The sequence below is a fragment of the Trichomycterus rosablanca genome, chromosome 21 (assembly GCF_030014385.1).
Source record: "Trichomycterus rosablanca isolate fTriRos1 chromosome 21, fTriRos1.hap1, whole genome shotgun sequence".
NCBI lineage: Eukaryota > Metazoa > Chordata > Actinopteri > Siluriformes > Trichomycteridae > Trichomycterus > Trichomycterus rosablanca.
In genome coordinates this window covers 22,056,251-22,126,913 of record NC_086008.1, presented here as the reverse complement: position 1 = coordinate 22,126,913, position 70,663 = coordinate 22,056,251, and the positions used below count along the sequence as shown (strand labels likewise).

Genomic DNA, 70,663 nt, shown 5'->3' with positions numbered 1-70,663 from the left:
TATTTAATTTGTACAAACGTGTCATTTGTAAATTCGGGCTTGTCAGTCACACTACTACTATTTTCGGTAAACGGAAGAAGATATTTGACATGCTAGCGCCCGCACCGCAGCCCGTCGGTTTGAATGGCAGGATGCTAAATGTGTTAGCTTAGTCAACTATCTCTGTCCAAGCAGTGCGTTTAAATAAGCTGTCTTATAACTTCGATGTGTTATTAGAATCCTCAACAGCTCACTAGGTTTTCGACCAGAGCCCCGAAACGCTTGAATCAGTGTTCAACACCAGAACGTACTGTAACGGAAATACCTGGTTATAACATTAATGTTGTTGTAAATAAATATTACTAATCAAGCTCACCTGTCGATGTCACACATATAAATGGCAGGAGGAATGCCCCAAAACAACTTCGAAAATCCATTTTTAAAAACGTCTTTAGTGAATTGTTTAGCTTGACGCTCATGCCACTCAGGTGCTTGCCATACCTGCGTTTCTCTGTGTTTAGCGTTTGGCAGACCAGCATTAGCGCCACCACCTGAATTGGAGTGCAGAACTGGGATTTTGCAGGAGAGAAACAAGAAAAACTGATTCTAGATTATTTCTGTTAAAACCCGTTTCTATTGAAAACACCTCACAGCAAGAAGGTCCTTGATTGATCTCCAGGTTGGGCAGTCCTTTATGTGTGGAATTTGCATGTTCTCCCTGTGTCCGCATGGGTTTACTCCGGGTGCTCCGGTTTCCTCCCACAGTCCAAAGATGTGCAAATGAGGTCAACTGGAGGTACAAAATTGTCCATGACTGTGTTTGATATAACCTTGTGACCTGATGATCTTGTGTAATGAGTAACTACCATTCCTGTCATTTACATTTACATTTTCTGCATTTAGCAGAATAGAATAGAATAGAATAGAATAGAATAGAATGCCTTTATCGCCATTGCACAGTGCACAACGATATTTTTTGAGCATCTCCTTGACGGTACATGTGTGTACACACAGACATATATATACACATCTATATACAAATAAACATATACACATCTAGATACAAAAATAAACGTATGGTTTTAAGAACTTAAGAGAAAAAAAAGAAGAAGAAGGTTATTGCACAGTCCCTGTAAATAAATTGCACATTATTTCCTAGGATGTAAAGTTTGATAGTTTAATGTTTTTATGGCAGAGGGGTAAAGGTGCTAGAACAGAGAAGAGCCTTGATGCTGATGCTTGTCTTCCTTTAGTCCTGGGTGGAGGCTCAAGTCGAGAGAAACTAGAGGCTCGGAGGTTGCGTGGTACAGAGCGGGGTTTGATTAGACCGCAAAGGTAGCTTGGGGCTGGTCCATTTTTGGCTTTGTAGGCGAGCATCAGTGTTTTAAACTGAATGCGTGCAGCTACAGGAAGCCAGTGAAGAGAACGTAGCAGTGGGGTGATGTGGCAGTGTTTGGGCTGGTTAAAAACTAGACAGGCAGCTGCATTTTGAATGAGCTGTAAGGGTTTAATCATGGACATGGGAGCTCCTGCCAGAAGGGAGTTGCAGTAGTCCAACCGTGAGATTACAAGTGATTGGACCAGAATCTGGGTAGCTTCCCTGGAGAGAAATGGACGAATCTTCCTGATGTTGTACAGGAGGAACCGGCATGATCTTGTCATGTTGGCTATATGAGGAGAGAAGGTCAGCTGGTTATCCAGGACAACACCAAGACTTCTTACCTTATCAGATGGTCATGAATGTAACCAAAGTGTAAAACCCCTCAACAAATGTCATATTATATATATATACAGTGTATCACAAAAGTGAGTACACCCCTCACATTTCTGCAAATATTTCATTATATCTTTTCATGGGACAACACTATAGACATGAAACTTGGATATAAGTTAGAGTAGTCAGTGTACAGCTTGTATAGCAGTGTAGATTTACTGTCTTCTGAAAATAACTCAACACACAGCCATTAATGTCTAAATAGCTGCAACATAAGTGAGTACACCCCACAGTGAACATGTCCAAATTGTGCCCAAATGTGTCGTTGTCCCTCCCTGGTGTCATGTGTCAAGGTCCCAGGTGTAAATGGGGAGCAGGGCTGTTAAATTTGGTGTTTTGGGTACAATTCTCTCATACTGGCCACTGGATATTCAACATGGCACCTCATGGCAAAGAACTCTCTGAGGATGTGAGAAATAGAATTGTTGCTCTCCACAAAGATGGCCTGGGCTATAAGAAGATTGCTAACACCCTGAAACTGAGCTACAGCATGGTGGCCAAGGTCATACAGCGGTTTTCCAGGACAGGTTCCACTCGGAACAGGCTTCGCCAGGGTCGACCAAAGAAGTTGAGTCCACGTGTTCGGCGTCATATCCAGAGGTTGGCTTTAAAAAATAGACACATGAGTGCTGCCAGCATTGCTGCAGAGGTTGAAGACGTGGGAGGTCAGCCTGTCAGTGCTCAGACCATACGCCGCACACTGCATTGACTCGGTCTGCATGGTCGTCATCCCAGAAGGAAGCTGACACACAAGAAAGCCCGCAAACAGTTTGCTGAAGACAAGCAGTCCAAGAACATGGATTACTGGAATGCCCTGTGGTCTGATGAGACCAAGATAAACTTGTTTGGCTCAGATGGTGTCCAGCATGTGTGGCGGCGCCCTGGTGAGAAGTACCAAGACAACTGTATCTTGCCTACAGTCAAGCATGGTGGTGGTAGCATCATGGTCTTGGGCTGCATGAGTGTTGCTGGCACTGGGGAGCTGCGGTTCATTGAGGGAAACATGAATTCCAACATGTACTGTGACATTCTGAAACAGAGCATGATCCCCTCCCTTCGAAAACAGGATAACGACCCCAAACACAACCTCCAAGATGACAACTGCCTTGCTGAGGAAGCTGAAGGTAAAGGTGATGGACTAAACCCAATTGAGCACCTGTGGCACATCCTCAAGTGGAAGGTGGAGGAGTTCAAGGTGTCTAACATCCACCAGCTCCGTGATGTCATCATGGAGGAGTGGAAGAGGATTCCAGTAGCAACCTGTGCAGCTCTGGTGAATTCCATGCCCAGGAGGGTTAAGGCAGTGCTGGATAATAATGGTGGTCACACAAAATATTGACACTTTGGGCACAATTTGGACATGTTCACTGTGGGGTGTACTCACTTATGTTGCAGCTATTTAGACATTAATGGCTGTGTGTTGAGTTATTTTCAGAAGACAGTAAATCTACACTGCTATACAAGTTGTACACTGACTACTCTAAGTTATATCCAAGTTTTATTTCTATAGTGTTGTCCCATGAAAAGATATAATAAAATATTTGCAGAAATGTGAGGGGTGTACTCACTTTTGTGATACACTGTATATATATATATATATATATATATATATATATATATATATATATATATATATATACAGTGTATCACAAAAGTGAGTACACCCCTCACATTTCTGCAGATATTTAAGTATATCTTTTCATGGGACAACACTGACAAAATGACACTTTGACACAATGAAAAGTAGTCTGTGTGCAGCTTATATAACAGTGTAAATTTATTCTTCCCTCAAAATAACTCAATATACAGCCATTAATGTCTAAACAGCCGGCAACAAAAGTGAGTACACCCCTAAGAGACTACACCCCTAAATGTCCAAATTGAGCACTGCTTGTCATTTTCCCTCCAAAATGTCATGTGATTTGTTAGTGTTACTAGGTCTCAGGTGTGCATAGGGAGCAGGTGTGTTCAATTTAGTAGTACAGCGCTCACACTCTCTCATACTGGTCACTGAAAGTTCCAACATGGCACCTCATGGCAAAGAACTCTCTGAGGATCTTAAAAGATGAATTGTTGTGCTACATGAAGATGGCCAAGGCTACAAGAAGATTGCCAACACCCTGAAACTGAGCTGCAGCACAGTGGCCAAGATCATCCAGCGTTTTAAAAGAGCAGGGTCCACTCAAAACAGACCTCGCGTTGGTTGTCCAAAGAAGCTGAGTGCACGTGCTCAGCATCACATCCAACTGCTGTCTTTGAAAGATAGGCGCAGGAGTGCTGTCAGCATTGCTGCAGAGATTGAAAAGGTGGGGGGTCAGCCTGTCAGTGCTCAGACCATACGCCGCACACTACATCAAATTGGTCTGCATGGCTATCACCCCAGAAGGAAGCCTCTTCTGAAGTCTCTACACAAAAAAGCCCGCAAACAGTTTGCTGAAGACATGTCAACAAAGGACATGGATTACTGGAACCATGTCCTATGGTCTGATGAGACCAAGATTAATTTATTTGGTTCAGATGGTCTCAAGCATGTGTGGCGGCAATCAGGTGAGGAGTACAAAGATAAGTGTGTCATGCCTACAGTCAAGCATGGTGGTGGGAATGCCATGGTCTGGGGCTGCATGAGTGCAGCAGGTGTTGGGGAGTTACATTTCATTGAGGGACACATGAACTCCGATATGTACTGTGAAATACTGAAGCAGAGCATGATCCCCTCCCTCCGGAAACTGGGTCGCAGGGCAGTGTTCCAGCATGATAATGACCCCAAACACACCTCTAAGACGACCACTGCTTTATTGAAGAGGCTGAGGGTAAAGGTGATGGACTGGCCAAGCATGTCTCCAGACCTAAACCCAATAGAACATCTTTGGGGCATCCTCAAGCGGAAGGTGGAGGAGCGCAAAGTCTCGAATATCCGCCAGCTCCGTGATGTCGTCATGGAGGAGTGGAAAAGCATTCCAGTGGCAACCTGTGAAGCTCTGGTAAACTCCATGCCCAGGAGAGTTAAGGCAGTTCTGGGAAATAATGGTGGCCACACAAAATATTGACACTTCAGGAACTTTCACTAAGGGGTGTACTCACTTTTGTTGCCGGTGGTTTAGACATTAATGGCTGTATATTGAGTTATTTTGAGGGAAGAATAAATTTACACTGTTATATAAGCTGCACACAGACTACTTTTCATTGTGTCAAAGTGTCATTTTGTCAGTGTTGTCCCATGAAAAGATATACTTAAATATCTGCAGAAATGTGAGGGGTGTACTCACTTTTGTGATACACTGTATATATATATATATAAGAATGAATTAAAAGGTACTTACTCGTACAGGTTCACAGGCTGGGCTCAGCAAAATATCTACAATAGACTTCAAGTCCAAATTCCTGGCTCTGGTATTTTTAATGCACAATTTTAGTTATTTAATTTTAATTAACGAAAATAATATAATATAATAATAACGACCTGGCGATGTAATGACCCAGCCAATGGATGGGAGGGCAGTGCGGTGAGTGGTTGAGTTCATGTCCTGGAGGGCCCTCCCCCTGCCACGGGCCCCAGAAGGAATGCAGAAGGAACAGTAATAATTGTGACCACACTGTTTAAGGAATTAATAAAATATCTATGCAGTTGCAAAGGATTTATGAACTTTTTGTCAGTATGATGTACTGTACAGTTAAATATAATAAAACTAAAGTAAACAAACCCAGGAACAGTAATAATAGACCGAAAATTTATTCTGATGTATTTAAAGAGATCTTTTAATGAATTAAAAGCTGTCCACGGTCAAGCAAGTTTTACAAAGTTGTAGGCTAAACTGCTGCTTAAAGATGTTTACATTACATTATAGAGCTTATTCATTAAAGTAGCTGTATGTACATTTTTGGCCCAGCATGTTTTCAGAAATCCCACAACAAGTAAAGTTGCAGGAATGATTCACAATTAATGATCAATAAACTATCTATCTGGTGGAGTATCAGCACAACACCCTTTCTAATATCTCATAATAATGATCATAATAATACACCTCAGAAAGACTTCTAATTATTCATTATAAACTTGCTGCTGTTTAATAATCATGTTTTATGTCTAAATATCTCACTCTAACATCGTTAAGATACTTTCTGATACAAAACAGAGGAATAAACATCTTGGGGATCCACCATGTTCTTATTGTACAAGTGCAGAGCAGCATAAATCATTAAGTCACGATTTTCATCCTGTAATAAATAAATACAGAATAAATAAATACATCTGAAATAAGGAATATAAACTTAAATAAAGCAGAAGTTTCAGTTTATGATATTTACTAAGTATAGATCACAATATTATTCCCTAGTCAAATTAGTATTGTTGTCAGATTTCAGTCTTCAGCGTGTGTTAAATCAAGTATAAAATGGATTATTTTATTGGTGGAAAATGAAGCCAGATTGAATTTTACCCTTCTGAGTTCCAACACTAAATAAAAGAGTGAACATGTAAGATCGTCGTCTTATAGAACAATTGTGATTAAACTGTAGTGAACCACAAGACTCAATTTTTTTAAATGGTATGTTTGTTCTTGAGAATAAATCTGATGATAAAAAATTCAGATGTTCAGATGAAAATTTCAAAAAAGAAAATCATTAAACTGTATAATATATAATTATGAGAAATAAATGTTCTAACAAGTGTATGTAAACTTGTTAGAACTTGCCGTATTTTGTTGTTTCATATTTACTTCAGCATTCCTCTTCCTTTTATTTAAGAAATTTACAGTTTAAAGCTTTTTCAAAAATGTATTTATTTATGTTATAATAACATCAGTGTAAACAGCTATACAGTAATCTTAATAATAATTATACCTACTGTGTTATTTTGTGATACTGTGTTGAGACCTGAAACCACAATTGAACTGTAAATGCATTTTATTGTTGTTATTATTATATTTTAGAATGGCATCATCATTATTATTTTGTTGTTATTACTATTATATTTATTACCTGTGTGAGTTTTTCTTTTCAGTATTAAGATTATGAGAGGAATCAGAATCACTGCACCAAAAACCCCAACCAGCAGGAACAAATTAACAGCTGATATAAAACCTGTAAAATACCCGTTTGATAAAAGAGCAGCTTTGAAATTGAATCTAAAAATCTATAATTAATGTAAAATGTTTAAAGAGAAATAAGTTACACAAACCTTCTGATCTGTGAGAGGGTTCACAAAGAGTTTCATTTCTCTCTGAATGATAAAGGATTATTGTTACTACATGAATTATCTACAGCAGTGTTCAATAAATATTCTAATGTGTAGAACTTTACCTTCTGCTCTGTCTGAGGGTTCAGAAACACTTTCATTTCTCTCTGAAAAAAGGTTGTTTTACTACATAAATCATCTACAGTAATATAATAACTTTTTATTATAGAATTTTTACCTTTCACATGTAAATAGGTGGAGTTGCTGAAGGTCATTTCCTGTTCATCTATTCCTCTGTATCCACAGTAATAATGAGCTGAATCTGAAAGATCTACTGCAGTTATTGTGAGAGACGTATTTCTGTTCTCTACACTCATCACCATTCCATTATTTTCATTAGGATTGTAACATTCTGCTGATGAACCAGATGATGTAAAATACTTGCACTTAAGAAAACGTGGTGCTGAAGAACTGGTGTGTTTATACCAGTAGATGTAACCTGAACTTCTCAGCTCATGATGGCACCACATGGTGATGTTCTCTCCAGGTTCTGCTTCTAAACAGTTCAGCATCTCCAACAACAAACCTGCAACACACACAAGGTTTTTCTTTACTTTTTAACATTCAGTCATTTGTACTAATGGTTTGATTCTGGTCAGGGTCAGAGTGAATCCAGCACCAGAAACACTGGGTTCAAGACAAGAATACACATTTTTGGGAAGTAAAAGAAAACCAAATTGTGAACAAGGAGAGAACATGCCAAAATACTACACAAACATTGACCGAAGGTAAGGAACTAAAGGCCAGTCCCCAAAACCCACATGATGCTGTACTATTATCAACCAGCTATATCACTGTTCAAAATATTTTGAGTAATAAGTAGTTTGATGTTTTAGCCAGACAGAATACATTTCTCTTTCATTTTTCTACAAAGTGACTTAAATAAATAAATAAATAAATAAATAAATAAATAAATAAATAAATAAAATAATTCCACTCACCCATCGTACAGAGAAAGAAAATCCTCATCACAAGCTGAACCATCACTGCTGTGAATCAGAACAGAGACAGAGAGGAAATGTTCATCTGCTGAATGATATGAGGGTTTATCTGGCTGTAAAGGGTGTGGTGTTATGAGGGCGTCCATATACATTTGATCTAGAGTACAAAAAGCGACAGTGACCAAAATTCGATCTCCACCTCACAAATAAAATGGTAGTCTTCTATTACTCACCTTTTAAAAAAAAAAAAAACTACATATTTTAGAACATCTTGTTTTTGCAAATCTACGTGAGGTGTGAAAATGTTTCTGTGGTTTTAGAGCAGCAGAGGTGCAAAATCTGCTGGTGGTCAGGTCTTAATGAGACATTAAGATGTGTGTCAGTGGTTTTCACTACAGACTGGTACTGTGTCTGTGTGGGTTTTAAGGCCTCAGCAGGCCTATCTAATGTCAGTCTGTGGTTGGAAAATATCCCTGCATGTCTTTCTCTGAAATGGACAGAAGCTTCTGTATGTTTTGGAACAAAGGCTGTGGTTTGTGGTGTGGCTGGTCTTCATAGACAAACGAGCAACTAGTTACTAGTTTTGTTAACAGCTATTAGTTTTATAGTGTAAACTTTATGAAATACACATGACTACACAGTTATTACTATTTAGTTTTTTCATTATAACTGCAAATATTTGTTTGGGTCATGACATTATGAAAGCAGAATTAGTTTGATTTTTTTTTTGTAATATTAATAATTAGTACAAGTACAACTGCTGGATGTCACACATTTACTCTCTCATACCTTTGGCTTTTTTATTAAGTCATTAATGTAATAAAATGCTGGTCAGGGCTGCAGTGGAATTAGCACCACCAGAACTTGGTGCATCTAGAAATACATACTGGACAGGGAATCAATGCATTACACACTTATAGGCCTACATTCACTCAATCACTGACACAAAGAAACAATCTGTTCATTTTTAAGAAGATAAGAAGAAAGATATCCTTTATTTGTCATATATACATATACAGATGTACAGTACAATGAAATTCTTTCTTCGCATATCCCAGCTGGTGTTGGAAGCTGGGGTCAGAGCGCAGGGTCAGCCAACTTACGGCGCCCCTGGAGCAGACAGGGTTAAGGGCCTTGCTCAAGGACCCAACAGTGGCTACATAGCAGAGCCAGGATTTGAATCGCCAATCTTCCGGTTGATAGCCCAAAGCTCTACCCACTAGGCTACCACAGGCCGCTATATTATATTGAATGTTTTATTCTGGTCAGGGTTGCAGTGGGTCCAGCAGCACAAAGACAAGCCACATTCTGATTTTTTGGGCTTTGTGGCCAGACTACCTAAGAAACTTTCTGTTAATAATAATATAAAATAATTTAAATAAAAAACATGTTCGTTTTCTATTATATTTAAAAACAGCAAATCGTTTGAAAATGCTTAAATTCTCTTTAACAAGGTGAATAAGGGAAGTAAAAGTGAATAAAATTTACCATCAGGCTAAATGTAGGACTTACACAGAATCAGAACAAAAGAGAAGTTACACACAAAATACTTTTTTTTTTTTTAAACAAAATATGTTTATTTAGAGAAGAGAAAATAATAAATCGCACTGGAAGTTGCACTAAAGAAAGATTCTAAAAGAAGAACCAATCTGCAAACAAAAGAATCAGACGAATCAAAAGACACGTATCAGCGGGGTGAGTCGACTCGGTTCAGAAGTCAAATAAAACAAATCGCTAGCCTAAGAGAATGCTAGGTAGAACTGCGACCAGGATCAGAATGTTGGATACTCTGTTCCCAAACACCAACCAATACTTCCTCCACAAACCTAACCAATAAAATGGGAAAATGGTTAGAGTCGGTTCTCTAAACCGAGTCACTCTCTTCGGGGGAACCCACATGCCCCGGCGGAACGCAGATGGCAGGATACGCGATGGACTCGTGGGCGAAGTGGAGAGTCGTGTGCCTGGCACCTCTTTCGTTAGAGGACATAGAAGATGTTTACCTATTCGGAACTTTGTGATTGTGGGGTTTTTGCTGATTGGATTAGGCTTTACTCTGCTGTATCGGGAAATTAAAAGAGTTGGGTCAGTTGTCAAGGGTCCCCAGAAACTGCCCAATTTGATTGATATGATGGGCAAAGCCGTCGGAACTCAGACTGTGACTATGAATCGCAATATGGAATTTATCTTGGAGAAACTAGCGGCTTTGCAAAGGGATTTGAATCAGAGACCGAATCAATCGCAGAGCATGTGTTAAGGAAATTTTTAACCGTGTTCGGATTACAAAAACAGGTCATTTCTGCTCTTTGGCTTTCCCTGCTATCAGCATGGCCTCACTGATAAGGAAATTCCTCCAGAAGATCTGCGCTAAGTGTCATCTCACCCTCCCTCCCCTGTTCTATGTATGTTGACTGTTTTCATTCTGGGCAACAACTGCTGTGTCGCCATCTTATCGCGAACTTTGTACAGAGTTTTTGCAGGAATGAAAGAACTGACATTTTCCCAACCCATCACCCGACACCTTCCAAACTTCTTAGCTTAATCCCACCAATACGGCAGGACGGGTCTGCAGCGCGCGCCGGCATACTAGCTGCAAATCGCTGGGGCTGCTTGTCGTAGTTTGGTTACTTTCCTATCCCTACATCCCTAACCCGTGGCTCGTTGTGTGACTATGTTATGTTCTTATGTTTACATGTGCTTGTGTGCTGTAAGGAGCTTTTTTTCGTGTTACCATAGTGTGCTCCTTAGGGAGCACAATGTGGTTGCTGGTTTTTTTTTTATCTCCTACTCTCCCAATGTGTTACCATTTCTTGTTTAACGATGTGAATTTCCCCATTGTGGGACTAATAAAGGATTATCTAATGTCGGTAGAGATTTACTCCTTACAGCTTTAATAAAGAAAATATATTCACATACATTGGCGATAAACCGCAACACCTGCCAATTACCTTACCGTATAAGGAACCGACTCACTGGGCTTCACTTAAATAACTCCTGAATCAGCTGTGGTGTGTTGACGCTGATGAGCGCTGCGGCTCTTGCGGTTTGTAGTTCTACTAGAACTACAGTATTAGTATTAGTGATCATGCGCCCCCTCTACTGGTGTAAAACTGTATCACAGGACGATTCGTTATAATCTTTAAGGTTTTTATCTAAAATATAATTTAACAGTATTAACCACTTACTCCTGGTCAGTTTAACTATGTTGATTATCCAACATAAAAGTTCTATTCTATTTTATTTATTACTAATTTATGAAAAACCTATACACTATATAAAAGTAACGGCAGCAACAATGTCATATTTGATTAAAGCTCTATTAAAGCTTGTAGTAAATTATCTTTTAAAATGACATTAGATTAAACTGGCAGTTTGTTACTTTTTCTAAATGTAATTCATGTAAACACATTAAATATAAAGTGAAATTTTACCAGTACAGAAGTACAGAGAAAGAACCACACCACATTAAACATCATAAAAAATCTGAAGTTACTTTGGTATATTCTCCTTTACATTCCAGGTAGAAAACAGATGTAAAGCAGGTTTTAAAAGGAAAACAATAATGACAACCTACATACTGAGGTAAAATAGAATTTATTTTCCATTTACTTCCCAGTACAGATCAGAAAACAAATCAGACATACAAGATAAAAGTAATAAATACAAATTATAAGCAGAAATAAAGCAACTTGCATAACAGAACAGCAACCTAGAAGAAAGATCCAAATACCAACGTAATGTGATCGAACCTGACTTGCCTGCAGATCTTATCATTATATCGCAATCGATATAACATATAAATAGTGCTTTTAGGAGTTATGTTGTAATCCTTTTAAAGTATAGTAAGTTGTAAAGCTTTTAAAATATTCATCATATTGCTCTAAAACAAGTTGTATTTTATCAAGTGTAACCCACATTACATACTACAACTCTTAACTCTTATACTGTCACCCTTTATTGCATAATAAAAACAGATTTTTATTTAATAACTTCAATAACTTTTAAACAAGTGGTCAGCAAGTCCAGTCATAAAATTTACTCACTACTAAATATTCCACAGTCGACCGTCAGTGCTATTATAACAAAGTGGAAGCGATTGGGAATGACAGCAACTCAGCCACATAAAATGACAGGGATGCTGAGGCACATAGTGCACAGAACTCGCCAACTTCAATCAATCAATCGCTACAGACCTCCAATCTTCATGTGGCCTTAGCTGAAGAACAGTGTGTAGAGCTTCATGTATCGGGTTTCCATGACCGAGCAGCTGCATCCAAGCCTTACATCACCAAGCGCAATGCAAAGCGTCGGATGCAGTGGTGTAAAGCACACCGCCACTGGACTCTAGAGCAGTGGAGACGTGTTCTCTGGAGTGACGAATCACGCTTCTCCGTCTGGCGATCCGATGGACGAGTCTGGGTTTGGCGGTTGTCAGGGGAACGGTACCTGTCTGACTGTATTGTGCCGAGTGTAAAGTGTGGTGGAGGGGGGATCATGGTGTGGGGGTGTTTTTCAGGAGTTGGGCTCGACCCCTTAGTTCCAGTGAAAGGAACTCTTAATGCTTCAGCACACCAAGAGATTTTGGACAATTTCATGCTCCCAACTTTGTAGGAACAGTTTGGGGATGGCCCCTTCCTGTTCCAACATGACTGAGCACCAGTGCACAAAGCACAAGCTCCATAAAGACGTGGATGAGCCAGTTTGGTGTGGAAGAACTTGACTGGCCTGCACCACCAACCCGATGGAACATTTCTGGGATGAATTAGAGCGGAGACTGTGAGCCAGGCCTTCTCGTCCAACATCAGTGTCTATCCTCACAAATGTGCTTCTGGAAGAATGGTAAAAAATTTCCATAAACACACTCCTAAACCTTGTGAAAAGCTTTCCCAGAAGAGTTGGAGCTGTTATAGCTGCAAAGGGTGGCGACATCATATTAAACTCTATGGATTAAGAATGGGAGTCACTAAAGTTTATATGTGTGTGGCAGACGAGCAAAATACTTTTGGCAATATAGTGTATATAACACCTAGAAAGTTCTACTTATCTATCATACATGTACACAGATAGGAAGTCAGAAAGCTTTGATGCACTTGTTGATGTAAGACTACATTATGGTAAAAAAACAAACACTATATGCACATTTTTCTCTGAAATGGACATGCGCTGCTTCGAGCAGATGCATGTCCAAGAGCAAGTCCTGTGATTTGAGGTTTAGCTGGTCTGTGCATGCCTATCAAAGTGTCCAAGACTGCATGAGGAAACATTCTCACACCACTTTCATTCTCTTTAATTAGCAAGAAAATAAAAGTCATTTTATGTATGACAGCATATTATACACGTTAATATTCAGTCGCAAACTTTCTCATCAAGAAAACGTCAGTCATGGTATGGGGGTGTGTGAGTACCAATCGCACGAGTAATTGCAAAGGTTCTTTATGTGTTACAACAACAGAGAGTGCTGACTTGGGTGCAAGACTGACCTGACTGCAGTACCTCAGTATCTCCTATTGTGAAGTGTGTAGTGCTTTATGAAGCATTATAAATTCAACGCTGTAAACATGTTCAACCAGAAGCTTTTAATTTTATTATTTTATGAAATGTAGGTGCTTATACAAACAATCCATAGCTTAGCCAAGCTGGCAGTGCGTTTACATCCAAAGCATTAAACAAAAGAATCTTATTAAGAACGGAGATGCATTTTTCTCTAAGTAAACATTTCCACACTGTAGTGAAATCAAACCTAATGACACCATGTAAAAAGAAAACCAACTATCGTTTTTAACATTTATGGTCGTTTGAAAGCGGCAAGAGACTCGGCTGGTCGAACGAACAGTAAAAGTTAATTCCAAGTAATTGTAACTGTAGGTCACAGATGTACTTTAATACAGTAAGTACAGTATGGTTTTAGGAGTTGAATATTTTCCTCTATTTTGAGCTGCCTAGTCAAAAGTCACATATCGTCCGAAGAAAAAAACATATCTCCAACTTTTCAGGAAAAGAAAATTTTTTTTCCCCCCCGACAGTAACGGTGCACACAAACCACAAATAGCGCAATTTAGATACGATACGGTACATTTTTCAATGCACATAACTTAGCTAAGGACATAAAGTGAACTAGTTAGTTTTTGGTAAATTAGCTGGTAAGTTAGCTGGCTAGTCAATATGCAAGCTAATTTAAAAGTTTTTTTGTTTATTAGGATTGTAACGTCATGTTTTTACACTTGGTTACATTCATGACAGGAACGGTAGTTACTCATTACACAAGATTCATCAGTTCACAAGTTTAATATCAAACACAGTCATGGACAATTTTTTGTGTCTCCAGTTCACCTCACTTGCACGTCTTTGGACTGTGGGAGGAAACTGGAGCACCCGGAGGAAACCCACGTGGACACGGGAAGAACATGCAAACTCCACACAGAAAGTACCCAGACCGCCCCACCTGGGGATCGAACCCAGGACCTTCTTGCTGTGAGGCAACAGTGCTACCCACCGAGCCACCGTGCCACCCTAATTTTAGAGTAAACATAATAATACATTTTATTTATAACGCACTTTACATTTGAAAACAAATCTCAAAGTGCTACAGAAAAACAGTAATATAAAACATGAAATATAAAACAAATATAAACATAGCATTATGAGACATACATCATAAAATCAGCGTTAATTTAACAGTCATAACATCTGTTAAAAAGAAAAGTTTTTAGACCCTTTTTAAAACTCTCAATCGTCTGTGGTATATAACGTGAGCTCACACACACGATTGTGACAAATAACAGCGTATTTAAGTTTCAGTAACAGTACCGGAGGGGACCCACAACCGCTAAAAGTGGAGATACGTGTTTTTTATCAGACAGCGGCGATGAAATGTGCGAGAAGAGAATCAAAGAGGAATCTGAAATGTCTGTCTGGGGTCCAAAATATCATGGCACATTCTTCTAGCCAGGCTGGACTCCAAACTCTCTTTTTGAATGATTGGGGTCAGCCGGCCAGTTTAGTCTATTCATTTACATTCTGTGCAGAATTCTAATCATTTCGATTCAGTACAGGTGAGAGCATCGCTGTTCTCCACTAGTGATATGTCATCATTCAGGTTGGGATCTTAACTGACATGTTTATGGATGTTTGTACTGATCATTACACATAATCACGAATGACTGACGAGAACAAAACCAAAACCTAACTGGTGACCACAGTTCACAAGGAACTCCAGCAGCTGAAAACGCAACAGCATAACAAAAAGATTCCAACCTCAAATCATCTCTGAATTTCAAGACTTCACTTGCATTCTAGCAATACAAGTAAAAATAAAACAATAAAATGGCAGGTTTTGTACACAGCTCTCAGAAATGCACGGTTTGGATATAAGTCCGTCATCTGCTCATTTTCCTACACCAATTATCTTTGAGCATTTCTAGTATAAGAGCAGGAAATGCTTTTAAAATTCTTGCACAAGTACAGCTAAGCCATGAAAGCTGAAGCTGGAAAAAACATTCATCAGCAAACACATTCAAAACAAATCATTTTGTTTACATTCATGTTTCACTGTATCACACGACAGCCAGGTACAGCATGTGCTTTCTTCAGGACACGATAAGCCAACCGACCATGTCCTGAGTAGCAGCGGCTTACGAGACATCATGGAGCGAGCCACCGATCAATAAGCTTCATTCGTGGTGGAGGTTCTATCATCAGCATGCGCTGTAAAACAGTACAATGTGATTTAGTTGACAGCATCACAACCAAATAATGAAATATTTAAAAAACATTTATATAGCAAAGGTGATTTTATTCACAGGAACGGACTGCAACAGGACGGAAGCATGAAAGACAGATTATGGACAGTAACTTAGAATCTGAGTACTGTATATGATCAACATTATTATAAAATGTATTATTATGAGTTTTAGGTTATAACAGTATTTTCACATCACATGTTTTTTGAATAAACAGTGAAAATAACTGAAATTTATGAATACGTGTTTATTTAGCAACAAAAACATTTAAAACTTTACATTTGCCTCATTTTTATTTACCAGCCTTCTTCTTCTTCCAGATCAGAACTCCAGCAATGAGAGCAACAAGAACAACAAGAGCAACCAGAGCAAGAACAGCAACCACAACTTCACCAACGGTGATACCAAGAGATCCTCCACCTACATCTACAGAAGCTGAACCAGAACAGAAGCTCTATTAGAAGCTCTAATCACACTTTCACAATAGAAATGTGGAGATTCTACAGGAACGTGGTTCTCCTACCTGGAGCTTTAAGCACTAAGTCCTCCTTCAGGCTGCTGTGCTGAACCACACAGGTGTATTCATGTTCCTTCAGCTCCTCAGGTGAGACTCTCAGAACGGCTCTCCTGTGGAAGGTTCCATCCAGGTTTGGTACAGTCTCTGTGATCTCCACGTCCTTGTGCAGTTCCTCTCCGTCCTTCTGCCAGGACATCTCCAGTCGTCTGGGGAAGAAACCTGTAGCGTGACACACCAGCTCTGGTTGAGAGAAGTGCTTGTGGAACACGGACACCTCAGGACGATCTGCAGGGACACAATAATGCAAATATAAAATTTGAATAAATTAGAAAGAGATTGATAGTAGGGGTGTCCTCATACTTGTGGCCACATAATGTAAATGTAAAGAGGTGTTAATCTTAATTAGTATACTACAAATTAGTCAGTGTGCAGTAGATGGAAATTCTTAACATGAATATAATCCTCACCTTTCCTCTCAAGCGCAGTCCTGCCATAAGATACGAACTTCTTCAACCATTCCACACAGTCGTTTTTCAGAAAGTTCTCCCGCCCCCTTATGTAATTGCTACTGTCCCATTTGTGTTTGGTAATAATAGCTTTGGCGTGGTCGTTCTTTACAGTCCAGGTGAGAGTTTGCAGGTCCAGACTGAGGAAATCTTCTCCATCATAACCGTACTGATCGTATCCACCAGTGGTGCTGGAATCACAGCCGTACATCCTCTGCAGTACGTGAACACCTACAGAGACACACAGACACATTAAAAGAAATATAACTTACCACCAGCTCAGACAATCAAGGTTTGATTGACTGCTTTGCAATTCATGCAAATAAACAAGGTCCGATACAGTGAAACCAAACATTTACACGTTAACCGTGTTGATCCTTACCAGTGGTGTGATTGGTGCTTTTCATGACTGTACTTAAAATGTGCTGTAAGTCTTCCTGAGAATCCTGCATCTCCTGGGTGAAGCTCTTCCAGTAGTCCAACTCATCATCACCAATCTTCCTCATCCACTCCGTTTTTGCCATTAACTTTCTGATGGTGCTGTCATAGTACACAATCTGCTCTCCATCCACCAGACCAACCACAATGAACTCTGGGAAATTTGTTCCTGGTGTAAGCACAGTGTAGTAGTACTGCAGAGAATGGGCTTCTGTAAAGATAAAAATCCCAGATATTAATCGATTTGATAAAACAGGAAAACACAGGTCATCACAGTCCATTTAGAATTACAACTGATAGTATTTTTTTGTTGAATCAATCCTTAAGCTGATTGGATGACTACAAACACAGAAACATTCCTTAACAAAACAATACCACACCCCAAACTTTGCTGCACTGCTCATTAAAACATTTAAAACACTAAGATTTGAAGAATGTTGTCACACTGCACAACTAAAAGTAACGCACACATAAACACACCAAAAACATTCACACAGATCAAATCTAACATTCTCTTTGTGGAAGCTTCATCACAGCATCAGAATGCAGGTAGGATTAGATTAGACAGGTGAGGTGAGAACACGGCCATGCTGTTCAAAGTTCAATTATTCAGCACCTGTAACAGCAGCTAGGAAAACGTCTACATTTAAACATTACTGTTTTAGGATGTAAACAGTTTTTAGACTTCCACATCAACACCTCTGGCTGGGGTAATTATAATAATTATAATAACATATTATTAATGCACAGGTATCCGCCAAATAATCAATAATAAAATAATGGAACTTGCCTGGCGATAGCTGATATAAAAGTAGTGGAAGAAAAAACAGAACTATCCAGAAAGCTGATGAAGGGCTACATTTTTGTGGTCTAAGCAGAACACGGAGAAACATTAAAACGTAGTAAAATAACAAAAAGGAGAAGTAACAACACTTTCACTTTCACCAGGCTGTCAGGAAACCAACCAGCGTGGTCTAGCGAGTTTATCTTCTCGTTATCGATCAATAGACACAAAAAGAAGTAAAAACGGCATGTAAACACAGCAATCAAACTATTGAATGGTCGTGTGAACGAATTGAATTGATATATATTTTTAAAAATCCCGTTAATTCTCAGTGAACGCTGCATGGGCGGTTCCTGAATCACCCGAGTTAATGATTCGAATCTTTGTACTGAATCAGGAATCACGAGTCAGAACCCGGATCCTACAAGTCCTCTGACTGGCTGCTGCCAGAGCGGTGTATGCACTGGGGCAGTATACACTGGGGCAGTATGCACTGGGGCAGTATAGAGTATGCACTGGGGCAGTATGCACTGAGGCAGTATACACTGGGGCAGTATACAGTATGCACTGGGGCAGTATGTATTGGGGCAGTGTGTAGTATGTACTGGGGCAGTATAGAGTATGCACTGGGGCAGTATGTATTGGGGCAGTGTGTAGTATGTACTGGGGCAGTATGTATTGGGGCAGTATGCACTGGGGCAGTATGTAGTGGGGCAGTATGCAGTGGGGCAGTATGTATTGGGGCAGTATGCAGTGGGGCAGTATGTATTGGGGCAGTATGTACTGGGGCAGTAAGTAGAATGTGGCCGTTACTCTTGCAACATCTAACCCCATTTGCACACCACTTTGAAATTTTGCACTATGTGCTAGTCTGCATAAAGAATATTATAATGATTTAAATATTAAGTCTTTTTTTAAGCAGATCAGACACAAAACCCCAGATCTTTTTGATGAAGATGTCCCTCTGCTGGTATACTTATTTACTGCACTTATCTACCCTGCATACCACCCCAGCATAGAAAATTGCTCCAAAACGTAAAATCCCACCATATTGCACATTATATAGAATTGTATGTCACATATAGAAAACCAATATATGTTTTATTTACGTACCAGAAAAGAAGGTCGAATTTGTTTCATTTTATCTACTGATTATGTGAATGTTAAAACTTCCAGTCTCATTTGAGTGAATTTGTACTAATGTGTGGTCCAATGGTACCAATGGTTCCAAAATACTGCCTCTTCTATTTACATTTGATGCATTTACCAGACGCTTTTATACAAAACAGCTTACAATTAATACTGAATACAATTCAATATTTACAATATTTAGCTTGATAATCAATAACTCAGCCGGCATATTTACTCATAAATGCAGTAAAAAAAAAAAATACTGCTGCAAATAAAAATATTAGGTTAGAACTTTTTTATAAAATAAAAGTTAAAAGTGCGATTTAAATGCTGATGTTTTCTTCCACCTACAGAGGGCGCTGTAGTGACGGTGGATTACACACAGAACACACCTCAGGCTGCACAGTTATGTGACTGCTGTTAGTGAAAGGCATTATGGGATCAGTAGTTCATTTATTACCAGGTTTCTCGTACCTAAGAGTTTTTTTTATTTTTGAGCAGTGAATATTTCAGTTTGGCTATTTTAATAATACAAAAAATCCTCGGGCTTTTTCAGAAAAAATCATAAAGAAATTATGCACAAAATTACATCATCCAATAAGCAATAACGTATTTAAACACATTACTCCAACTTTAATGTTTAACAGAAGAATAAACAACAAGTTGATCGACTGTTTCTGCATGTCTCTGTGCTCTCCCTGTTTTCTTATTAAACTGTAGAGCAGAATAATTCACATGATCCTCAACCTGTAACTACACAGACAGTAAATGCATTAGATATAACAGTAATTACAACTACAATACATTATGTTACATGATTATTATGTTTGCCCGCAGTGGACTTATTGTGTGTGTTTTAATAAAGGTTCTCCAGTGTTATTTAAAGTAAACGTCTTAATAAAAACACTATTTTTTCTAATGTAATCCTGTACACTTGATTTTGTTTTATCTGAGACTAATTCCCCAAACCCCCACTTAAAAAAAAATCTTACAAAAAGGAAAAAATAAAGTCATTGTTTTGAAGATTAATATTTTTACACTGCAATAATGTCCACATATCTGTGCTTTTCCCCACCGCTGTACTATTAAGAAAATCGGCAAACGGCCAATAAAGAAATATTTGACTACAAACTGAATTAACCAGATTATTAAAAAAAGTTAATAACGACTAGATTAAGCTTTCCAACAATCACATGATTAATATTGTAACCCTTAACCAAAACCAGTCAACTTTTTTTTAAAACTAATATACGAATAAAATTAATTAAACTTTTAACAGACTCAATACAACCCAAATCCTCTACATTTTTGTTTAACATTAATCCTCTAATTTCATCCATATTTAATTAATATGTGAATATTGCTTTGAGAAACTGCATCTAAGATTTTGTATTTGCAAATAAAAGATCTATTTTTATATTTAGCCTACCTCATTGTCTTTCATATCAGCACCTGAGAAAACACAGAATACACAATAATTTCTATTTTAATCAGCTTTCAAATGTGGTTTCTGGTATACAGTATTGTTATTTTGATTGGGGGTGCTTGCTAAGTTTTGAATAGTATTTTACCTGTGTGAGTCTTTTTGTGTGTTAATGTTATGAAGATCAGGACACCAAGAAAAATCACAATCATTGCACCGAACACCACAGTCAGCACGAAGAACACATCTTAGGAACATAATTAAAAAACACACACATTATAAAAATATGTGCATTATTTATTATATTTAAACTTAAACAATTACACGCAGATGATGGAAATATTGTATTTTATTAACGGTGTGGCAAGAACTGAGATGCGACCAACCTTCAGATCTGTCCGAATTTTCCAAAACGGTTTCATTTGTTTCATTTCCCTCTAAAAAGAAATTGTATTTTAAACCTCGTTTAATTCACACATCATGGAATACAACTAATAATGTACAAATGTACCTTTCACTTGTAAATACGTTGAGCTGCTAAAGAAAAAATCTTCTGCGTTTTGAAAGCCGCTGCAGTAATACAGCCCTGTATCCGAGTAGTTTACTGCAGTTATTGTTAGACTGGTTGTCTCACCATCAACAGACATCAGCATTCTGTCAAAATTCTTAAGGGTCAAGCAGTCTGATGGTGAACCAGACAATGCAAAGCGTTTACACCCAACAAGCACTGGCACTGAAGTGTTCTTGTGCCTGAACCAGTAGATGTAACCTCTGCTGCCCAAGTTATGATCGCATCGAATCTCGACAGTCTCACCAGGTTCTGCTTCCAGTGTGAAAAAGCACAAGGACACAGAGAACAAACCTGAAACCCAACAAACACATTTTACTGCAATTAATTCAAGCATTCAATTTTTCACAAATGCTGGCTGCTGAAAATGAGTGAAAATCTCAGTGACAATAAATCTCATTGCTTCAGAGGAATTGGTAACTTCCTGTAGAAAATAAAGCATTTTAAGGAGTATTTACTTTCCTGGGTTTTACATTTACAGAGTGAAGTAACATCCAGAAACATTACCTTGGATTTACACAGTGAAAAGTTTAATGTAAAGCAAATTGATCTTTGTCTAACAGCTCTACAGGTTTTTGTCACTTTAGTCAGAAATGAAGATAATATTGTAAACACTCACCCATTACACAGAGAAACAAAGGAATAATCACAATCTGAGTCATTGGTCGTGTGAACCAGGCAAAAGACATAAAGGAAATGTCTACCTGTCGAAACATATAACGGTTTATCTGTGTGAAGGGGGAGGGTATCATCACTGCCTATACTGTTTATTTTCGAACACATTTTTAATCATCTGAACCCATTTAACCTATAAATGATCAAGTACTGCTTATAAAAGAGCAAACAATATAAACGCAATCTGTAATAAATGACATTTTTATCATGTTTATTTATTTTTCCATTATATGGATATTATTATTATTATAGTTTTATATGTTTGTAATTGCAAGGCTATGTAATTTAAGTTTTATTGGCCCTGTTAAAAGCCTATCCTGCTTTTTTGAAAGTTTACTATCTTAGTAATTTTCTTTTATACACGACATATGTATTCATTGAAGTTATCTTAACGACTTTTAAACATTAAGATGATTTAACTATATAAAATAGTTTCTATAATGTTTGTGTAAACTTCTTTAAACTATGTGCTATCAAAATAATTACATGGCATTTATTCTTTTATTGTAAATTACTTTTTAGTCATTACATTGTCAGCTTAGACCCCTGTTTTAAAACGTGCGTAAATCCCAGAGTTCTTGTTCCCTGTTGCACCAGTTAGTGACTCTATAATTAATAACCACAAACAGTAGCAAGTTAACTAAGTTAATTTTACTTCTGTTAGGTATTCAGACTTTTTAAGTGATCATTTCTGTTTATGATTTAACATCACAGAGTTGGATACTGGATATTTCGCTAGAATTTGTACAGTGTGGTTTAATAAGAGAGCTGTAAGTGAAAAGACATCCGGGACTGCAGACCACAGTAACCCACAGACAGTATACTAAAGCTGTGCACCGGGGGCTTATGGGTTTAATCTGAACCACTAAAACAAAAACACAACCGTCTCAGCAGTGAAGAAATGCAGCGTCACTTTCCAAGTAACTTCTTGGTAAATGCATTTGAGCAAATATTTTATGTAAAATTCAATATAATTAGAAATCATATTTTTCTCCACATCCATATAAATGTTTTTAATTCCTAGTTTAGCTACTGTTGGATACAGTTTAGTACATGACATCCACTGACTCTCAGCTGCATATGGCTGTGTCTGGTGGGGATGGTTAAATGGGTTCCTCATTGCTGGTGCATTTGTGGCCTGGTTGGCCAGGACACCTTAAACAGAGACGCTGTCGGCAGCTGTACGCATTTAGAGACTCTCCATGCGTGGGTATTTTGTGTACTGTATTCTGTTTTGGAAGCCTCCATGCTACTCTTTAAAATAATTTAATGGCATAACCACAACAGGTTCAGTTCACCAAGTCAAGAGTAAAGCACATACACAGACCAAAATGCTGCGGTTAGGCTAGTAAAAACAAGACTCAAGTGTGCTGCAAAAAGTCTACAGCCTTTACACTATGTAAACAAATGCAGACAAATGGTTTATTTTCTGAAGCATAGTTTTTGTTATTGATCCACATTTAAGTACACTTATAATGTAGTAAATGCTTTGAATTGTACTGTCATCAATGACAGGTAAAAAAAAGGACTTGTGAAGACAAGGCAGAAAAGTGACGCATTAAAATAATGCTTTTGTGGTTAGTGCAGCAAACATGAGAAGAGGTGCAAAACATCAAAAGGTGTAGGCGTATTCTGCACATATAGACTGGCATTATACCCATGCTGTACCAGCAATACCAATACCAAAATACCAAAATGATGTCTCTACGATACCCACTTCTGATTTTTAAGTACATTAAGTTGCACTGTATCCAAAGTCAGAAAATAACCCAAACTGGTTCGATGTGATCCGATACCACAAAAAAACAACAACAAACAAACAAAAAAAAAACCAGACAGGCAATGAGTTAAAAGCTGCTCAAACAGAAATGTTAATTCTTACACATTTTTACAGTTTCACCATCACCTATATTAACAAATTGTTGTCATAACTCAACAGTAAATAAACGTTGCATTTCTTGAGTGTTCGACTAAGCTGAGCATCAGATGTGGTTGGAAAAAAAAACCCAAGCAAACATGAATGCTCAGATTGTGTTTCTCATAAAGAGGCACAAACGTGTGAAAAGGTCTTGTGGTTCGTGGTGTAGGTAGACTTAACTTTTCTCAGGCTGGTGAAAGTTAAGGTTGACTAAAGAAAAAAAAGAATTCACTACCCAGGTGTGTATTCCAACAAAGAGCTGAACAAAACTAAAACAGAACTATCAGATCCCTGCATAAAAACAAGTAGAATAGTGCTGTCTTGCTGCATTACTTGTTTTTTCTTCGGTATAAATAAAATTTCAATGCATTTTTTCTTCCACCACGTGGTCCAAGTAAATGTGATGTGATAAAAAAGCAAACTATTATCTAGCAAACCATGCAGCTATAGAACATCTCCACCGATACTGAGAAAGGAGGTACACTTCAGGGTCTGCACTCTAGATCCTTCTACACAGTTTTAATGGCGTTTTGGAGTTTAATAATGAGATTAAATTATGTTTACATTTGGAATTATATGGTGCATGTGTTAGCTGTTATACAAAGCGATCAAAAAACCTAAACAGACCCATGTAGAAAAAAATAGGAGCCATAAATATTGTGTACAAAAATTTCTGTGGAGAACCAATAAACACCTCAGTTGCCCATACTGCACATGTCTAAGGCCTGTAACAGTTCAAGGCCTGTAACAATAAATAGGACTTACACAGAATCAGAACGAAAGATGTGTTACACATAAAATACCTTTTTCTTAACAAATTATGATGTTTATTTAGAGAAAATAAAAATAATAAATCGCACTGAATGTTGCACTAAAGTCGGCAAAACAAAAGTATCAGAAGAATCAAAAGCCTGATCACGAATCAGCGGGGTGAGTCGACTCGGTTCAGAAGTCAAATAAATCAAAACGCTAGGTGGAACTGCGACCGGGATCAGAATGTTGGATACTCTGTTTACAAACACCAACCAATACTTCTTCCACAAACCTAACTTTTAAAAAGGTAAAAATGGTTAGTGTCGGCTCACTGAACCGACTCACTCTGAGAGTCATTTAGCAAATGCAAATGTACACGTGAGAATGTGGATCATAGATTCGATGTCGATACATATTTACTAATTAGAGCTTTAATAAAGAAAATATATTCACATATATTAGCGATTAACCGTAACACCGGACATCTACCCTACCGTATAAGGAACCGACTCACCGGGGTTCACTTAAATAACTCCTGAATCAGCTGTGAATGATGAGCGCTGCGGCTCTTGGGGTTTGTAGTCCTACTAGAACTACAGTATTAGTATTAGTGATCATGCGCCCCCTCTACTGGTGTAAAACGGTATCACAGGACGATTTGTTATAATCTTTAAGGTTTTTAATCTAAAATATAATTTGACAGTATTAACCACTTACTCCTGGTCAGAGTTGCAAAATTATCCAACATAAAAGTTCTATTCTATTTTATTTATTACTAATTTATGAAAAGCCTATACACTATATAAGAGTTAGGGTAGCAACAATGTCATATCTGATTAAAGCTTGTAGTAAATTATCTTTTAAAATAACAATAGATTAAATTGGCAGTTTGTTACTTGTTCTAAATGTAATTAATGTAAACACATTAAATATAAAGTGAAATTTATACCAGTACAGAAGTACAGAGAGAAAACAACACCACATTAAACATCATAAAAATATATGAAGTGACTTTGGTATATTCTCCTTTCCATTTCAGGTAGAAAACAGATGCAAATTAGGTTTTAAAAAGAAAACAATAATGACAACTTACATTTTGAAGTAAAATAGAATTTATTTCCCATTTATTTTCATGCAGTACAGATCAGAAAACAAATCAGACGTACAAGATAAAAGTAATAAATACAAATTAGAAGCAGAAATGAAGCAACTAACAGAACAGCAACCTAGAAGAAAGATCCAAACACCAGTGTGATGTGATCGAGCCTGACTTGCCTGACACTCATTTGGATGTTTTTTTTTGTTTTTTGGTAAATGTTAGAGAAACCTTCACGTTCCTCTTGATCAGAAATCATGAATGCTGAACTCTTTCCAGAATTTAATTTGATTGCACGTATCATGCTGCTTGAAAGAGGCACCTAGAAAGAGAATCCAAAACAACGGGTCATATCTTATAAGCAGTGAATTTTCTGCTGGATATTCAGGACATAAATTGTTTATTATTATAAAGTGTAAAGATGTTTTACTTCCTTGGTTTGGCTGGACATCATGCAGACTTTATAAGTTAGTGATCATCTCTAAAGACTCTGAAAAAAGCAACGTTTGAAGCTGCAAGTTAAAATGTACAAACGATTATATATTTTTATTCAACTTAAGAAACGTAGATTTGCTTACTGGCTGTGGGGGGATCTGGAGCGGGTCTGAAACCTAAAATACAGATGATAGACAGGTTGGTTTAAAAGTTTTCAAAACTTCATCATTTCCAGGAGTGTTAGGATGTTTAGTAAAATGCAGTAATAAAAAGAATCTGTGATTTCCAGTGTTTCATCAACTTTATTGTAGTTTGTAAATAAAACACATTTATAATTTGGTCCCTGTAACAGACTCCAAAAAAGTCAGGACAGGGGTGTGTTCCCCCCCTGTGTTCCATCAGTGTTCCTATTAATTTCTACTTGTTAATGCATGGGGAACTGAGGACACTATTTGTTCCAGGTATGCGACTGGAATTTTTCTCCATTCTGGCTTGATTCATAGACTTAACATACAACCAAAAACTACATTCATAGATTCATAGACAGATTCATAGACAGTTACATAAAACCAAAAACTACAATTTTGCTTTAAAACTGTTTGTTACCAGAATTCTTCTTCTTCTTCCAGATCAGAACTCCAACAATCAGAGCAACCAGAGCAAGAACAGCCACGCCTGCACCAACAATGATACCAAGAGGAACTCCACCTGGAACCATCATGAGATCACTCAGCACAAGATCTTTATCATCTTCTACATCCAACATCTGGAGTTTATCAGAAGGAAACTGTTTATCTTACCAGATGAGTCTCGTGCATCACTAGCTTTAAGCACTAAGTCCCTCTCCAGGCTGCTGTGCAGAACCACACAGGTGTATTCATGTTCCATTAGCTCCTCAGGTGAGACTCTCAGAGCAGCTCTCTTCTGGAAGGTTCCATCCTGGTTTGGTGCAGTCGTTGTGATCTCCACGTCCTCGTGCACTTCATGTCCGTTCTTCTGCCAGAACATCACCAGTCCACTGGGGAAGAAACCTGTAGCGTGACACACCAGCTCTGGTTGAGGGAAGTTCTTGTGGAACACGGAGGCTTCAGGACGATCTGCAGAGACACAGAAACATAAACATTTAAACCATGTGCAATGTGACTAAAATATCCAAAATTACTGGAAAAATGTCATTGATGGATGGATGATGATGATGAAGTGAGGAAATGAGAAGCAGGTTTTCAGTGATGAATGTAGTTACAGTAACAGAGAAGATGAAACTCGTTACCTTTCCTCTCCAAAGTCTCTCTGCCGTACGACATGTACTTCCTCAACCACTCGATACAGGTGTTCTCCAGGTAGTTCTTTCGGATTTTAGCTTCATCTGTAGCATCCCACTCATGTTTGGTATGTACAGCTTTAGCGTTTGCTGCAGTCCAGGTTTCAGTTTTCAGATCTAGACTGATGAAATCTTCTCCATCATAACCGTACTGATCAAATCCTCTAACAGTACCATCATCAGCAAGCTCACAGCCAAACAATCTCTGCAGTACATGAACTCTTGCAGATACACACACACACACACCGAGATGCTGGTCGATTCTTCCTTTGACTGTTTTTAGAAGAACAGAGTTATTTTTTTGAGAGTTGTGGTTAATTTGGTCTGGTCTGATACTGCTGATTTCATTTACCTACGTGCCAATATAATTACTCACTGGCCACTGTATTTGAAACATTTGGGATCTTTCATATAATTATCTAATCAGGTAGTTTGATTAAAATAAACACCTTGTTCATGAGAGAAGACAGAGGAGAATAAACAGACTGGTTTGACCTAACAGTCAGAGGCCACAGTACCTCAAACAACCTCACTTTACAACCATGTTGAGAAAAAAAAAGGGGGCTCGGAATGCACAACACATCAAAATACACATTTTTAGTTGCTATTGCATAACCACTAAGCTATCAGTAAAATTCAACAACAAAAGTTCATTGCTTCCATCCTCACCTTGAGTGTGATTGAACTCTTCCATTACTGTCTTCAGTAGAATCTCTAAATCCTCTTGATGACCCTTTATAAGTTCTGTCTCAGTCCTCCCGTAATCTGGATCATCAGCATCAACCTTCTTCATCCACTCCGTCTTTAGGATCAGCTCTCTGATGTTACTGTCAGAGTAAACAATCTGCCCTCCATCTACCAGACCAACAGCAGTGAAATCTGGGAAACTGATCCCTGTTGTGACTGCAGTGTAGTGGTACTGCAGAGAGTGGGTCCCTTAATAAAAAAAAACTTTTAAAATATGACAGGAGAACAGTGTTATCACTTTATTATAGCTTAAACCAGTGCTGAAAGCTTGAGCTCTCAAATTTGAGTCTCAGCTCTGCTATCAGCCGGTCGGGTGCCTACACAGACACACGAGTCGACTGCCTGTGTGGTGTGTTTATATGGAAACAGGCACTGGCTGAAAGAAAGGAGAAAACACTCAATACAGAATTGATAAAAAAGAAACAAACAACTCTGGGAGGAAAGGGGTTTTACTAAGTCCTGACTTATTATGGGCTCCAAACGTTCAGAACCCTTTACAGAAAGTTTTTCTTAATTGTATAAATACGACTAATACATTTATTATTTGATTTTAGCTGGCATACATCATTTTGCAAACAAGAAAATCTCAGTGTATAGTCGACCAAGTACCCATTTGTTGTCTGACACTAGACACCAGCTGAGTTTGTTCAGTAATTGTTTGTTTGTGCAAACTGTGTCTGTGTGCTGTGGAAACAAAATATGACGTTAGATGTACTTTATAAGGTTTTGAAGATTAATAATTAAGTTGTTGGTATTAAACCTCGTGTATACTGGAGTTTAATCTTTTGCAATCACCTTAAAGCTTTTGGAAAAGCTTTAGCATAATTTCTGGCTGCACGTAACTATTAAAGTAGCCTAAAAACTATATTCGGCTGAATAGAATAATGAATAGTATATTTTATGGATGAAAAGTAAATATGTATTAAAGTAAACAATCCTCACAATGATTATAATTTACACTTTGTGTTTGTGGAAGAAGATAAGAACATTATGGAACTCACCTGCCCATGTATGATAAAATAAAAATAAAATAAATAAGAAGAAAAGCAGAACTTTCATTGCGATTAGATTAGTTAAATTTACTGCAGTTTATAGTAGCAGAAAACAGCATAAAAATTCTTAAAAAGTCTTAATCTGCACAAAAGAAACCCCGGTCTGTCTGAAGAATAAAAACTGGTTGTGTCGGTTTCACTTTGTGAACATTTTTGGCTAAAAGCGACAGTCACCAGATTCTACAGTTACATGAAGGGTAAAAGATTAAGATGAAAGGTCTAATAACAACAACAATGATAGTAATAATAATAAGATTGTAGAAATATTTTAGTGTTCTAAAACATGTTTTGCTGCAGTTTAAGCATCCCTTCTTGAACCCATAACAGTAGACTAAACACTTCAGCTGACTTGTACTTACTTACTAACACTCTTTTCTATTCCTTAAAAAAAAATCTAACTTCTGGTTCTAACAGGTTTTAGCAGATTTGTGTTCTTGGACTGTTGTTTACTTAGATTAGAGGAATGCAATGTTTACTATTGAAGCACTTCTGTAAGTCGCTCTGGATAAGAGCTTCTGCTAAATGTAAATGTAGATAGTCCCGTTTAAAGCTTTCTCTATGTTTAAAAGGTTAAAAAAAACATTTGTAAACAAGTTTATGTAGATTAATGATCGTGTTTCTATAATTATATCTTGTTATATGTTTTATAATTCTTAATTTAGGTACACGATCTGTGCAGTACTGTAAGCAGTGGTGTATAGTAACGAAGTAATAATACTTCGTTACAGTACTTAAGTAGTTTTTTGGAGTATCTGTACTTTACTGGAGTATAAAAAATTTCGGCAACTTTTACTTTCACTTTACTACATTTACTAAAGAAAATGTGTACTTTTACTCCGATACATTTCCCGTATGTAAATTCGTTACTCGTTACTTTAAAATAAAACGACAAGAATAGTTTTTAGCTGAATGATGTGAGATGTGTGACAGACTGCACGCAGGTTTGGCGAATCTGCGCTTTAAGTTAAACACATTACTGCGCATGTGCAAACAAACGTTCTCGTTCTGAGTGAAGCGCGTCGCTCTGTTCACCCAAACACACGAAAATCCCGGAATATCAGAACCTCCGTCTAACCTCACCAAACACGCTGATGTAAGTTAAGAACGATTAATAAAGTAAAACCACAGCATCCGATTTTTTTATTTCTTATTATTAGCGTTGAGATTGTTCAGATATCTAGCTACCATTTTCAATTACATTCCAACCACAAATAAAACGGTTCACTAAATGAGTTTGGAATGAATTCAGTGCAGACATGAAGACACGTCCATTATTTACAAAAACTGATCAGCAAATATTTCCTCAGATAACTTCTGTATTACACAGACAGTAAAAAGATTCAGGGTGTTGAGGCAAATGCAGCACGTCTTTAACCCTTTAATGGTCTCAACAATATAATAATGTTAAAAAGATTATTTCTTTGCTTTTACTAGCTTTTAACATTTCCAACTTTTCATGGATGATTTTTCAGCTGCTGCTTCAAGCTGACATAAGTTAGAATTTTTTTTTTTTTTTTAATATGAATCCCAATATTTATTTTTGTTTAACACATGCCAATCAGGGAGTAGATCTGGCCCAAACGAGATTATTTAAATACAATTAATTAATTACGATTAATTAATTTTGCCAAAGTTCAGTGGTTATAGGATGTTGAGATATATCTATGACTTGTACAACCCAAATCAAAAATTGGGACAGTATAGAAAATGCGAATAAAAAAGACAGTGTTTCTTACATTTACATTGATATCTTATATGAACCCAGAATATTTCATGTTTTGTCTGGTCAACTTCATTACAATTCTTAACATAGACATTTTAAGCCTACAACACGTTCTAAAAAAGTTGGAAAGCTGGAAGTTAGAGCTAATAATAAGGTAAAAAAAATAATGACGTGATTTTAAACAGGCGATGTCAACAGCTGATTATAATGATGAATTGCACAAATCATGTTCAGATGGAAGAAAGAAAAAAGGTTGTTAAGGTTGTTTACAGGATTAAAAGAACAATCTTCATATTTTTCAAAATGACCGCTTCAGTTTATACTAACAGCATTGACTTTTTACTTCTACTTTTAATACTTAAGTACATTTTATATCAAATTACTTTTAATACTTAAGTACATTAAACATCAGATACTTTTAGACTTTTACTCAAGTAATATTCCATGAGGTGACTTTTACTTCTAAGTAAATTTTCTGGTAAGATACTTGTACTTTTACTCAAGTAAGGCATTCAGGTACTTTATACACCACTGACTGTAAGATAATGAGTTATTATCACACTTAATAACTTTTTAATTTCTAAATCCTCCAACTTAACCTGAGGTTGTTTTTCTTTACACACAGCAGTGATGCAGAACTTATTTTAGTTTGGATAAATGTCAGTGGTGTTCAGCTGCAGGTTCTTCATGATATTAAAAGTTACTTGATTCACTGTGCAGTCCTGTTTTAATTGAATATTATCTATCAAGCACATTAGAGAACCAAAAATATCTAGAAACGCCTCCTATTTATTTTTAGGTATTTCAGGGGTATAAAACCAATTATATAAATTATGCTCACAATTTTACACACCACACTTTCCACCAGTGTTTGGGATGTATTAGAACTAATAATGTCAGCACTATTAACTCATTACTGAAAATCAAATAAATAAAGACATTTAAAACAAGTGGGTGCTGGGTAATATGGACTTTCTTAAAATCCCCAAAAAAGATCTTCCAAACACCTGAATCTAAATAATCTAAATGAAACTTTCAGACTCAGATCTTTTAGCATCTGCTGTAAAATCTGTAGAAAAGTGCGACAGACAATAACAGGAAACAATTCTGTTATATAATTGTTTTAATCATTCTAAACAAAACCTTTATACATATAAATAAACAGACATTTAAGAGAATCCCAACTTTTACAGTTTTATCTCCACCAATGTCGATCTCTGCTCTGATTGAGGAGAATGAAGCTAACCCACGCCCCCTCCGACATGTGGGCAGCAGCCGTATGCATTTTATCACCTACACTTTGACGAGTGCAGTGCAGCTCAGCATTGTGTACAGAGAGACACACCCTGACAGCTCTCTTTTCTCATCTCTGTGCAGGTGCCACCAGTCAGCCAGCAGAGGTTGTAATTGCACAAGTCATGGGAGAGAGACCCCATCCGGCTTAGTCCCGCCCATATCTGAACAACAGGCCAATAGTCGTTCATGTGGCCGCTCAGCCTTAGCTGGCAGGTAGAGCTGAGATTCGATACAATGTATTCGAGATCCCAGCTCCGGTTCCAGTCTACAAATATGTTCGTATTTATGACATTTAGCAGATGCGTTTATCAAAAAGAACTTAACAATCAATCAATCGAGTGTTAAGGGCCTCATTTAGGGGCCCAACAGTATCTGCCAGAAATCATTCTATTGAACAGTGCTGAACCAGCCTCGCCTTGGGTGTTTCTGTTCTCTCATCATTTTCTCGTCCAAACTTCCTCCTAGAAAACAAAAGAAAAATCTCATCAGTGCTGAAGTGAGCAGCACTTAGTTACAGAAACGTACACATCACACATTAGCGTAAAGCTATATGTCTTTATCTGTGTGAGCATCATGCAGATCTACACATAGGTGTTCCTTTATAACTCTCTGGAGGTTCACTCACTTCACAATGGCTTACACAAACCAGACCATCATCATACACTAAATTACAATATTTAATAAAAAAAATCACATGCAAGGAGCCTATCGGAGAGCACTTCTAACATCCTCTGTTTCTATTTCATCATTAAACTGCTCTGATTGATTTTGTACAATTTGGGCCACATAATGAATTCTGTTTTGTTTCTGACACCTTCTAAATGTTCCACCAAACTCAACACTTCTTTAGATCAGCACAATGAGATCAGATGTGCACACTGGCTCCTCTGCAGGCTTTTGTTTAATACGCTTACCCATAATGCCCCGTCTATATCACTACACAATGATGCATACATATATCTACATATAAGCATAAATCAGCCTTTAGTTGTTTTGTTTGTTGAAAAGCATTAAGATAAACCGCGTCCAATGTCATCCCGTCAATCAATCTCTCATTATACCGGTCCCTGCTCCTGATTGGGGCTGACGAGGCCGTTCCACGCCTCCTCCGATACGTGCACAGCCAATCGACCATCTTATCACCCACACTTGACGAGTGGAGCGCGTCAGAGTACTGTGCACGGAGGATCACACACTCCGCCGCACCCCCTCCCGTCTCCATGCAGGCGTCCCCAACCAGCCAGCAGAGGGCGCAACCGCCCCAGTCCTGAAAGAGCATCCCCTCCGGTCTAGAGTCCCGCCCCCCACCCCACCTGAACAACAATCGTTCCCAGCCTTTCGACCGGTGAAGGCAGAGCTGGATTCGAAACTGGTTGCAGCGCGTGTTTTTACCGCTGCGCCACCTGAGCGACTGATTTTAATTCTTTAGTTTGAAAGATTTACTCACACACTGGTTGGCTGGTTACTTTAATTGGAACAGAACTGAATCCTGTAAGACAGATAATAGACAGTCAGTTATAATAAAAGCTGCACAGGATTTCACACTGACATCTAAATGTGTCTTCTTCTACTTCATCACTGCTTCGTTCTTCACTTACCAAACTTCTTCTTCTTCATCCAGATCAGAACTCCAGCAATCAGAGCAACCAGAATAGCAGTTATGGCTGCACCAATGATGATTCCAAGTGGAACAGGTTCCTCTGGCTCTACAGAACCTGAACCAGAACAGAAGCTCTATTAGAAGCCTAGTCACACTTTCACAATAGAAATATGGAGATTCTACAGGAACGTGGTTCTCCTACCTGGAACTATAGGCACTAAGTCCTTCTCCAGGCTGCTGTGCTGAACCTCACAGGTGTAATTGTGTTTCTTCAGCTCCTCAGGTGAGACTCTCAGAACGGCTCTCTTCTGGAAGCTTCCATCCTGGTTGGGTAACGTGTCATTGGGGCTCACATCCATTTTCTTTCCATCCTTCAGCCAGGTGATATTTATTTCTTTAGGGAAGAAACCTGTAGCGTGACACACCAGCTCTGGTCGAGAGAAGTGCTTGTGGAACATGGAGGCTACAGGACGATCTGCAGAGACACGGAGGGACATACAGTGTATCACAAAAGTGAGTACACCCCTCACATTTCTGCAGATATTTAAGTATATCTTTTCATGGGACAACACTGACAAAATGACACTTTGACACAATGAAAAGTAGTCTGTGTGCAGCTTATATAACAGTGTAAATTTATTCTTCCCTCAAAATAACTCAATATACAGCCATTAATGTCTAAACCACCGGCAACAAAAGTGAGTACACCCCTAAGAGACTACACCCCTAAATGTCCAAATTGAGCAGTGCTTGTCATTTTCCCTCCAAAATGTCATGTGATTTGTTAGTGTTACTAGGTCTCAGGTGTGCATAGGGAGCAGGTGTGTTCAATTTAGTAGTACAGCTCTCACACTCTCTCATACTGGTCACTGAAAGTTCCAACATGGCACCTCATGGCAAAGAACTCTCTGAGGATCTTAAAAGACGAATTGTTGCGCTACATGAAGATGGCAAAGGCTACAAGAAGATTGCCAACACCCTGAAACTGAGCTGCAGCACAGTGGCCAAGATCATCCAGCGTTTTAAAAGAGCAGGGTCCACTCAGAACAGACCTTGCGTTGGTCGTCCAAAGAAGCTGAGTGCACGTGCTCAGCGTCACATCCAACTGCTGTCTTTGAAAGATAGGCGCAGGAGTGCTGTCAGCATTGCTGCAGAGATTGAAAAGGTGGGGGGTCAGCCTGTCAGTGCTCGGACCATACGCCGCACACTACATCAAATTGGTCTGCATGGCTGTCACCCCAGAAGGAAGCCTCTTCTGAAGTCTCTACACAAGAAAGCCCGCAAACAGTTTGCTGAAGACATGTCAACAAAGGACATGGATTACTGGAACCATGTCCTATGGTCTGATGAGACCAAGATTAATTTGTTTAGTTCAGATGGTCTCAAGCATGTGTGGCGGCAATCAGGTGAGGAGTACAAAGATAAGTGTGTCATGCCTACAGTCAAGCATGGTGGTGGGAATGCCATGGTCTGGGGCTGCATGGGTGCAGCAGGTGTTGGGGAGTTACATTTCATTGAGGGACACATGAACTCCAATATGTACTGTGAAATACTGAAGCAGAGCATGATCCCCTCCCTCCGGAAACTGGGTCGCAGGGCAGTGTTCCAGCATGATAATGACCCCAAACACACCTCTTAGACGACCACTGCTTTATTGAAGAGGCTGAGGGTAAAGGTGATGGACTGGCCAAGCATGTCTCCAGACCTAAACCCAATAGAACATCTTTGGGGCATCCTCAAGCGGAAGGTGGAGGAGCGCAAAGTCTTGAATATCCGCCAGCTCCGTGATGTCGTCATGGAGGAGTGGAAAAGCATTCCAGTGGCAACCTGTGAAGCTCTGGTAAACTCCATGCCCAGGAGAGTTAAGGCAGTTCTGGGAAATAATGGTGGCCACACAAAATATTGACACTTCAGGAACTTTCACTAAGGGGTGTACTCACTTTTGTTGCCGGTGGTTTAGACATTAATGGCTGTATATTGAGTTATTTTGAGGGAAGAATAAATTTACACTGTTATATAAGCTGCACACAGACTACTTTTCATTGTGTCAAAGTGTCATTTTGTCAGTGTTGTCCCATGAAAAGATATACTTAAATATCTGCAGAAATGTGAGGGGTGTACTCACTTTTGTGATACACTGTACATGTTTCAACATATGAGATACGAATGATGTGCCTTAATTGTGAATATTGCTTCTTTTACAACAGCGCTGACCATTCTGCTGTTATTGATCAGATGAGAGGAGACACGGCAACTGGGATCAAAGAGCCCCAGGCAAATCATGGATGGAACTTTGGTGGATGGAATCTTACTGGTTCCTTTAGCTCAGTAGGAGTGTGTTATAGACCAAATCAATCTCATTGGTATTTCTTTTCTATTTTTTACAATTAGAATGAAATCATCCTCAGCAGAAAACGTAATTCATCAGACCAGGCTACGTTTTCCTAAACTGTTCCCAGTAAATCTGTATGAAAATGGTTGTAGTTACATGAAACAATAACAGAGCAGATCAAATGTCCTACCTTTCCTTTCCAGAGTTGATTTGGCATAAGATGAAAACTCCCTCAGCCTGTCGATACAAACGTTCTTCAGGTAGGACATTCGGGACCCAATATTTTCTTTTAATTTGAGTTTGGTAATAATAGTGTTAGCACAATCATTAGCTGGAGTCCAGGTTTCAGTTTTCAGATCCAGACTAATGAAATCTTCTCCATCATAAATGTACTTCTCATATTCTTCAGTGGTGTTGTCATCATAGATCTTACAGCCGTATATCCTCAGCAGTGTGTGAATTCCTGTAGATACACAATGAGAGAAAAAGAATGAATCAATAATTCTATTTAATGTATTTTAAATGACACCTTTCAACACCCCATGTGAGAGATTGGTGGCCTGTCTAAGGTACGTTCCTGCATTGGAGCTGCATTTATGTTTCCAGGGAACCGGACCAACAGTGACCCTGGCCAGCATAAAGTGGTGGTAACAATAAAAATAAAATCTTGTATAAAATCTTATCTCTTCTCTCACACCATAATTATCTATTAGCAATAATAACATGAACACACCAGAACTTGTATTATGCAAAAGCAAGTTTTTAAACTTCAGTTCTGGAGGCCTGGAAGAATTTCAAGTTTTTCCTGCTCTCAACACACCTGATTCAAATCCTCAGCTCTTTAAAATTAGCCCATAACTGGGAGCATCAAGAGAGGGTTTTGGTTAGATGTAAAAAGGAATGGCAGTTTAAAAAGTAAAAGTTTGGCTATTTATCTTTGAGAAAGTCCTAGAGGAAAGACTGGAAACTCTGGCTAAAATTTTACAAATGGCTAAAACTGCATTTATAAAAAAGAGACTGGAAAAACACAGTTATTAATTTGCGACATGGTAATATATCATAAAAAATAAGTCAATCAATTTGAGCCTTTACAACCTGTTAGCACAGAATAAAACCACTCGAACATAAAACTTTTTCTCCTCACCTGTAGAGTTGTTGAAAGTTGAGTTTTTGACACCGCAAGTGTTTATAATTGTAGTCATAGTGGTGTTGAGGTGTTTCCTCTTATCGTCCATCTCCTGTTTTTGCTTCTTCCGGTAGTCTGAACCTTCTATCTTCTTTACCCACTCCATCTTCAGGGTTAGATTTCCGTTGTTGCTGTCACAGTACTGAAACGGCTGTTCATCCACCATGCCAACAGCAATGAACTCTGGGATATGCTGACTTGAAGTGGAAACCATGAAGCAATACTGCAGTGAGTGAGTCTCTGGAAAAAAAGAAAAACATTTTTAGTTTGTTTTAATAACAAACTTCCTCTCATCATGAGGTGCCAGATAAGAATTTCTTCTGGAACTTAGCAGGAGACCACTGTTCCATGTACTTAATGAGTGTAACCTAGCCCTAGTTAACTTAAACTTAGTTATTGCTGCAGGTATTAATCCACCTCAAATACATTTGATCATTTCTGCTGCTGAAAAAATTCATCTCAGAGGTCGCCATCTTATCTTCCTCCCGACCTTTAGTTTCTGTGCTCACCTGTCTGTGATCTACGACGGCGTATTAGGGCCACTTTAAAAAATTTTTTTATTTGTTTTGAGATTAAAGTTGAAATAATATGGTCATAGCAGCCGCCTCGTGTTAAAATGAGTGATGTTCATGATTTGGTGAAGTTATACTTTCGCAGCACCGGATTGTTATTAGCATAAGGACGCTGAAACGTACAACGGCGTATTAGGGCCACTGTAAAAATATTTTTAAATTTTTAAAGTTTCGATTTTGAGATTAAAGTCAAAATATTATGAGATTAAAGTCGAAATGATTATGAGAATAAAGTGGAAATAGTATAGTTATGGAGTGAGCAGCTGTCGTAGGTTTGTCAGTTTAGAGAAGTTTGGGTCTCAGTACCTGGATCGGCACGCATGCGCCGAGAGCCGCTTATAGTGAGTGTTACTGTGAGTGTCCAATAACCCACTTTTGTTTTTGGGTGGCTGTTTCTATTATAGCTTCCATCCACATGACATGAAGACTATACATGTCATTGCAATCATTTATAGCGATACCGTACGGCTTTAGTTTATTGTACGAGTCCATAAAGCTCGGTTGAGGTACCGGCGACAACGCAGACGCCGAGCGCACCGGTGCTGCACGTTCTAAATAAACCCAGTTTATTACAAAGCAGTTTCAGCTCCTTACACTGATAACACGCAGGTGCTGATGTTACATGAGATCGAGGATTTCTTTATTTGTCAAACCGATATGAAAATATGAAATCCGACGTTGGACGTTGCTATGGCTATAATATTTAGACTTTAATCTCGTTATTATTTTGACTTTAATCTCGAAATCGAAATTTATATGACTTTATTCTCAAAATCAATCAAAATTTTTCTTTAAAGTGGCCCTAAATTGTGTAAACACCAAATATAAATAATCCAGCTCACCTGTAGATGTTTGATGTAGACCACAGAGGAGTAATAAAACTGTCCATATGTGATCCATTTTGTTCAGATTTCAACAATAAACAGCTGAAACTGTTCTTCAGTAGCGGTTCGTCGCAGTCGTCTTCCCCTAGTCCCCGTTTATTAGGGGTCGCCACCGCGGATCTGGTTCTCAAGTCGGCCATCGTGCTATATACAGTTCAAACTTCGGACTAATCTGAATTTTACTTTTCGCTGGACTCTGGGCGGTTCCTGAATCATCCGGTTTAATGATTCGACTCTTCGTACTGAATCAGGAATCACGAGTCCCAGGTCACCACAAACACCGCGGACTAAGATGATTTGTCTGAAGTCCGTGAATCTAAGTAATAAGTTAAATATTACAATAAACAAGCTGCAAAACACACTGGTGTTCGTTATGCGGCTGATAATATGCACATGCTATTATTATTATTATTATTATTATTATTATTATTAAAATGCAAATGCTTACAGGCTACTTTAGGACTGTACTACTTAAGGAGTATCATAGTCCCCATGGTCATTTATTGACCCCCATGGTAATTTATTTATTACATCTGATTGGTAGGTGAGTCCACCCCATCTCCCCCTCTTTAACCCTATTCCCCAATATCAATATTCCACTTGGAAAAAAGATTTGGATGCATTTTCATTTTAAGTTGTGTTTATTTGTTTTTTGGTGCGTGGAATTTGTAACATAATAATGTGTAATTGTAATTTATTTTATTTATTTACATTACTGAGTGACTCAGATTAACCCGAGTCCACAAAATGAACCGACTTTACCAGCACTATTTTCTCCTGTTGGCGTCATAAGTTTCCGGGCAGAAATCAAATTTGCAGGTTTGCGCCTCACAAAACACACAGGTTAGTTTTACAGACGATTTGATGTTTAATTATCATGATTAATTTAACACACAGTAGATTTATTAGCCATAAACCAACAGACTGTAAACGATTATATACATTTTACAGAAGCCACTGGTCAAATAAGCATGATTGTAGAATTTCCAGGTAAGTACATTAACCAACAATCAGGAAGTTTGATAACAGGCGCACAAGAATTAAATAAAGAGAAATAACTAAAACCACATATAATATTTCATTAGTATACATTGTTTAAACCACATTAATCTTTTATAATACAAGATTATTCTGTATTAAGGAGAGACAGAAAGGCAGGTATATTGTGAGAGGGAGTAAGATTAAAGATAGCTAAACGAACTGGTATACAACGTTTTTGTCATTAATATTAATTAAGATTATAAATCCATAATAATCCTAAAATAAAAATATTATTAATACAAATTGCTTTATGCAACACATTAAAACAATATTTGTTTTTGTTTCTTGTAGAAATATTTTAGTGTTCTATAAAAAAACACATATTTAGTGCAGTTAAAGCATCCAGTCTTAAACCCATAACAGAGGAGAAAGTTTCAATTATTCAGATGAAATGATCGTGTTTTTATAATAAATGTTTCATAATTCTTAATTAATTTAGGTACACGATCTGTGCAGTACTGTAAGATAATGAGTTATTACCACACTTAATAACCTTTTACTTTCTAAATCATCCAACTTAACCTGAGGTTGTTTTTCTACACACAGCAGTGATGCAGAACTTTTATATTCTGGATAAATATCAGTGGTGTTTAGCTGCAGGTTCTTCATGATATTATAAGTTACCTGATTCACTGTGCAGTCCGGTTTTAATGGAATATTATCTATAGAGCACATTACAGAAGCAAAAGTATCTAGAAACGCCTCCTAATTATGTTTACTGTAGGTGTTTCAGGTGTATAAAACCAATTATATAAATTATGCTCACAATTTTACGAACCACATTTTCCACCAGTGTTTGGGATGTATTAGAACTGATAATGCCAGCACTATTAACTCCTTACTGAAACCTGCTAATATTGTAAAATCTAATAAATAAAGACATTTAAAACAAGTGGGTGTTGGGTAATATGGACTTTCTTAAAATCCCCCCAAAAAGATCTTCTAAACACCTGAATGTAAACGAACTTTTCAGACTAAAATCTGTAGAAAAGTGAGACAGACAATAACAGGAAACAATTCTGTTATATCATTGTTTTAATCATTCTAAACAAGACATTTATACATAGAAATAAATAAAAACTTTCTTTTGAAATAATAATACACAATTAATAATTCCACAATCAGCAAACAGACCATTCACTCTTTTTGTTTAAAATAAAAAGTAAAAAAATACATTTTCTTGTGTAACAAGAGGACAAAAATACCATAAATACCATTGCTTTCTTTACCAACAGACATTTAAGAGAATCCAAACATTTACACTTTCATCTGAAGTGGCAAAGTTCAAGCAATTAAGTATTAAGGGCCTCACTCAAGGGCCCAACGTATATACTATTAGTTTAGGTATATAATATCGAGTTATATAATCAGTTTAGTGTTATTAGTTAATATTATTTCTGCATATTTCTGGTTGAAATCTAGAATAAATGGACTGTGGTATGTCGAGGCCTCCCATTTCTTTACAAAGTGTTCAGATTTACAAGTCCAGCAGCACAAGCACTGCAGAAATGAGATCTTAGATGAGTATGTGTGGATCTATGTGGATCAAATGTTCTTTTTCATCAAACATCATTCAGATATTTAAGACATCTGCTACTGGCCTTGTTTAAAATAAGGATTTTAATGTTGATCTACTTCTGACGTTAATGTTAGTGTTTATGTTTCTGCTCTATACATTAATGCCACCATACGTTGTTAATAAAGTTAATAGTCAACTAATGACACATGACAGGTTATTGGTTAAAATAATTTGGCAGAATTTGCCTTAATTATTTTATAATATAATAATGTTTACTGCATCTCTAAAAGCTGTACACACTAATCCTGTACATACTGTCCTATTCATTCTTCCATTCATTCTGTGTAAATGTTTAGATTCTCTCAACACTACAAAAAACAGTTTTTTTCTTCTTCTTACCCAAGTGCAACTGATCTACAGACTGTTTAATGTATAAAGTTACTTGTGATCAATGATTCTGCATGAATGACCACATAATATACAGATGCCATAAGAGAGTCTACAAATATGTTGGTATTTATGACATTAAACAGATGCTTTTATCAAAAGAACTTAACTATCAAACAATCAAGTGTTAAGGGCCCAACAGCATCAACTTGGCTGGGGTGAGGCTTCGACCAGCAACCATCTGATCAGCAGTCTGGTTCTTTTTTCTTTCAATTTCCCCGACTGTTGTAGATTAGTTATCTGAAACTGCCAGCAATCATTCTATTGAACAGCGATGAACCAGCCTCGCCTTGTTTCTGTTCTCTCATCATTTTCTCTTCCAAACGTCCTCCTAGAAAACAAAAGAAAGAAAAAACTCATCAGTGCTGATGTGAGCAGCATTTAGTTACCGAAACGTACACATCACACATCAGCATATAAAAATTATATATTGTAAATGTGTATGTAAAATTATATATAAAAATATACACATCAACACATAAGGGTTCCTTCAAAGCTCTCTGTAGTTTGGCTCACTCCACAATGTGCAGTCTTACATAAATCAGACCTCTATCATACACTAAATAAACAGTATTTAATACAAATGTAACTGCAAGGACACTACTGGACAGCACTTCAAACATCCTCTGGTTCAATTTCATAATTAAACTGCTCTACATAGAAGTGTAAATAAGCTTTGTTTGTTGATAAGCATTAAGATAAAGGAGAGTTTTTCAGGAGGATGATTCTTTACAGTCTGTAAACTATTTAAAATAAAAATTTTAAGCTAAACAATAAATGATTTTAATTCTTTAGTTTGAAAGATTTACTCACACACTGGTTGGCTGGTTGCTTTAAGTGGAACAGAACTGAATCCTGTAAGACAGATAATAGACAGTCAGTTATAATAAAAGCTGCACAGGATTTTACACCTGCATTAAACTTTCTAAATGTGTCTTCAACTACTTCATCACTGCTTTGTTCTTCACTTACCAGCCTTCTTCTTCTTCATCCAGATCAGAACTCCAGCAATAAGAGCAAGAACAGCCACGACTGCACCAACGATGATACCAAGAGATCCTCTACCTACATCTACATCTACAGAACCTGAACCAGAACAGAAGCTCTATTAGAAGCCTAGTCACACTTTCACAATAGAAATGTGGAGATTCTACAGGAACGTGGTTCTCCTACCTGGAGCTTTAAGCACTAAGTCCTTCTCCAGGCTGCTGTGCTGAACCACACAGGTGTATTCATGTTCCTTCAGCTCCTCAGGTGAGACTCTCAGAACGGCTCTCTTCTGGAAGGTTCCATCCTGGTTGGGTAACGTGTCATTGGGGACCACATCCATTTTCTTTCCATCCTTCAGCCAGGTGATATTTATTTCTTTGGAGAAGAAACCTGTAGCGTGACACACCAGCTCTGGTCGAGGGAAGTGCTTGTGGAACACGGAGGCTTCAGGACGATCTGCAGGGACACAGAGGGACATACATGTTTCAACTTATATGATATGAATGATGTGCCTTAATTGTCAAGATTGCTTCTTTTACAACAGCACTGACCATTCTGCTGTTATTGATTAGATGAGAGGAGACACGGCAACTGGGATCAAAGAGCCCCAGGCAAATCATGGATGGAATTCTTACTGGTTCCTTTAGCTCAGGAAAAGTGTGTTATGGACCAAATTAGTCTTGTTGTTTTTCTTTTCTATGTTTTTATCATAGCTGTAGATCTGATGTACAACTTGGATTTTAAAACAAGATTGTTCTGATTACAGCTTGTTTCTGCACCATCACAAGATGGTCAATTGTGGTCATGAAGGGATGCACGTCCTCTGTAGCCTATTTAAATAGGTTGTGGCATTTCATCCATGATTGATTGATTTTGACAAGCCCAAGGTGTGCCAAGAAAATATTAACATGAAACTACAATTATACAGCAGAAATCCTCCTACATCCTCAGCAGAAAACGAAATTCATCAGACCAGGCTACGTTTTCCTAAACTGTTCCCAGTAAATCTGTATGAAAATGGTTGTAGTTACATGAAACAATAACAGAGCAGATCAAATGTCCTACCTTTCCTTTCCAGAGTTGATTTGGCATAAGATGAAAACTCCTTCAGCCTGTCGATACAGACGTTCTTCAGGTAGGACATTCGGGACCCAATATTCTCTCTAAACTTGAGTTTGATCATAATAGTGTTAGCACAATCATTAGCTGGAGTCCAGGTTTCAGTTTTCAGATCCAGACTAATGAAATCTTCTCCATCATAAATGTACTTCTCATATTCTTCAGTGGTGTTGTCATCTAAGATCTTACAGCCGTATCTCCTCTGCAGTGTGTGAATTCCTGTAGATACACAGTGAGAGAAAAAGAATGAATCAATATTTCTGTTTAATGTATTTTAATTCACACCTTTCAACAGGCCTTGTGATTTGATTGGTGGCCTGTCTAAGGTACGTTCCTGCATTTGAGCTGCATTTATGTTTCCAGGGAACCGGACCCACAGTGACCCTGGCCAGCATAAAGTGGTGGTAACAATGAAAAGGAAATCTTGTATAAAATCTTTTCTCTTCTTTGTTTTACATAATTTGATTCCCTAAATCTCACACCGTAATTTTCTATTAGCAATAACATGAACACACCACAACTTGTATTATGCAAAAACAAGTTTTTAAACTTTAGTTCTGGAGGCCTGGAAGAATTTCAAGTTTTTCCTGCTCTCAACACACCTGATTCAAATCCTGAGCACTTTACAATTAGCCCATAACTGGGAGCATTAAGAGAGGGTTTTGGTTAGTAAAAAAGGAACGGCTTCTTAGGACAGTGTTATATTTAAACGTTATTATCCTTCCATGAACAGTTATTTATTTGCGACATGGTAATATATCATAAAAAAATAAGTCAATCAACTGTAGCAGCCTTTCCAACCCGTTAGCACAGAACAAAAACACTCGAACATAAAACTTTTCCTCCTCACCTGTAGAGTTGTTGAAAGTCAGGATGGTGTTGAGGTGTTGCTGTGTATCGTTCATCTCAAGATTTTGCTTCTTCCGGTAGTCTGAACATTCTTCTTTCTTTACCCACTCCATCTTCAGGGTTAGATTTCTGTTGTTGCTGTCATAGTACTGAAACTGCTGTTCATCCACCATGCCAACAGCAATGAACTCTGGGATATGCTGACTTGAAGTGGAAACCATGAAGTAATACTGCAGTGAGTGAGTCTCTGGAAAAAAAAAAAAATAATTTTTTAGTTTGTTTTAATAACAAATTTCCTCTCATCATGAGGTGCCAGATAAGGATTTCTTCTGGAACTTAGCAGGAGACCACTGTTCCATGTACTTAATGAGTGTAATCTAGCCCTAGTTAACTTAAACTAAATTATTGCTGTATTAATCCACCTCATATACAATCACCGGCCATCTTATTGTGAACACCGACAGAGGTCGCCATCTTATCTTCCTCCCGACCTTTAGTTTCTGTGCTCACCTGTCTGTGATCGGCAGCCATTTTATGTGTGAATATAATACCTGGTGTACTTGTTGTATTCTGAGAAGTCTTGTATGATATTCTCTAATTCTAAGTGTTATCATTTCTTGTTTTGTTTACTTCTAGCCTGGACTTGATACGATTTCTTCATTTATTTGTGTTTTGCTCTGTTCGCCTCGGTATTGTGGAACCCTGCTTGTTAAGATGGCTCTCCGGTCCTGCACTTGCTTCCTGTGTGAAGCCGTTTATGCCACATTCACTCATTCATGTAATTATCTCGATGCCATAACTACCACAGTTACAGTTAAATTAACTGCCGACTTCTTCTTAAGTAATAATTAATAATAAAGTAATAATAAAATAATTAATTAATAATTAAGTAATAGATTAAGTAATTAATAATAAAGTAATTAAGCGATAAAGTAATAAATTAATAAAGTAAGTAATTGATAATAAAGTAATTAATAATGAAGTAAGTAATTAATAATAAAGTAATTAAGTAATAAATTAATAAAGTAATAAATTAATAATAAAGTAATTAAGCGATAAAGTAATAAATTAATAAAGTAAGTAATTGATAATAAAGTAAGTAATTAATAATGAAGTAAGTAATTAATAATAAAGTAATTAAGCGATAAAGTAATAAATTAATAAAGTAAGTAATTAATAATAAAGTAATTAAGCGATAAAGCAATAAATTAATAAAGTAAGTAATTGATAATAAAGTAAGTAATTAATAATGAAGTAAGTAATTAATAATAAAGTAATTAAGCGATAAAGTAATACATTAATAAAGTAAGTAATTAATAATAAAGTAATTAAGCGATAAAGTAATACATTAATAATAAAGTAATTAAGCGATAAAGTAATAAATTAATAAAGTAATTAAGTAATAAGGTAAGTAATCAATAATAAAGTAATAAATTAATTAAGTAATATAGTAAGTAATTAGTAATAAAGTAAGTAATTAATAATAAAGTAATTAAGTGATAAAGCAATAAATTAATTAAGTAATATAGTAAGTAATTAGTAATAAAGTAAGTAATTAAGTGATAAAGCAATAAATTAATTAAGTAATATAGTAAGTAATTAGTAATAAAGTAAGTAATTAATAATAAAGTAATTAAGGGATAAAGTAATAAATTAATTATATCTTATATACGCTCAACGAGTCCTTGGAATCTTCTGGAACATGAATACGTGACCAAGCGCAATTGCAACTGCGTCACAGATGTATTGCTTTATCGTTATACTTAATATAAATAAATAAATACATAAACTATATGTATTTAAGCACATAAATTAAGTCAGCTTCTCTGGTGTATTTTGATTCTTTGTTTTTGTTGTTTCTTCGATTTATTCTACCTACCGAGATCTACTGTTTCGACTTTAATTTAATTAGTTGAAATAATAAATCAATAAAACTATTTACTATATCTATAAATCTGATCTACTATATCTATAGGTATCTATATCTATAAATCAAAATCAACGGAACACCCCGACCAAAGAAAGATCGTATTAAAAGATTTGTATGTAAAGTGCGTTACAAATAAAATGTATTATTATTATTACTATTATTATTATTATAAAGAATTATTGTAACGCTGCTCGATACAGGCAGGAACTCTTCTCTACTCATAATCCAGTCTCTTACACCAGGAACGGTGTAATTGTTTAAATATGAAGATTTCATTAAAGTAAAATAATTATTAATCTAATAATCTAACAATTGTGTAAATACCTAATAAAAATAATCCAGCTCACCCGCAGATGTTTGATGTAGAACACAGAATAAGAAAACTGCCCGTAATAACAGCATCCTGTGATAAATTGTTTCCAGATTTCAAAAATAAGGTGAAACTCTTCTTTAAAGGTGTTTCGCCGCAGTCGTTTTCCCCTTGTTCCCGTGTTTTAAAGCTCGCCATGGCGGATCTGGTTCGTCCCTTCCACACTAATTTTAATGTTAGCCTTGGAAATTGTATCGAAATGGAGCCGAGCTTCATCGTCCTTCTCTTCGTTCTCTTCATCAGAGCAAGGGCAGAGAAGTAGAGAGAAGTCCGCCGCTCTCCTCGTGTGGGTTGTTTGCCAATCTGAACTGCACGTTCCCTCCGTCTCGGTCCCAGCAGAGCAAGAGCAGAGCGGTAGAGTCTGTCAATCTGAACTGCACGTTCCCTCCGTCGCCTGGTCCAGGTAGAGTCTGTCAATCTGAACTGCACGTTCCCTCCGTCGCCTGGTCCAGGTAGAGTCTGTCAATCTGAACTGCACGTTCCCTCCGTCGCCTGGTCCAGGTAGAGTCTGTCAATCTGAACTGCACGTTCCCTCCGTCGCCTGGTCCAGGTAGAGTCAGCCAATCTGAACTGCACGTTCCCTCCGTCGCCTGGTCCAGGTAGAGTCAGCCAATCTGAACTGCACGTTCCCTCCGTCGCCTGGTCCAGGTAGAGTCAGCCAATCTGAACTGCACGTTCCCTCCGTCGCCTGGTCCAGGTAGAGTCTGTCAATCTGAATTGCACGTTCCCTCCGTCGCCTGGTCCAGGTAGAGTCTGTCAATCTGAACTGCACGTTCCCTCCGTCGCCTGGTCCAGGTAGAGTCAGCCAATCTGAACTGCACGTTCCCTCCGTCGCCTGGTCCAGGTAGAGTCTGTCAATCTGAATTGCACGTTCCCTCCGTCGCCTGGTCCAGGTAGAGTCTGTCAATCTGAACTGCACGTTCCCTCCGTCGCCTGGTCCAGGTAGAGTCTGTCAATCTGAACTGCACGTTCCCTCCGTCGCCTGGTCCAGGTAGAGCGGTAGAGTCTACGGCTCTGGTTTGGGTGGTTTGGTTGTCTGCCAATCAGAATTCATCAGGATTCGCGTCATAAGTTTCCGGGCAGAATCCAGGTTTGCACCTTTTAAAACACACAGGTTCGTTTTTACAGACGATTTGATGTTTAATGATCATGATTAATTTAACACACAGTAGATTTATTAGCCATAAACCAACAGACTGTAAACGATTATATACATTTTACAGAAGCCACTGGTCAAATAAGCATGATTGTAGAATTTCCAGGTAAGTACATTAACCAACAATCAGAAAGTTTGATAACAGGCGCACAAGAATTAAATAAAGAGAAATAACTAAAACCACATATAATATTTCATTAGTATACATTGTTTAAACCACATTTATCTTTTATAATACAAGATTATTCTGTGTTAAGGAGAGACATAAAGGCAGGTATATTGTGAGAGGGAGTAAGATTAAAGATAGCTAAACGAACTGGTATACAACGTTTTTGTTATTAATATTAATTAAGATTATAAATCCATAATAATCCTAAAATAAAAATATTATTAATAAAAATTGCTTTATGCAACACATTAAAACAATATTTGTTTTTGTTTCTTGTAGAATTATTTTAGTGTTCTATAAAAAAACCACATATTTAGTGCAGTTAAAGCATCCAGTCTTAAACCCATAACAGAGGAGAAAGTTTAAATTATTCAGATGATATGATCGTGTTTTTATAATAAATGTTTCATAATTCTTAATTAATTTAGGTACACGATCTGTGCAGTACTGTAAGATAATGAGTTATTATCACACTTAATAACCTTTTACTTTCTAAATCCTCCAACTTAACCTGAGGTTGTTTTTCTACACACAGCAGTGATGCCAGAACTTTTATATTCTGGATAAATGTCAGTAATATTAAAAGTTACCTGATTCACTGTGCAGTCCTGTTTTAATGGAATATTATCTATCAAGCACACTAGAGGACCAAAATATCTAGAAAAGCCTCCTAATTATGTTTACTGTAGGTGTTTCAGGTGTATAAAACCGATGATATAAATTATGTTTCCAATTTTACGCACCACATTTTCCACCAGTGTTTGGGATGTATTAAAACTGAAAATGCCAGCACTATTAACTCCTTACTGAAACCTGCTAATATTGTAAAATCTAATAAATAAAAACATTTTAAAACAAGTGGGTCCTCAGTAATATGGACTTTCTTAAAATCCCCCCCCCCCCCAAAAAAAACAGCTTCTAAACACCTGAATCTAAATAATCTAAATGAACCTTTTAGATTCAGATCTTTTAGCAGCCGCAGTAAAATTTGTAGAAAAGTGTGACAGACAATAACAGGAAACAATTCCATGTTATATAATTGTTTTAATAATTATAAACAAGACATTTTTTTACATATAAATAAAAAAAAAACTTTCTTTTGAAATAATAATACACAATTAATAATTCCACAATCAGCAAACAGACCATTCACTCTTTTTGTTTAAAAAAAAAAAGTAAAAAAATAAATTTTCTTGTGTAACAAGAGGACACATGCCATAAACACCATTGCTTTCTTTACCAACAGACATTTAAGAGAATCCAAAATTTACACTTTCATCTGGAATGGCAAAGTTCAAGCAATTAAGTATTAAGGGCCTCACTCAAGGGCCTAACATATATACTACTAGCTTAGGTATATAATATTGAGTTATATAATCAGTTTAGTGTTATTAGTTTATATTATTTATTCATCTTTCTGGTTTAAATCTAGAATAAATGGACTGTGGTATGTCGAGGCCTCCTATTTCTTTACAAAGGGTTCAGATTTACTAGTCCAGCAGCACAAACACTGCAGAAATGAGATCTCAGTACGTGTGGATCAAATGTTCTTTTTCATCAAACATCATTCAGATATTTAAGACATCTGCTACTGGCCTTGTTTAAAATAAAGATTTTAATGTTGATCTACTTCTGACATTAATATTAGTGTTTATGTTTCTGCTCTACATTAATGCCACTATACGTTGTTAATAAAGTTAATAGTCAACTAATGACACATGACAGGTTATCAGTTAAAAGAATTTGGCAGAATTTGCCTTAATTATTTTATAATATAATAATGTTTTCTGCATCCTCTGAAAGCTGTACACACTAATCCTGTACATACTGTCCTATTCATTCTTCCATTCATTCTGTGTAAATGTTTAGATTCTCTCAACACTACAAAACACTGTTTTTTTCTTCTTCTTACCCAAGTACAAAAACTACTGAAAACTGTATAAAGTTATGATTCTGCATGAATGACCACATAATATACAGATGTCTTAAGAGAGACTACAAATATGTTGGTACTTATGACATTTAACAGTTGCATTTATCAAAAATAACTTAATCAAGCAATCAAGTGTTAAGGGCCTCACTCAAGGGCCCAACAGCATCAACTTGGCTGTGGTGAGGCTTCGACCAGCAACCATCTGATCACCAGTCTGGTTCTTTTTTCTTCCAATTTCCCCGACAGTTGCAGCTTAGTTATCTGAAACTGCCAGAAATCATTCTACTTAACAGCACTGAACCAGCCTCATCTTGTGTGTTTCTGTTTTCTCATTTTTTCTTCCAAACTTCCTTCTAGAAAACAAAAGAAAGAAAAATCTCATCAGTGCTAATGTGAGCAGCATTTAGTTACAGAAACGTACACATCAGTGTATGAGCTATATGTCTTTATCTGTGCGAGCATCATGCAGATCTACACATAATTGTTCCTTTATAGCTCTCTGGAGGTTCACTCACTTTACAATGGCTCACTTTACCAGACCTTTATCATACACTAAATAAACAGTGCGAGGAGCCTATCGGACTTCTAACATCCTCTGTTTCTATTTCATCATTAAACTGCTCTGATTGATTTTGTACAATTTGAGCCACATAATGAATTCTGTTTTGTTTCTGACACCTTCTAAATGTTCCACCAAGCTCAACACCTCTGTAGATCAGCACAATGAGATCAGATGTGCACACTGGCTCCTCTGCAGGCTTTTGTTTAAAATGCTTACCCATAATGCCCCGTCTATATCACTACACAATGATGCATACATATAATCTACATATAAGTACAAATCAGCCTTTAGTTGTTTTGTTTGTTGAAAAGCATTAAGATAAAGCAGAGTTTTTAAGGAGGATTCTTTACAGTCTGTAAACTATTTAAAGTTGATTATTTTTTAAAGATGAACAATAAATGATTTTAATTTTTAAGTTTGAAATATTTACTCACACACTGGTTGGCCGGTTGGTTGAGGTGGAACAGCACTGAATCCTGTAAGACAGATAATAGACAGTCAGTTATAAAAAGAGCTGCACAGGAATTTACACCAACATCAAACTGTGTAAATGTGTCTTCTACTTCATCACTGCTTTGATCTTCACTTACCAGCCTTCTTCTTCTTCCTCCAGATCAGAACTCCAGCAATCAGAGCAACCAGAACAGCAGTCACAGCTGCACCAACGATGATACCAAGAGATCCTCCACCTACATACACAGAACATGAACCAGAACAGAAGCTCTATTAGAAGCTCTAATCACACTTTCACAATAGAAATGTGGAGATTCTACAGGAACGTGGTTCTCCTACCTGAAGCTTTAAGCACTAAGTCCTTCTTCAGGCTGCTGTGCTGAACCACACAGGTGTATTTGTGTTCCTTCAGCTCCTCAGGTGAGACTCTAAAAACGGCTCTCTTCTGGAAGCTTCCATCCTGGTTGGGTAACGTGTCATTGGGGCTCACATCCATTTTCTTTCCATCCTTCAGCCAGGTGATATTTATTTCTTTGGGGAAGAAACCTGTAGCGTGACACACCAGCTCTGGTCGAGGGAAGTGCTTGTGGAACACGGAGGCTTCAGGACGAACTGCAGAGACACAGAGGGAAATACATTTTTCAACTTATGAGATATGAATGATGTGCCTTAATTGTGAATATTGCTTCTTTTACAACAGCACTGACCATTCTGCTGTTATTGATTAGTATTGATTAGAAAAACGACAACTGGGATCAAAGAGCACCAGCCAAATCCTAGATGGAATTCTTACTGGTTCCTTTAGCTCAGTAGGAGTGTGTTATAGACCGAATCAATCTTATTGGTATTCTTTTCTATTTTTTACAATTACAATTAGAATGAGATCACCCTCAGCAGAAAACGAAATTCAGACCAGGCTACGTTTTCCTAAACTGTTCCCAGTAAATCTGTATGAAAATGGTTGTAGTTACATAAAACAATAACAGAGCAGATCAAATGTCCTACCTTTCCTTTCCAGAGTTGATTTGGCATAAGATGAAAACTCCTTCAGCCTGTCGATACAGACGTTCTTCAGGTAGGACTTTCGGGACCCAATATTTTCTTTTAATTTGAGTTTGGTAATAATAGTGTTAGCACAATCATTAGATGGAGTCCAGGTTCCAGTTTTCAGATCCAAACTGATGAAATCTTCTCCATCAAAAATGTACTTCTCATATTCTTCAGTGGTGTCGTTATCATAGATCTTACAGCCGTATCTCCTCAGCAGTGTGTGAATTCCTGTAGATACACAGTGAGAGAAAAATAATTCATCAATATTTCTGTTTCATGTATTTTAATTCACACCTTTCAACACCCCATGCGATAGATTGGTGACCTGTCTAATGTACTTTCCTGCATTGGAGCTGCATTTATGTTTCCAGGGAACCGGACCCACAGTGACCCTGGCCAGCATAAAGTGGTGGTAACAATGAAAATGAAATCTTGTATAAAATCTTTTCTCTTTTTTATTTTACTTCATTTGAGTCCCTAAATCTCACACCGTAATTTTCTATTAGCAATAACATGAACACACCACAACTTGTATTATGCAAAAACAAGTTTTTAAACTTTAGTTCTGGAGGCCTGGAAGAATTTCAAGTTTTTCCTGCTCTCAACACACCTGATTCAAATCCTGAGCACTTTAAAATTAGCCCATAACTGGGAGCATTAAGAGAGGGTTTTGGTTAGTAAAAAAGGAACGGCTTCTTAAGACAGTGTTATATTTAAACGTTATTATCCTTCCATGAACAGTTATTTATTTGCGACATGGTAATAATCATAAAAAAATAAGTCAATCAACTGTAGCAGCCTTTCCAACCTGTTAGCACAGAACAAAAACACTTGAACATAAAACCTTTTCTCTTCACCTGTAGAGTTGTTGAAAGTCAGGATGGTGTTGAGGTGTTGCTGTGTATCGTTCATCTCAAGATTTTGCTTCTTCCGGTAGTCTGAACATTCTTCTTTCTTTACCCACTCCATCTTCAGGGTTAGATTTCTGTTGTTGCTGTCATAGTACTGAAACTGCTGTTCATCCACCATGCCAACAGCAATGAACTCTGGGATATGCTGACTTGAAGTGGAAACCATGAAGTAATACTGCAGTGAGTGAGTCTCTGGAAAAAAAAAAAAATAATTTTTTAGTTTGTTTTAATAACAAATTTCCTCTCATCATGAGGTGCCAGATAAGGATTTCTTCTGGAACTTAGCAGGAGACCACTGTTCCATGTACTTAATGAGTGTAATCTAGCCCTAGTTAACTTAAACTTAGTTATTGCTGTAGGTATTAATCCACCTCATATACAATCACCGGCCATCTTATTAGGAACACCGACATTTTGTCACATCTGCTGCTGAAACAATTCATCTCAGAGGTCGCCATCTTATCTTCCTCCCGACCTTTAGTTTCTGTGCTCACCTGTCTGTGATCGGCAGCCATTTTATGTGTGAATATAATACCTGGTGTACTTGTTGTATTCTGAGAAGTCTTGTATGATATTCTCTAATTCTAAGTGTTATCATTTCTTGTTTTGTTTACTTCTAGCCTGGACTTGATACGATTTCTTCATTTATTTGTGTTTTGCTCTGTTCGCCTCGGTATTATGAAACCCTGCGTGTTTAAGATTGCTATTAGATGATTTAATCCACAACGAAAACAGAAGAACTTTGATAAACGCGATTTTGGAGCATCCGGTTGCTGTACAGTAATTACCACAGGTAACATTTAACTGTCGACTTCTTCTCAAGTAATAAAGTAATTCATTAATAAAAAAGTAATTAAGTAATAAAGTTCCCTTCCAACTAAACGCTTATACGCCCAACGATTCGTAACCTCAGTAAAAACGCCCTATTTCATCATTGTGTAGTGCATGGAATGTTCTGGAACACCCAATGCATACGCGGCCAAGCGCAACTGAACCTGCCCCACTAATGTCTTGCTCTATTAGATCTACTGATTTACTTAATATGAATAAATACATAATCTATATATATTTATATATTCTACCTATCGAGATCCCCTTCTGTTTCGACTCGTTCAGTGAAACGCCTTTAATTTCGTGCTATAATAACATATATCTATATAGATGTGCAGCCTGTAATCTAGTTTTAATAAGAATAAATTAATAACACTTACAAATATGTACTTGATCTATAAATCTGAGTTTTATAAATCAACAGAACACCCCGAATAAAGAAAAAAACTCTTCTTTACTTTCATAATCGAGTCTCTAAGATACTTCATTAATGGTTTTTTCACCAGAAGTCCTAATACAGTGGTCAGTAAATGCACAGAAGGAAAGGTGAAGTTCTTTAAATATGAAGATTTCATTAAGATAAAACACCTAATAATTGTGTAAATACCAAATAAAAATAATCCAGCTCACCCGCAGATGTTTGATGTAGAACACAGAGGAGTAATAACACTTTCCATAACAGCATGATGTAATTCATTTTTTCCTGATTTCAACAAAAAACTGCTGCAACTTTTCTTCAGTAGAGGTTCGTCGCAGTCGTCTTCCCCTCGTCCCCGTGTTTCAGGAGTCGCCACAGCGGATCTGCTTCGCAAGCCCGCCATCGCGCAATTTACCACCTGAATTTTCGGTCACCTGAATTTTCGGTCACCTGAATTGTGCGCCTCCTCGGTGTCCTCGGCCCCAGCAGAACAGAGCGGTAGAGAGAACTGAGCACAGACTCTCACACAGGGAACCGCTGTAACGGGGGGCGGTGACTTTTTTCTGCGCAGCTTCCGGGTTGTGGGCTGGTGAATAATTCCAAACATCCAATTTCAAGCCATAGAGCCCCATTCATTTCCACTACTTATCAAACATTTTTAGCTGTATGTTGCTTTGTTAAAAAAAAAGAAAAAAAGAATTTGATGTCATTAATATACTTAATACTGTTATTGTTTAGCATTTGCTCAGCACTAAATGTTACATGTTTATTTTAATTAATAGGTATAACTGAATTTAGCTCAGACAGTTAAGCTCAATTAATGACACTAGAGTCTTTTCACCTCAAATGAGTTGATTAATCGAGAGTCTTGTTACAGAAATGATAATAAAACATTAGAGCCATAATAAATCATGCTACTTTTACTTTCATACTTAAGTACATTTGAAGGTCAATTTAGTTTAGTACTTTTACTTAAGAAGGTAAAGAGTATTTTTACTTTTACTACTACTTTTACTGGAGTAATATTTTACCTTGGATATCTCTACTTTAACTCAGCTACATGGTTTGTGTACCTTGTCCACCACTTACATTGACAAAATGAACTTGTGCATATTCATAATGAATTCATTCATGTATTACATGCAATTAATGATTAATCACTCATGAAATAAGAGATGAATTAATGCTATTAATGCCAAAATGATTATTATTATTATGAATCCTCAGGAAAGTGAAGGGAGATTATAGTTTATGCAAAAAAAAAAAAAAAAAACTCTTTAATCTCTGTACTGTATATTGTCTTTGCTTAATGATATCACATTATGTAATGTATGCTAATATACTGTGTGTTACATCAATCTTCCACTTCATATACCGAATTGACATTAAAGCAGATGCAGTAAATGTAAACGCAGTTGAAAATACCCAGAAATTGTACAAATGTTTATTATTTAGTGTTTAATATTTCATTCACTGCTGCCTGTCCCATATGAGACCCATATTGCACCTTTTAAAAAACAAAAGGTTCGTTTTACAGACGATTTGATGTTTAATGATCATGATTAATTGAACACACAGTAGATTTATTAGCCATAAACCAACAGACTGTAAACGATTATATACATTTTACAGAATCCACTGGTCAAACAAGCATGACTGTAGAATTTACAGGTACATTAAAAATCAGGACGTTTGATAGCAGACGTACAAGATTTAAATAAATAGAACTAATTAAAACCACATTATTCATTTTGTATAAATATATTTTATATACAAGGTTATTCTGCATTAAAGAGGGACAGAAAGGAAAAAAGGGAGTGGAAACAATGATCCAGTTTTCAAAATGTGGTGGATTATTAGCACAATGTAATTTCTAATATCTCATCATCCAACTCCTGATCATTTATGATAAACTTGCTGCTCTTTATTAATAATGTTTCATAACTAAACATCTCACTCCAACGTCACTATAATAATTTCTGATATAAAGCACTGGAATAAACATCATGGGGATCCACCATGTTCTTGTTGTAGAAGTGCAGAGCAGCATAAATCACCAAGTCATGATTTTCATCCTGTAATCACACAGAACATAAATACATATAAAAGAAATAAAAACGCTGATCGCTTCCAGACTTAAGAAAAATATCTAGCTAAATATGGACCCGTCGGCGAGTCACAATCCTGTAGTGTGAACAGTGTTGCGATTAGATTGTGATTGTTATAAATGCAAGATACAGAGGAGTTGCAAATGTGTGGGACAGAAGCATAATGCAGTTTATATCGGAATACATCGACACACACACAAGCTTTACAGTATTTGTGACCTTATTGTCCACGCCAAACCAAAATACAAACAATTCATTGCAAAAAAAACACCCCAAAACATTAACTTTCAGCTCTGGATAGAACAGACGCCCCCTGCGGGTCGAGTAGCCAAATGCGCTCAGATTCGTTTATTTTTACTTCGAGCTCTCGATTATTGTTGACGTGCATTTTTGGACGTGTTATCATTAAACCCCTCATCACTTCTCACATGTGTTTTTGTGACAAAACGTAGTTTGGGAGACCAGACAGACACTGATGTGAGATTTCTCCTGGTAATAGACGCACCTCGATCTCACTCCGCCTCCGTTTGCGCGTTCACGTGGAGCGCGCGCCACACTAAGGGCTGTACCAAAGTAATCAGGACTGAGGGGGGTGGATTATAAAGCCTTGCAACAGTGAGTGAGCACAAGAGCACACTTAACTTCTTTAAAACGACTGAAGAAGACTGTGCCTAAATTTGCCCCAACACCTCATGAGGAAATCTAATATCATATTTTACTGAAAATGATGCCGGAACCTACATGTGTAAGGTGTTTCTTCCATTCTCCTTTTCTAGCTGCACTTCCATGGAGTGTCGGTTGAGTGTGCTCTTGTGCTTTTTTTTTTGTGTTATTTAATTTTTTTTTATTTTTAAACCAACAATATTACATAAGCATACATATAACATATGAGTGCATATTATCAAAAACAATAAGCAAAATATGTTGAACAACAACAGAGAAATAAAAAGTATAAACAAAAGAAAAAAAAACAAGTCAATAAAAGCTAAATTGGTAAATAAATGAGAATCTCCTTAGAAAATGCTATTCTTATATACATTTAAAGTGTTTTAAAACAGTTACCAATTTACTTTTTTTTATTTAATGAGGGGCTCAAAGAATTAATTGTAAACATATTTTCAAATCTGAATTTATAGAAATAAAAGATGAATTTTTAAATGTATGAATATAATATTTAGCTATTATTATTGTTATTATTATTATTAAGTTAATTATATAAGACCTAATAGGATGGAAATTAGGGTTATCAAATATAAAAAAAAAATATTGACTTTTAATTGGAATATCTTTGCCAGTTCTAACCAAAAAGAAAATTTGTAGACACATTCAAAAAATAAATAATTAATTGATTCATTAAAGCATTTACAGAAGATACACCTATGTTAAAATTGAGCATTTTAACAGAAATGTTAAAAAAAATCTACTTAATCTAGCATTGACTGGGTAGCGTTTATGAAGTATTTTAAAAACTACATCTCTTATTTTATTATTAATTACAAATTTATATAATACAGTTCAACTTAACTGCCTTTTTTAAATATCTCCAGGTATATGAAAGATACTTCTTAAACTAAAATTTTTGGTAAGAAAGTTTCAAATATATTTGTTATTCATTTATTTATCCATTATATTAATCCCTTCAATATAAATTGTAAGATCTAGGGACAATGTGTTGTTGGGAGTGTGCTCTTGTGCTCACTCACTGTTGCAGGTCTTTATAATCCACCCCCCTCAGTCCTGATTACTTTGGTACAGCCCTTAGTGTGGCGAGCACTCCACGTGAACGCGCAGACGGAGGCGGAGTGAGATTGGGGGCAGGTGCTGGTGCAAATTTAGGCACAGTGTTCTTCAGTCAGGGGAAGGTGTTGGGGTAATGGAATGTGTGATTGGTGAAACTTCATAAATGGCAAAATATTTTTACCCCAAACCTTTTTTTAACCACAATGCACATACAAGCATGGATTAACACACACATTTTCATAGAATCATTGTGCTGTGATAGATTGAGCATTTTGCAGGGACAGACCAACAGGCTGATTTAGTCTGTTAGTGAGGAGGGGACAGTTTGTGTCATTCGTGTGGAGTGAAAACCACAACGACTTAAAAGACTCCCGATTACAAGAGATCAAGTCGTGTTGTGAACTGTACAGAGATCTGACAGCTCCTAAAGTCGTGTGTGTGTGTGTTTCAATCAGTCTACACGAACTATGGTTTCTTATTAACGTTGTAATAAATTCAAATGAATAATTCTATAATATAATAATAATTATTATATTCACCTTGTTTGCTTGTGCTTCAGTGTTGAGATCTGAAAGTAAAATCACAGAAAAATAATTTCAGTCTGTTTATTAACATTTTATTGGCATTGTAGTTTTATATGTTTAATGTACACATAAAAATATTAATATTTTATTAGACTGTACATGTGACCTGTTTTTCTGTGCATCATTATTATGTAGATAAGGAAGATAATGAGAATTATAAGAAGAATCAGAACCACTGCACCAAAACCCCCAACCAGCATAAAGAAATTACCAGCAGATATAAAACCTGTAAAATGTAATACAAAATAGCTTTATTGTTTATATTACATTTATTTTAAAAGAAATCTAGAAATTTGTGATAATATAAAGACGTTTAAAGAGAATTAATTTACACAAACCTGCTGATCTGTGAGAGGGTTCAGAAAGACTTTCATTTCTCTCTGAATAAAAAAGGATTATTGTTACATAAATCATCTCTAGCAGCATTAAAGAAATATTATAATGTGTAGAACTTCACCTTCTGCTCTGTCTGAAGGTTCAGAAATACTTTCATTTCTCTCTGAAAAGAGATTATTTCACTACATAAACCATCTACAGTAATATAACCATTTTTAATTACAGAATATTTACCTCTCACATGTAGATAGGTGGATTTGCTGAAGGTCACTTCCTGTCCATCTGTTCTCTTGTATCCACAGTAATAATGAGCTGAATCTAAAAGATCTACTGCAGTTATTGTGAGAGACGTATTTCTGTTCTCTACACTCATCACCATTCCATTATTTTCATTAGGATTGTAACATTCTGCTGATGAACCAGATGATGTAAAATACTTGCACTTAAGAAAACGTGGTGCTGAAGAACTGGTGTGTTTATACCAGTAGATGTAACCTGAACTTCTCAGCTCATGTTGGCACCACATGGTGATGTTCTCTCCAGGTTCTGCTTCCAAACAGTTCAGCATCTCCAACAACAAACCTGCAACACACACAAGGTTTTTCTTTACTTTTTAACATTCATTTGTACTAATGATTTGATTCTGGTCAGAGTGGGTCCAGCACCAAAAACACTGGGTGCAAGACAAGAATACACACTTTTGGGAAGTAAAAGGAAACCAAATTGTGAACAAGGAGAGAACATGCCAAAATACTACACATTCACCGAAAGTAAGGAACTAAAGCCCAGTCCCCAGAACCCATGATGCTGTACTATTATCAACCAGCTGTATCACTGTTAAAATATTTTGAGTCATCAATAGTTTTAGCCAGACAGAATAAATTTATCTTTCAATTCTCTACAAATTAACTGGAATGAATGAATAAATAAATAAAATCAATTCACTCACCCATCGTACAGAGAAAGAAAATCCTCATCACGTGCTGAACCATCGCTGCTGTGAATCAGAACAGAGACAGAGAGGAAATGTTCATCTACTGAATGAGGGTTTATCTGGCTGTAGAGGGGCGTGGTGTTATGAGGAGCGTCCACATACATTTGATCTAGAGTACAAACTACAGCTACAGGGACCAAAATTTGATCTCCATCTCACAAATAAAATGGAAGTCTTATATCAGTCATATTAGTCTCACCTTTTTGGAAAAAAAAAAACATTTTAGAAAATCTTGTTTTTGCAAATCTATGTGAGGAAGGAAAATGTTTCTGTGGTTTTAGAGCAGCAGAAGTGCAAAAGCTGCTGGTGGTCAGATCCTAATGAGACATTAAGATGTGTGTCAGTGGTTTGCACTACAGACTGGTACAGGCTGTGTCTGTGTGGTTTTAAGGCCTCAGCAGGGGAAAGGGTATCTAACGTCAGTCGGTGGTTGGAAAATATCCATGCATGTCTTTCTCTGAAATGGACAGAAGCTTCTGCATGTTCTGGAACAAAGGCTGTGGTTTGTTGTGTGGCTGGTCTTCATACACTAACAAGAGCAACTAGTTACTAGTTTTGTTTAGAGCTTTTAGTTTTATATTGTAAACCTTATAAAATACACATAACTACACAGTTATTACTATTTAGTTATTTTAACTCCATATATCTGTTTGGATCATGACATTATGAAAGCAGAACTAGTTTGAAATCTGTATAATTAGTACAAGTACAACTGCTGGATATCACATATTTACTCTATTATAACTTTGGCTTTTATATTAAGTCTTTTTTGTAATTAAATGCTGGTCAGGGTCGCAGTTGAATTAGCACCACCAGAATTCGGTGCATCTAGAAATACTGTACATACTGGAGAGAGAATCACTCCATTAAAGTGCATTACACAAAAAAGGGCTGTATTCACTCAATCACTGACACACAGGGACAATCTGTTCATGTTCTATTCTGGTCAGGGTTGCAGTGGATCCAGCAGCACCACGACTGAAGCCACATCCTGCTTTTTTGGGCTTTGTGGCCAGACTACCTAAGAAACTTTCTGTTAATAATATAAAATACATTCAATTAAAAAAAATGTTCGTTTTTTTTATTATATTTAAAACCTCAAATCATTCGAAAATGTTTAAATTCTCTTCTGATTAAGGGTGATTAAGGGCAACAGTAAAAAAAACTACTACATTACTAAATGTAGGACTTACACAGAATCAGAACAAAGGAGTTACACACAAAAAATACCTCTTTCTTAGAAAATTATGATGTTTACTTAGAGAAAGGAAAATAATAAAACGCACTGAATGTTTCACTAAAGTAGATTCGAAACGAACCAATCGGCAAAACAAAAGAATCAGACGAATCAAAATCCTGAACACGAATCAGCGGGGTGAGCCGACTCGGTTCAGAAGTCTAATAAAACAAAACGCTAGACTAAGAGAACGCTAGGTGGAACTGCGACCGGGATCAGTATGTTGAATAATCTGTTCCCAACCACCAACCAATACTTCCTTCACAAACCTAACTAATAAAAAAGAAAAAATGGCTAGAGTCGGTTCACTAAACCGAGTCACTCCGGGAGCTACTAAGCAAATGCGAATGTACACGTGAGAATGTGGATCATAGATTCGATGTCGGTAAAAATTTACTCATTAAAGATTTAATAAGAAAACTTATATTATATTAACCTATATTAAACTTATATTAACTTTAAAAAATATATTAGCGATAAACCGTAACAGCGGACTGCTACCCTACCGTATAAGGAACCGACTCACTGGGCTTCACTTAAATAACTCCTGAATCAGCTGTGAATGATTAACGCTGATGAGCGCTGCGGCTCTTGGGGTTTGTAGTTCTACTAGAACTACAGTATTAGTATTAGTGATCATGCGCCCCCTCTACTGGTGTAAAACGGTATCACAGGACGATTCGGTATAATCTTTAAGGTTTTCATTCTAAAATATAATTTAACAGTATTAACCACTTACTCCTGGTCAGAGTTGCAAGTTTACGCGAAGTAAAAGTTCTATTCTATTTTATTTATTACTAATTTATTTGGAAAATGGAAAATGAAAATGTTAAATGTATTTAAAACTCATATACTATATAAAAGTAAGGGTTGTAAGCACCAATATCATATTTGATTACAGCTTTTTAGTTATTTTTTCTCAAATGACAACAGATTAAACAGGCAGTTTATTATTTATTCTAAATGTACATAATGTAAACAAATTAAATACAAAGTAAACATTTTACCAGTACAGAAGAACAGAGAAAAAACAACAACACATTAAACATCATAAAACAGATCTGAAATGACTTCAGTCCTTTTTTCCATTTTGGCAGATTTTAAAGGAAAAACAAAAGTAATGTCGACATTTATACTAAATAAATATAGAAATTCTCAATACATTTACATTACGCTAACATACATGTTTTACATGTCGGATCTACATAAACTACCAAACTTCAAAAGTTTGATAATCATGAAGACCTCATGCAACGGTTCCAAAACTATAAGAGTCACGGTAAAAAGGAAGTAAAATTGGTTCTACAGGACTCCTAATGAAAAAGAAGAAAAAAGGTTCCTACCAAATAAATAGGCCTATGGACAGGGGGACGTGGTGCAATTTATTTTTATTTTTGTTTGTACTACTGAGTCTATTTGCCTGCAAATCGTTTAACCAGTTTTTAAAAAAGACCTTTCAGTCGCAACATCATGAAAATGTTGCTTTCAGCAGTGATGTTGTAATCCTGCATCGTCTTGTTGGACTCGAGGTTGTAGCCGTGGAAGACCAGCCTCAGCTCATCCACCAGTACTCCCTCTTTTTGGGAGACCTTCTGCATCAGCTGAGCCACGGTTTCTTCATCTGTGACCTCATAGGTTCTAATTTGACCCTTAGGGTTCCTCATGAACACTTGGAAAGGCGTGGAGGTCACTGAGATCTGTAGCATCACGGTGGATCCTAATTTTAAGCTGAAGTCACTCACGGTCTTCTCGTGGTCCAGCTGAGTGGTGAATGAAAGCTTCAGATCTGAGGTGCTGGTGTTCGGGGTGATGGTGCACTTCAGCTCATTAAAAGTGGTGCTTGGTGTGGTGTGCAGTGCACAACCTGTGTTTCTCCACTCACCATTTTAATAGTGAGCTCCATGGTGTCCAATGATTAATGACCTTTAAAGAGAATAAAGTTCAAGTCCTAGCTGGTAGAATTGAGATTGTAACCACCATTACAATCTCTTATACGATTTGAACAAAGATTCATTTGAACATGTAATTTATAAAACTTTATGATATTCATTATTAGTAAGTGGATTTAAAATTAATACAGTATAAAAATAAAAGCTACACCTTAAACACCTTTTAAACTAATTACTTTAATAAATTAACCAGACTGAACATAATTCATTATCTATTTTCTTTATTTTATTATCATTATTATCCATCTATATCACAAATAACTAGAACCTTTTAAATAAATTAAGCTTTTAAAGCTTTGGCGTCTCCACCAGTTCCAGGAAATGTTCTCATTTTCCTGCAGATCACTGAGGTATGACAGCGGGCCCAGATTTCGCTTTCCAAATCTGTTTCTGGTTTTCTGTCCAAATATGGTATCTGGTGTAGAAACTGGTGCCAAAGTCTGGTTTGCAGACCAGTAGTATTAAAATTGAATTGTATGCTCTAAAAAGTCTATGCTCACAACTTCCATAATGTATTAAATATACTGTATACTACAAAATACACAAGCATATACTATAATCTATATACTGTGTACTACATATTATGTCAGTATATACACTGTATACCTCCTTTCACCTCAGTTTTGTCATGTAATGTGTCATCTTGAAATAACATATACAAGCAAGACTTCTGATAGAGTTATATTTTATGTTTTATAAAAATTGTTTATGTTTTTTGAAAAAAACAACAGAGATTAAGTGAATTAAATTTACAACCTAACAGTAGAAGGTAACAACACAATAACAATACAATAGAAAATAGTATATTAACACAAACTGTTGGTCCAGGCAGTGATTACAAATGCAAACATGAGAACAAATGTAATGAATAACATTTAAACAGGGAACATTTCAGTACTGGAATGTGAATTGTGACTGACTGCAAACTTGCATAAGAGAATGTGATGCTAACTGTTTTTACTTGGATTTTTTAACACTTAGAGTTTAACTACATTCCTCCTCTCAGTCGGTGTAACATAGTAATGGTGCCTAATGGAGTGATGTTGTAATCCCGCAGCCTCAGGCCGGACTCGAGCTGTTGGCCGTTGATGATCAGCCTCTGCTCGTCCACCGGTACGCCCTCTTTGTTGCGGATCTTCTTCATCAGCTGATCTACAGTTTCATCATCTGTGACCTCGTAAGTTTTGGTTAAACCCTGCAAATTCCTCACGAACACTTGGAAAGGCATGGAGGTCGCGGAGATCAGCAGCATCACAGTGGATCCTGATTTCAGGCCGTAATCACTCACGGTCTTCTGGTCGTGGTCCAGCTGGATGACGCGACCGTTGGTGACTGAGAGCTTCAGGCGTGAGGTGCTGGTGCTGTACATCTGGGCGATAGTGCACTTCAGATCACCGATAGTGGTGGTCGGTGTGATGGACACAGAACGTGTTTCTCCACTCAGCAGTTTAATGATGAGCTCCATGGTGTCCACAGATTAATGACCTGTAAAGAGAATAAAGTTGAGGGTGATGAGGAACGTTTACAACATTATTTACATGTGATGTACTTGATTGGTGAATCAACATGTTGCTACTTTTAATACTTTTGTTCTATATTTTTATTAATCTTCACTATCAAATTCACAGAATAAAAAAGGATTTTTATCCTGTAAATCCTGTTAGGCTGGTAGAATTAAGCATCATTATAACTGAATATGATGATTCCTGTCAACTGTGTGGAATTGTCCTTTCCCTGCCATTCAGACATCCTCTCAGCTACTCCAGTCAACAAACGAAGGGAAGTAAAGAACGTTTTTTTGTTTATTATCTTCTAAATCAGTGGTTCTCAAACTTTTTAGACCGAGTACCACCCATTATCAAACCAAAACTTTCAAGTACCACCTATGTTTCTCATCACAGAACCACATATGGCACAAATTAATTAGGTGTGTGTGTTTATATATATATATGTGTGTGTGTGTGTGTGTGTGTGATGGGAATTATGGCTTCTCGACGGGAGCCGGATCTTTTGGCTCGGTTCCTTTCAAAGAGCCGTTCAAAAAGTGACTCATCGCGCTACTAGGTAAACTATAAGACACGCCCGATATTAACATCAAATTTGAATTTGCATTAAATGTAGGCCTAATTCAAACATCACTTAAATTAGAAAGCTTAATTTCAAAACTACAGTGAAGAGACAGACTGTGGTTGCATTTCATTAAGTTTCAGAAAAATCCTCTCTTGTATAGAGATGTGACTGTGTTTGTTTCTGCTTTAAAACATAAGCACAATGAAATAATCAGATTTAACAGAATTAAACAAGTTAATAGTTTATTTCTCAATTATTTGTCATTATACTACCAGCTCTCTCTCTCTGTGTGTGTGTGTGTGTGTGTGTGTGTGTGTGTGTGTGTGTGTGTTTCGCTCTCCGCAATACTGAAAGTGTTTCGGATTTGAATATCGACAATAAACAGCTTTTATTACAACTTACGATCAATTTCCTCTACTGATGGAAGCTGAATGGGTGGATTACAGCCAATAAGAACTGTGCAGAAATAAATGACTCGGCTCCTTTCGTTCAATTCAAAGATCCGTTCAATAGAATCGGATCGTTCGTGAGCGACTCATCACTAGATCTGCAGTCAGCACTGAGCATGCGCGTGAGTGCGCGTGTTTAGTGGAGCAGCGTGGTGATGTCAGGAACGAGATCAGTGAGATTCAAACACAGATCTGCTCTGACAAAAGCGAGAGACCTACTGAGAACTTTACTGATGATTTATACTGATTTTTTTATTTATAATGATTAAATTATTAATTTTTTCGTTGCATGTAATTACTTTTCCGAGATTATCTGGCGTACCACAGTTTGAGAACCACTGTTCTAAATGTTCCAACTTGTTATTCAGGGATATTTTGTTTTCAAAAGTATAGAGCTTACTTGACTGTTTTGTACAAGATGTTATGTTTAATTGTAAGGAACTGAATAGTATTCATTACTAACAGTAGTAACTGAGTATTTAAAACTTGTAAAGCAAACGTTGCTTGTTACAGATAGATGACAATTGTAACTTCATTACATTTGTGTTTTAATTCGTTACATTATAGCTATTAATTTTATATATATTCAACATAACTCATTACAGTTTTGTTAAATAAACATGATTTGGATGTTAAAAGTGTATGATGTCTTATCCTGGAGTAGGGGTGTCTCACCTGTCCTGCTAGGTGTGCAGAAGGGGGAAAGTTAACATCTATTTAATACATATTAGTATAGTGTTAACAACAGAACTTCGGGTTGCCACTGTGTGTATTTTTCCGAAGCCCACCTGCTGTCATCTATTAGTGAATCACATATTTCACGCAGATTGATACAACCATACTTATGCCTATAAGTACAGAGACTAATTGTACTGGGGGGTGAAGACTCAGATCTGTACATGCGGTCGTCCAGGGTAAGTTTAGTTTCCATTTACCCCTACTAGGCGGGGTGAGATCCACCATCAGCTACATTTATTTAAACACTAATGACTTTAGTGTTTAGTAGAGTAACCAAAGTGAACATGAGTAATTTATGTTAATTTATGTATTTTCTCTATTATTCACTAATAAGTGGAACTTACCTTGTAAATAAGTAAATGTATCTGAGGTCTCGGGTATCTTCAGGTTCTGCTGTCTCCACAAATTTCAGGTGCTTCTGCGTCTGTCTGTACATCACTGAGTTTTATATAGCTCTCATGACCACGCCCCTTTTGGGAAGTCCCGGTATGAAAGCATCTGATTCATTTATTCATTTCGGTTTTATTCACTTCCCAAACGTCAAAAGCTTAAAACAACTTTAAACACAAAAAACGGTTCAGTATGTTGTTGTTTTAAGTAAATTAAAAAGACAGTAATATAAAATAATGATACTGGCAGCTAAAACCATCTGATTATTAAATCCTGCACTATAGATCCGATGTTACATATCCAGAGAATTCAGACATCTGAAAATGAACTTAAATTCCTAATTATTAACGGTTCAGGTGAATGTCTGTGACTAACAGAGAATCCCAGCTGAAACGATCTACGTCACAAATTCCTCACACAGGTGAGATTGTTGTTGTATTTTAAAACCGAGCAGCAGGTGGAGACGATGAGTAAACAAAAAAGCTGCTCTTCATAGTTTAATAATGACTTTTGTATCTGCACACAGAAATTTCAGACCAAGAGTTTGAAGTTAACTGGTGATATTTCTGGGGAAGTGGGCGGTCCAAAACTCAGATAGAAATGGGAATGTTGCTTCAGGTAACTGTGCCAGGTCTGGTATGCGGACCAGTAGTATTAAAATTAAATTATATGCTTAAAACTTCCATAATGTGTCAGTATATAATGCAAACTATAATACACCAGTATATACTGTATACAACATATTACATCAGTATATACTGTATACTACATATTACACTAGTATATACTGTATACTACATATTACACTAGTATATACTGTATACTACATATTACACTAGTATATACTGTATACTACATATTACACTATATATACTGTATACTGTATACATTCACTGTATAGTTCTAATGTTTGAGGTTTTGAATCTAAAATATAATTTTACAGTATTAACCACTAAGTCCTGGTCATAATTGCAAATTTACACAAAGTAAAAGTTCTGTTCTATTTTATTTATTACTAATTTATGAAAAACTTATACACTATATAAAAGTAACGGTAGCACCAATGTCATATTTGATTAAAGCTCTATTAAAGCTTGTAGTTCATGATCTTTTAAAATGACAATCGATTAAACAATCAGTTCATTACTTATTCTAAATGTATATATTGTACACAAATTAAATATAAAGTGAAATTTTTACTAGTACAGAAATACAGAGAGAAAACAGCACCACATTCAACACCATACAAATATGAAGTGACTTTGGTATATTCTCCTTTCCATTCCAGTTAGAAAACAGATGTAAAGCAGGTTTTAAAAGGAAAACAATAATGACAACTTACATATTGAAGTTAAATAGAATTTATTTCCAATTTATTTCCCAATACAGATCAGAAAACAAAGCAGATGTATAAATAAAAATAAATATGACTTGCCTGGAGATCTTATCATTTAACTATAACTGTAACTTTTAATAACTTATAACTGTAGCCTAGAAAAAAATTACTTTCCTAAGATAAATAATGATCTCCACATGGGTTAGTCCCTTCAGCCTCCTCTCAGTCGGAGGGTCATATGAATGGTGCTTTCAGGAGTGATGTTGTAATCCTGCAGCCTCCGGCCAGACTGGAGCTGTTGGCCGTTGAAGATCAGCCTCTGCTGGTCCACCGGTACGCCCTCTATTTGGGACACCTTCCTCATCAGCTGATCTACTGTCTCCTCGTCTGTGACCTCGTAGGTTTTGGTCTGGCCGTTCTCGTTCTTCACGAACACTTGGAAAGGCATGGAGGTCGCGGAGATCAGCAGCATCACGGTGGATCCTGACACCAGGCCGTAATCACTCACGGTCCTCTGGTCGTGGTCCAGCTGGATGATGCGACCGTTGGTGATCGAGAGCATCAGGCGTGAGGTTCTGGTGTTGTACATCTGGGCGATAGTGCGCTTCAGATCACCGATAGTGGTGGTCGGTGTGATGTACACAGAACGTGTTTCTCCACTCAGCAGTGTAATGATGAGCTCCATGGTGTCCACAGATTAATGACCTGTAAAGAGAATAAAGTTGAGGGTGATGAATGATTACAATCTGATTTACATGTTATTCCCAACATTAATGTACTTGATTAGTGAATCAACATGTTGCTACTTTGAATACTTTTTGTTCTATATTTTTATGAGTCTTCAACATTATATTCACAGATTAAAAAAGGATTTTTATCCTATAAATCGTGTTAGGCTGGTAGAATTAAGCATTATAACTGAATATGATGATTCCTGTCAACATGTTTGAATGTAACTGTACAAAACTTATAATATTTGTTATTAGGAAGTGGAATTAAAATTAAAACTTTTTTATCTAAAAGACACAAAAATTAATACACATAAAATCATTTTATAGAAAGTTATTATAATAAAATGTATTATTGAAAACACGTTTATTTAAAAACGAATTACTTTAGTAGAGTATCCAGACTGAAGTCATTTATCTTAATTTATGTATTTTCTCTCTTATTCACTAATAAGTGGAACTTACCTTGTAAATGAGTAAATGTATCTGAGGTCTCAGGTATCTTCAGGTTCTGGTGTCTCCACAAATCTCAGGCGCTTCTGCGTCTGTCTGTACATCACTGAGCTTTATATAGGTCTCATGACCACGCCCCTTTTTGGAGAGTCCAGGTATGACAGCAGGTAAGATTCACTTTCCTGATCTAATTCATTCATTTCGGTTTTCTGTCCAAATTTCACTTTCCAAACGTCAAAAGTTTAAAAATAACTTTCAAACACAAAGGTAGAAAAACGATTTGATGTTTTTTTAATAATCATTTAAAACACATCATGTATTTATGTGAACTTTTAATATTACACCAGCGGTATTTTGTGTTTTAAGTACATTAAAAAGACAAAATCTAAAAAAAGCTAAAATCACTTGATTATTAAATCCTGCACTAAAGATCCGATGTTACTTCATTATCTAGACAATTCAGGCGTCTAAATGAAATTACATTCTTAATTAATAACGATTGAAAGTTTAACAGTAGAATTAAGTTTCTGTTTCAGGAATCTCAGGTGAACTGGAGAAAGGAAATCTATTAAAATCAGGTGAATGTCTGTGACTGACGGGGAATACCAGCACGATCTACGTCACAAATTCCTCACACAGGTGAGATTGTTGTAGTGAGTAAACAAAAAAGCTGCTCTTTATAGTTTGATAAATGATTTTTGTATCTGCACATAGAAATGAGTTTTTTCGTGTTTGTTTTAAGTAGTAATACCAGTACCAGCAGTATTAAAATGAAATTATTTGGTTTAAAAATGAATTATATGCTTAAAACATCCACAATGCGTCAGTATATACAGTACACTACATAATACATTAGAAAATACTGTACACTACATACAGTACACTACATAATACATTAGAAAATACTGTACACTATATACTGTACACTTCATAATACATTAGAACATACTGTACACTACATAATACATTAGTATATACTGTATACTTCTTATTACACCAGTATATACTGTATACTACATTGTGTATTCTACATACTGTATACTACATAATACATTAGTATTTACCCTCAACTACATAATGGGTCATTCCTACTATTCGGTGCCATTTCAGGTTGGTAACTTCCTATAAAAAAGTGCAAAACCTTTCATGGTTTTATCATTTTATCTGAAGGAGGGCTTGT

General features: G+C 36.8%; 9 protein-coding genes, 1 long non-coding RNA gene and 1 pseudogene across 10 annotated transcripts in view; all 11 read right to left on the bottom strand.

The window, feature by feature from the left end:
- LOC134335760 (BOLA class I histocompatibility antigen, alpha chain BL3-6-like) overlaps positions 1-4,568 on the bottom strand; it is a gene marked incomplete at its 5' end in the record, with an annotated part of 8,127 nt that extends 3,559 nt beyond the window's left edge. Inside the window, one exon of the mRNA XM_063018353.1 lies at positions 4,539-4,568. Within this exon, the coding sequence (XP_062874423.1) occupies positions 4,539-4,568 (30 nt within the window). The remainder of the gene's footprint in view (positions 1-4,538) is intronic.
- Positions 4,569-15,211: 10,643 nt separating this feature from the next.
- Positions 15,212-17,408, bottom strand: LOC134335759 (BOLA class I histocompatibility antigen, alpha chain BL3-7-like). The gene is made up of 5 exons (XM_063018351.1): positions 17,072-17,408; positions 16,651-16,920; positions 16,190-16,468; positions 15,967-16,101; positions 15,212-15,631 (listed from the first exon to the last, which is right to left on the bottom strand). Exons 1-5 carry the CDS (start codon positions 17,406-17,408, stop codon positions 15,588-15,590), a joined length of 1,065 nt encoding a protein of 354 aa, XP_062874421.1. The 3' UTR covers positions 15,212-15,587.
- Positions 17,409-19,715: 2,307 nt separating this feature from the next.
- On the bottom strand, positions 19,716-20,646 carry LOC134335665 (uncharacterized). The gene is made up of 3 exons (XR_010015637.1): positions 20,614-20,646; positions 20,472-20,494; positions 19,716-19,795 (listed from the first exon to the last, which is right to left on the bottom strand). It is a non-coding gene; the product is annotated as an uncharacterized LOC134335665 (long non-coding RNA).
- Positions 20,647-25,723: 5,077 nt separating this feature from the next.
- Positions 25,724-28,591, bottom strand: LOC134335758 (BOLA class I histocompatibility antigen, alpha chain BL3-7-like). The gene is made up of 6 exons (XM_063018350.1): positions 28,588-28,591; positions 27,901-28,167; positions 27,181-27,450; positions 26,711-27,007; positions 26,517-26,618; positions 25,724-25,797 (listed from the first exon to the last, which is right to left on the bottom strand). The coding sequence occupies exons 1-6, from the start codon at positions 28,589-28,591 to the stop codon at positions 25,724-25,726; spliced, it is 1,014 nt and encodes a 337-aa protein (XP_062874420.1).
- Positions 28,592-31,858: 3,267 nt separating this feature from the next.
- LOC134335288 (patr class I histocompatibility antigen, A-2 alpha chain-like) lies at positions 31,859-38,772 on the bottom strand. The gene is made up of 7 exons (XM_063017806.1): positions 38,582-38,772; positions 37,126-37,407; positions 36,172-36,444; positions 33,852-34,124; positions 33,648-33,764; positions 33,497-33,538; positions 31,859-32,510 (listed from the first exon to the last, which is right to left on the bottom strand). Coding segments are annotated over exons 1-7 (1,047 nt in total). The 5' UTR covers positions 38,640-38,772; the 3' UTR covers positions 31,859-32,508.
- A 3,159-nt stretch (positions 38,773-41,931) lies between these two features.
- LOC134335757 (BOLA class I histocompatibility antigen, alpha chain BL3-7-like) lies at positions 41,932-45,119 on the bottom strand. The gene is made up of 7 exons (XM_063018349.1): positions 45,026-45,119; positions 44,590-44,835; positions 43,686-43,958; positions 42,804-43,076; positions 42,603-42,716; positions 42,444-42,485; positions 41,932-41,961 (listed from the first exon to the last, which is right to left on the bottom strand). Coding segments are annotated over exons 1-7 (1,044 nt in total). The 3' UTR covers positions 41,932-41,959.
- Positions 45,120-50,228: 5,109 nt separating this feature from the next.
- Positions 50,229-54,597, bottom strand: LOC134335086 (BOLA class I histocompatibility antigen, alpha chain BL3-7-like). The gene is made up of 7 exons (XM_063017479.1): positions 54,584-54,597; positions 53,069-53,314; positions 52,167-52,439; positions 51,501-51,773; positions 51,299-51,397; positions 51,143-51,184; positions 50,229-50,499 (listed from the first exon to the last, which is right to left on the bottom strand). Coding segments are annotated over exons 2-7 (909 nt in total). The 5' UTR covers positions 53,289-53,314; positions 54,584-54,597; the 3' UTR covers positions 50,229-50,497.
- A 1,558-nt stretch (positions 54,598-56,155) lies between these two features.
- LOC134335087 (uncharacterized) lies at positions 56,156-60,138 on the bottom strand. Its single transcript, XM_063017480.1, has 7 exons — positions 60,089-60,138; positions 59,374-59,721; positions 59,261-59,302; positions 59,142-59,183; positions 58,910-59,029; positions 58,759-58,787; positions 56,156-56,446 (listed from the first exon to the last, which is right to left on the bottom strand). Exons 1-7 carry the CDS (start codon positions 60,129-60,131, stop codon positions 56,339-56,341), a joined length of 732 nt encoding a protein of 243 aa, XP_062873550.1. The 5' UTR covers positions 60,132-60,138; the 3' UTR covers positions 56,156-56,338.
- Positions 60,139-62,812: 2,674 nt separating this feature from the next.
- On the bottom strand, positions 62,813-63,273 carry LOC134335755 (uncharacterized; annotated as a pseudogene).
- An 898-nt stretch (positions 63,274-64,171) lies between these two features.
- On the bottom strand, positions 64,172-66,987 carry LOC134335461 (uncharacterized). Its single transcript, XM_063017991.1, has 2 exons — positions 66,921-66,987; positions 64,172-64,804 (listed from the first exon to the last, which is right to left on the bottom strand). Exon 2 carries the CDS (start codon positions 64,782-64,784, stop codon positions 64,308-64,310), a length of 477 nt encoding a protein of 158 aa, XP_062874061.1. The 5' UTR covers positions 64,785-64,804; positions 66,921-66,987; the 3' UTR covers positions 64,172-64,307.
- A 1,413-nt stretch (positions 66,988-68,400) lies between these two features.
- On the bottom strand, positions 68,401-69,546 carry LOC134335251 (polyubiquitin-like). Its single transcript, XM_063017754.1, has 2 exons — positions 69,496-69,546; positions 68,401-69,007 (listed from the first exon to the last, which is right to left on the bottom strand). Exon 2 carries the CDS (start codon positions 68,985-68,987, stop codon positions 68,514-68,516), a length of 474 nt encoding a protein of 157 aa, XP_062873824.1. The 5' UTR covers positions 68,988-69,007; positions 69,496-69,546; the 3' UTR covers positions 68,401-68,513.
- Positions 69,547-70,663: the final 1,117 nt, after the last annotated feature.

Bases quoted from the DNA above. Each gene is read 5' to 3' on its own strand.
- LOC134335759 (XM_063018351.1), bottom strand. From the start codon at position 17,408: ATGGACTGTGATGACCTGTGTTTTCCTGTTTTATCAAATCGATTAATA. The intron at 16,921-17,071 runs GTAAGGATCAAC...GTGTCTCTGTAG, and splicing joins AAGCACCAATCACACCACTG to GTGTTCACGTACTGCAGAGG. The intron at 15,632-15,966 runs GTAAATAAAAAT...ACTGTTTTACAG, and splicing joins CTGGAAGAAGAAGAAGGCTG to CGCATGCTGATGATAGAACC.
- LOC134335758 (XM_063018350.1), bottom strand. The intron at 27,451-27,900 runs GTGAGGATGGAA...TATCTGCAAGAG, and splicing joins AGAGTTCAATCACACTCAAG to TTCATGTACTGCAGAGATTG. The intron at 25,798-26,516 runs GTAACAAACAGT...TTCTCTTTCTAG, and splicing joins GAAGAAGAAGAAGAATTCTG to GTGCCTCTTTCAAGCAGCAT.
- LOC134335288 (XM_063017806.1), bottom strand. From the start codon at position 38,639: ATGGATCACATATGGACAGTTTTATTACTCCTCTGTGGTCTACATCAA. The intron at 36,445-37,125 runs GTGAGGAGAAAA...GTGTATCTACAG, and splicing joins AACTTTCAACAACTCTACAG to GAATTCACACACTGCTGAGG. The intron at 34,125-36,171 runs GTAGGACATTTG...GTGTCTCTGCAG, and splicing joins ATCAACTCTGGAAAGGAAAG to ATCGTCCTGTAGCCTCCATG.
- LOC134335757 (XM_063018349.1), bottom strand. From the start codon at position 45,119: ATGGCTGCCGATCACAGACAGGTGAGCACAGAAACTAAAGGTCGGGAG. The intron at 44,836-45,025 runs GTGATTGTATAT...TTTTTTTTCCAG, and splicing joins TGTTCACAATAAGATGGCCG to AGACTCACTCACTGCAGTAT. The intron at 43,959-44,589 runs GTGAGGAGGAAA...GTGTATCTACAG, and splicing joins GACTTTCAACAACTCTACAG to GAATTCACACACTGCAGAGG.
- LOC134335086 (XM_063017479.1), bottom strand. From the start codon at position 53,288: ATGGTTTCCACTTCAAGTCAGCATATCCCAGAGTTCATTGCTGTTGGC. The intron at 52,440-53,068 runs GTGAAGAGAAAA...GTGTATCTACAG, and splicing joins GACTTTCAACAACTCTACAG to GAATTCACACACTGCTGAGG. The intron at 51,398-51,500 runs GTAGGAGAACCA...CTGTGTATGTAG, and splicing joins CTTAGTGCTTAAAGCTTCAG to GTGGAGGATCTCTTGGTATC.
- LOC134335087 (XM_063017480.1), bottom strand. From the start codon at position 60,131: ATGGTTCAGCACGTGATGAGGATTTTCTTTCTCTGTACGATGG. The intron at 59,030-59,141 runs GTTTGTGTAAAT...TACATTTTACAG, and splicing joins ACCCTCTCACAGATCAGCAG to GTTTTATATCTGCTGGTAAT. The intron at 58,788-58,909 runs GTCACATGTACA...TTTTACTTTCAG, and splicing joins AATGATGCACAGAAAAACAG to ATCTCAACACTGAAGCACAA.
- LOC134335461 (XM_063017991.1), bottom strand. From the start codon at position 64,784: ATGGAGCTCATCATTAAACTGCTGAGTGGAGAAACACGTTCTGTGTCC.
- LOC134335251 (XM_063017754.1), bottom strand. From the start codon at position 68,987: ATGGAGCTCATCATTACACTGCTGAGTGGAGAAACACGTTCTGTGTAC.